Raw genomic sequence first — 72089 nt, 5'->3', positions numbered from 1 at the left:
CCTCTCTATCCATCATCCCCACACAAAACCCCCTTAACCAGCAAACACATCCACCTCTATCACCCCTGAAACACAGCCATCACCATCATCATCATTGTTGCAGTAACTTGCGAAATAGCAAGTCAAACTTTTTTTTTTTTTTACATAAACAGGGTGGTTAACAATGGATTATTTTGCAGGTCAGTACAATCATCACGATCAATTACACTCAATCCTCTTCATTTCCACTAAATCACGTGGCCTCCATCATCCTCATCACACCCAAACCTACTACCTTCACTAACATTCAGTCATATCCACTATCTCCAATACACAGTCTTCTGCACCACCTACATATCACATTACCCACTGCACTCAGAAACACCACCAACACACACAAACTTCTCCACCACCTCCATCACATACAACCTTTTCCCCCATCAGAAAATCCCATTATTCCACACACACACACACACACACACACACACACACACACACACACAAAACCCCTCCACCACCACCATTTCCATTACATACAACTCTTTCACATACAACCCTTTCTATAGTACAGTACATACAAACCTCTCCACCTCCACTATTCCACATCTCTATCTCTCTCTGTCCCAACACCTCCCCACACTGTCCTCTCCACTACACAGTCCCCCTTGCCACACATATGTCTCATAATCCCTCCATCAATAACCCACTCCACATCCACTCAGACATTCTCCATCAACACCTTTTCTCCCAAAATCCCTCTCCACCACAACCAATTATTCCATCGCATGACCTGTTAAATTTCCATCACTTCCACCTACACATAACTAATACTGTTTGTACACTTAATCAAACATCCTCCACCACTTTTACTAAAACCAACCTACCACAAAACTCCTACATCAACCCCACCTAAACACAACCATTTCACCTCCACTCAACCACACACCCATCTCCACAACCACAACCCTACACAACCCTATCAAACAAAATGCCATGCTGCCCAAATCACTTAAAACTACTTATTCATTTCCATCCACACAACCACAATTCCTCATCCACTCAGTCACCACCACCCAAAACAACTCCACCTACCATAACACTCTGCCATCCCAACCACTCAAGACCTCTCCTATATCTCATGTCCACGCACAACCACTTCTCCACTTGCACTTGAACATAATCCTCCACCACTATCGCCATTATCTCAACCAAATTCTACCCTTTTCTGCCCCTCATCACCCACATAATCCTTCCTCATCATCACTAATATACAAATCTTCTCCAATTCACTTTCGCCACCACTATCACCATCTCCATTAAGCCCATCCCCTTTTCATCTCTGCCACTCAAAATAATCCTTCCGCTTTTCCACCATCAACCTTCCCCTATCTCCAACTCAACTCACACATCTTCCATCATCAATACCACCATCTCCACCAAACCTCATCTCCTTACTGCTAAAACCATTAAAAAAATCATTCCTCTTCATCATCAATATACAATATTTCCATCTCCCTTCAACCCATGCATCCTCTACCATCACCACCACCTCCCCAAGCAGAATGCAAAGTGGATGGCATGAGATACGAGGATGGAGCAAGAGTGGACGGGGCAGAAAAGAATGGATGTGAGACCTGCTTCTGTCTGCGTGGCAAAATCTCATGCACCAACCACACCTGTGACACACCTCCTGACACTGAGGGCTGCACACCTGTCATGCGAGAGGGTAGCTGCTGTCCAGTCAGCTATGTATGTGGTGAGTGGTGGATGGTTCAATGGAGATGGAGGGAATATTTCAGGTATACTCTTGGGATGATACTGACTGATTGCAGCACTGTTAGTTTTAACTAATGTCATAAAAGAATGCCCTCATTTACTGGCACCATTATAACCAGGCAGCTCTGTTATCCTATCCAGTTATACAAATACCTCTCATCTCCCACCCTATCCTGTCAAAGATGATGGGCTGCAGAAGGCAGCTCTAGTCAGCAGTCCACCAGTTTCATGTCTATATGAGCCTGGAGCAACAGCAAAATGTCTTGATGAGCCTGGGGCCACATCATCAACATCAATAACAACTATAACTGTACTCTGTAAGATGGTGAAAAATAATGTAAAGTGTGAATTTTCATTGCATTGCTATTTCCCATACTGAAACTTTTATTATTACTTTACCATATGTACATGAAAAAAATATAGTACTTAAACAAAGAACATCATGGTCTTGTTACCATTCCCCTCTTTAGTACTGCTTACTGTCACCCCCTGGAAGAAATCAATTTCTACCACGTGAATTCAGCCTTCAGTCAGAAACATCAACAAGATAACCTGCATTCCAACTTTCCAGTTGTTAAACATAGCAAGCATTAAGGTAATAGTCTTAAATGTACTGACATTTCACTCTTTCTTTGCAGATGGCAAGAGTTTCTCAGGTGACCTGGATAGCAATGTAAGTATACTCATGAGTGAAATATTTTTGTAGAAACAGGCAAACATAATGGTATATATTTCACAGAATAACCCAGCATAACCTATAATCAATAAATATGACAAAATACCATAATCATCATCAGCAGCAGCATCTTAATTGCATTTCTCAGTACTACAGATGGAATGGACAGGATCTACAAACAGAAAAGGGATAGCAAAATGACAAGAGAAATTATTGTCACAGTAAAATGAAAAGTATCATCAATAGGCAACAGCACTACATACAGTAGCAAATCTAATAGTGGTGGGTGGTGGCACATGACTGGGGAAATATGCTACATGAAGATGGGCTTTATGGGTTAATCAATGAGCTCGTGATCAAGGATGTCACTCAGAAATTGAATGGGGGATGCAACAAACACATGGAGTTGGTGAAGAGGAAAGGGACAAGATGGGCTTGGATGGAGGAGGATCAGGGCAAGAGTACATTACGTGAATACAGTGCAAGTGTTGTATGTTGGGCAGTGTTTCGTTTTTTTCGTTTTCGTTTTTAAAGGCTCCAACATGCTTGCATGTGTCGGCCTTGGTCACCTAATGGCGGCTCTCCATGCTGCACGATCCATTGCAGCCTCCCTGTTCAGTCCCTTAACCCTAAGGTCACACTTAATGACCTCGTCCCATGTCTTTCTCGGTCTACCCCTCATAACCCCACCCCCAATATTAACACTTCTCACCTTCCTCACCCAACTATCATCCCCCATCCTCTCCACATGTCCAAACCACCTCAATCTACCTCTCCTCATCACAACACCAATACACTCCAGTCCCATCCTACCTCTCAACTCTTCCATTGTAAACCCAGCCCCTCCAGGCCTTGGACGCAGGGACGCACTGCACATCCACCTAATCATTGTCATGTCTGTACGTCTGAGCCGGCGAATGTCTTCCTCCTTCACTGCCCAGGTCTCACTGCCATACAGCATTACACTCCTAACACACGCTGCATACAAAGACCCCTTAGCACGTAGGAGAGCCCCCTCAATGTCAGGAGAGGCAAGAGCTCCCTGAACTTCTTCCAACCACTTCTCACCCTAGCCACAGAGCTAGCTCCAGCCCCACCTCCAGCACACAACATGTCTCCTAAATAACAAAACTCTTCTACACACTCAAGAGATTCACCAGCAAGTTCAATTCTTTCACGTCTGACGATCTCCACCTGCTCACCCCGGCACGCCGTACACATAAAATCAGCATTATCTCGCAGTCTACCTCTGATACCACTACATCTCTTATGCACCCATTCATCACACACACCGCACAAGATGGAATTACTTCCCACGCCCTTGTGGCAAACTGCACATGGCCACTCTCCCTCGTCTTTGACAGTACCGCCACCAACCCTAGATATCATCACTTTTGTTTTATCTGCATTTACCCTTAAACCCTTTTGCCCCATACCATCTCTCCACTTCCTAAACCTTTCCTCCGCCTCCCTTTCACTCTCTGCAATCAACACCAAATCATCAGCATACAACAACTCCCACGGGAGTCCGTTTCTAAAGTCACGTGAAAGGGCTTCAAGTACCATGATAAACAACATGGGACTCAAGACTGACCCCTGATGCACACCAACATTCACGGAAAACTCATCACTCAAATCTCCATTCACTCTCACCTGGGTGTGAGCACCCACATACATGGCCATAACCACCCTAACCAGCCACTCCTCCAAGCCAAGCTTTCTCATTGCCCACTTCACCACCTCTCTAGGGACTCTGTCAAAGGCCTTTTCCAAATCAACAAAAACAAAATAAAGATCCCTTCTCCTACCAATATATTTTTCCTGAAGCTGTCGAACAATGAATATGGCATCAGTGGTCCCCCTACCTGGCATAAACCCAAACTGCATCTCATCAATATTCACTCTTTCTCTAATCATACCTTCTAAAACTCTCTCCATTACCTTCATTATCTGATCTAAAAGCTTTATACCTCTATAATTCCCTCTTTCCAGGGCATCACCCTTCCCTTTATACACATTTACAATTACACTCTTCAGCCAATCATCTGGGACAACACACTCATAAATAATCCTATTTATCAGGTCAGTGACTAAACTCACCCCTATATCGCCTGAGGCCTTCAACATTTCGGCAGTCAACCCAGACGCACCTGCTGCCTTCCCCACCCTCATCCTGCCTATTGCCTCACTCACAGTAGCAGTATCAATCAAAGGCCAAGGGCCAGACACTGGATCTGCTGGCTCCAAACCTTCCCTGTCCCAGTCAAACTCCTCATTCAACAACCGGTTATAATGCTCTCTCCATGCATCTTTAATATCCTCACTGTTCACCACCACCCTTCCTTCATCATTCTTCACACACTGCTCACCTATGATATCCCGATTATCCCTCTTCACCTGACCTGCCACCCTAAATATATTTTTCCTTTCCCCATGATTTAGGTGGTAAAAGGGATAAAGTCACAGTCTCATCAAAGAAATTTCATGTTGACAGCAGGAAATGAGAGAGGTAGGAAGGACACACTTGGATGTCTGTGGGAAGATGCGGGAAAGACAGGAGTTGTCATCACATACAGTCAGCGAAGATATACATTATGAGCTGAACAGTAAGGGCATGGTAATTGTTCAGATGAAGTTTCCACCTACAAAGAACTAGGACAATAAAAAACAACAGAAAGTAAGCACACTCCACAATCAATTACTAATGACTGGTGACACACACACACACACACACACACACACACACAAATCTCACACAGTATACAAAAGCAACATAACAAAGACCTATAGGTATCTCTGCTTGTTCATGAAGTTATCCAGAATTTTTCATTTTGTGGGATATTTACCAATTAAACAATTCCTAAAATAAATCCTGAATCATAATACCATACGCCTTTATGGAAGATAGTGAACTACAAAATCATGGAAGCATACCTGTACTGTGAAATGATATCTGATCTTTACAAGTCAGAGTATCATAATGATGGAATCAACCATGTAATGAAAGTTCTGGGATAATTTGCCTTAACTGCCTTAAAGCAGCCCCATGTCATCAGGACCCGCATCATAAAGGTATTACCAGGTAGTCTAACAACAAAATAGACATCACTGTACAGAAACCATTACCCAGCACAGGTACCTATAAATACTACTCTCAAGACCATATACTGTACTTACCTTGGATGTGGTTCTTTTTGAGAAACAAAAGGAGTGTTAATATTTCACCATCGAGCCATACAAACTTCACTGATACCTCCTACGTCTGCTAGTATCACTGCCACCCTACAGGAGAAAAGGAAATTAGGTGACAATGAAATACCACCATCATCATCATCAACATCATAAACTTTAATCTTTTATTTGTTCACTTCACCTCATACTTTTAACAAAATCTTGCAAAATATGGCTTCAGCACAGCTGAGACATAGTCACATACATGAACACTAAAGATTGCATAAATACGGTCAACTAACTTAAAATGCACTCTCCCATAACGCTGATCACCTACAATATGCAAGCACTTGGTCATGTTCTAAAAGTTACCACAACACAGTTATATCCATAACATGGGAGGAAGGCCCAAACATAGCCAAATAAGGCATTATCTGTCGCTGCACAGACATATCTGTCAAAGCAAAGATCTCATGACTGCTCTGAGACTCACTGATGTGGGATGATGGCATGGTGTGGGTGATGATGTGGGATAATGGTGTGGATGATACTGTAGGGTGATGGTGTGGGGTGACTGGGATGGGTGATGGTGTTGAGTGTGAGTGACTGGGTTGGGTGGTGGTGTTATGTGAGAGTGTGAATGACTGGGTTGGGTGATGGTGTTAAGTGATTGTGTGGGGTGATTTTCTTGGTAATGGTGTGGCCTGGATAATGTTGTGGTCTACCTCCATACTTCCGGTTACTTATAGTTTACAAGTGTTTGGTACATTTACAGCCAGTCTGGGGTGGTTAAGGATAGCTTGGGGGTCATTAGGGATGACTCTGGGGTGGGTGTCGACATAAGTCATTCTATATTTTTGTATTTCCTATAATGTGAATTTCCATTAACAGTGTTCCTAATATCAACTGATTAGCCACATTATAAGCAAGCTGACTGCGTATATATTACACTCATGAAGAAACAGAGAACAGTAATGTGCTTTATAAATGCAAGTTTTTGGTACTAATAATTTAAGTACAGTGGGGCACCAATTTTCGTGCCTAATTGGGTTCAAAAATAATGCGCGAGTAGAATTAGCAAAAGTTGGGGCATTGTCTGTATGGCAAAAAGGCTAATTGGTTCCCGGTTATCCTAAAGTAACATCAGATTTTCATTTTCACTTGCAATACAGTACATCAAATCACTATTGTACATTGCATTGTGAGATAAAAACAATAAAAACTGTACAGTACACATTATATGAGGAGAAACATACCACAGAGACCAGGTTGAGGTGTTTAATTTCACTATTATACTGCCGTTTCTTCACTCCAACACGATACTCTCTTTTAGCCTTGGCCTTTCCTCCCGACTTTGAATGTCCCGGCCACTTTTTATCACCACCACTGCCTCCCGGCCCTCCCCCCACACCACCAGGCTCTCCCCCCACACCACCAGGCCCTTTCCCCACACTACCAGGTATAGTAGAGGCCACTGAACTGTGAGAATCCAACACAATGGACCTAGCACGCTCGTACACAATGGCGGGAATGGGTGGACAGAGTGTTGACATGACGTCATTCAAGATGGCGGTGGGTTGCGGGCGGGCGGTGCAGGAAATTCAAAGTTCAAAATATTGTCCCAAACCCAAAATTTGTGTGCGAAAATCGATTTTTTTCAAGCGAAAGTGGAAGTTAGGGAATATTTGGTGCATGCCGCGAAAGTGGATTCCGCGAATCCTGCTGTAGCGAAAGTTGGTGCACTACTGTACGCTAATCACTGTACGGTCACAAATAATCATCTTATCTAACCCTTTATCACTGGGAGAAGTATAATATCACATCACTGCACATCAGTGTCAAGTGGGAGGACTAAGTGGGATAAATCATTCACAAAGTGTAGCTGGCACATGACAGCTGATAAACGAGGCAGAACAATGTGGTGCTTGTGCACATTGCATCATTTGATAAGTCTCTCACAAATTAAACTCCCACTACAAGCTTACTGTAATTAGCAAGTACTCTGGCATATTAATTATGCACACACATGAACAGCAGTGATTATGAAACACATGTGATGATATCCCTTTCAGGTCTATATCAGTCTGTAGAGTTTGGTATCACAGTGGAAAGTACATGCACTTCAATCTGGCCAACTTGTGCTATTCAATGGCACTGGTTCCATTTACAGTGCAGTACAGTATTGTACATTTTCATAACCATATTCTTACTGTCTTTGTGAGCACTGCCTAATGTACCTGAACTTTTTTTTCTTCATTATGCTACAGTATGTCCTTAGTTATGGGAGACAAAGAATAATACCCATTCAATCCTTGCAATTAATACATGAGGCAATGTCACAGGAACATGAAAATCCCACAGCTCACAACTTGTACTGCAAATCACCTCATACCTATTATTCTGCAAGTGGTGGAGACAACTGTACCTATGTACAGTATAGGGCTTCATTTCTCTTCTGATTCATGTTCTCTAAGATATCAAATAACCTTTCTATGCTCTCACTCAATATGATCATCTGAAATTAGGATGAGAACAAAAATTATGCTCCACTGATTTAGAATAGCCTACTATGAATTAATATATCTGTATGGTACTCTTCCATTATACTACCAACCTGACCTCTGTTTACTATATTTCAAGCGGCAACCACGGGAGAGAGATTTTGGTGATGCCTCTCCAACCAATGCTGACTATGATGAGGTAAGAATGGCATCAACAACAACACAGTTACATCTTTTCTGTGAAATTTACTCAAATAATGCAACCATATGCAAGTAGCAAGATTCAGAATAATACTGTTAGCAAATCCCTCAAAACTTCTACAAAGTCATGATTACAATCTCAAAAGCATCCTTTAGAAGACAGCTATATACTGCACTACATATAAAAAAGTACTCCTTCAATATATTTTCGGTATGAACATTACAAATACTATCATGCAAGTTTGGGGTTAATATACTGTACTAAGGATATTAAAAAGTTGTTACTTATTATCCTGGTCAATCTTAGCTTTTTAATACTAACTTACAGCATTCAAAATATTAATATCAGTAAGCTACTACTAAACCCGTACAAGCAGATTCAGTATCATTTGCTGCTGCACAGCTGACTTCTAGTGTGTCCCAACATGGAGTGGAAGCAGACACGTACTATGCAACAGTCACCGAGGACACCCTTGCAGAGGACACCACTGAAGGAAGCGCACAGGGAGAAGAGTCAGACCTTGGGACCACCCCATCAACAATGAAACCACCACCACCACTACGACCAATGTCCCGTCCATCACTTGCTGAGATTGCCAGACGTCGTCAGGAATCCCGGTTCAGTTCCCGCCGAAACAATAATCCAATCAGAATTCGGCAGCCACCCAGACTTCAACCCAGAATTCAGCCCACAACAGAGGTTCTCAGCCTAAGTGAACGCCTGAAAAAACGCAACAAGTACATCAGAACTACACCACAGGCCTTCTCCACCACACTGTCACTAGATGCATCGCAGTTGCCACCAACCTCTGCTACACGGGTTCCTGAAGACAGACCTAGTACTACCACAAGAAAGCCTACTGTAACAGAAAATTACAGATACTCAGCTACCCAAAACAACCGGATAACACCTGTCACATCTACGACCAATGGTTATGATCGATTCACAACCACTCCAACCACAAAATCAGATGAAACAACACCCACCACATCTACGACCAATCGCTATGATCGATTCACAGCCATTCCAACCACAAAGAAGCCCCGCACAACCACAAAATCAGATGAAACAACGACCCACGAGGAACCTACAACCAGGAAGCAACCAAAGCCCAATGCATTCCGATGGTCAAAATTCCGCTACCGCACCACCACAGACACAACAACCTCTCGGCCTCCCTTCACAACACAAGCCTCTTTGCACCACACAACTTCCACCTCATCATCTGCAGAAGGGGCCTTTACAACAATCGGGCCACAGGAGGGCTCACGGCACGAGGTAGATGCCTGAAAGGAGCAACTATGCCTCTTTGCTTAATATCCTGAACCTTTAGTTGCAATGAGTTTTCTTTTTTATTCTTGCTACTCTCAGATGCTTTTATTTAACTTAGGAAAGACCCCTCACATTGGATGGGTTAGTGAAGGCTTTCTCTAACTCTTGAAGTTTGAAGAATCTGTCCTAATCTTAATAATATTGTCTGGAGATGGCAAGAATAAATACAAAAATGCATCACTGAACTAAAGAGGTTAACTCTTTCTTGCAAGCCAGGATACTCCACTGGTGGCATGTGTTCTTGAAGTTAACGTTGGTGACAAAGTGATACATCTGCTCTTGTTGCTGACACTGCATGATTGGTGGCTACATGGCTAACTCAAAGCAGACAGTTAAGCAGGCTATAGCATGAATATGAAACCTGATATCAATATGAATTTGTGACAGGATACAGACAGCACGAAGAGGAACAGGGCTCGTTTGGGATTTTATATACACATGTATGAAATGAAGCTTCATTACACCCACCAGCAACTAAATGCTTACAACAGACAAGACAGTGGTCTGACAGCTGTGATGTCATCTCTCTCCTACTCTACAGACTTGCTGACCAATGAATGACCAGTGTTAAACTGGACTGACAGGAAGACTACAACAGAAATCAGTGATGAAATTGAATAACATAAGCCTACTGTGCAACAATAATTTGAGTTCCTTCAGGTTTCTGTTCAATGAGAATGATGTATTATTAACGTACTACATTAATACAATTCCTGAACTGTTCTATATATACGGTAGTAGAAGAATATGGATGATTCTGACTTTAAAAATAATACTGGCATAATGTAAATCCAAAATGTTCAATAACTTTAGATCAAGCTATAGATTAAAATTTCTCTGCTTCATTTAACTTCTGGCTACAGACGTGTGTTGACACTCCGCTATTTATATGACTTCCATACTGTGATGCCTGGTATACAACAGGAACCATAACAACTTGTTAAAGACAAGACTCAGAGACAGGAAGAACACAAAATACACAATAAACCTCTTCCCTTCCCAGTCTCCTTCCCAGTTCCAATCTTTCCTCCACTCTTCCTTTCCAAGTTTACCAAAATCAGATACCATTATCAATGCCATACAGGTTTCCTAATCTTTTACTTTACACTTGATCATTTGCAAGCATTTTTAACTAAACTTACCATCACAGTTGCATGATTATTAACATACACTTCAAACTTCAGTGATGAGTGACTGCAGAACTGATATAACTGAATAGCTGAATTGTACACCCATTCCATTGCAATGACATTTTAAATTCCACCTTCCCCTACTCCATGAATTCCTTCTTACTCCTTGATTCTCATACAACCTATATATGGCAGTACGATACTGTACTGTACCAGTGTTGTACTACTAGTTGTATAATGTACACAACTAAGCAACCATGAAAGATAGATAATGAAAGACTGCTGTTCTACAGTAAAGCCCCACTATATAAGACTAACTGAGTGAACATCCAAATTGACTAAGAGCAAAATGTGATATATGTGGACTTTCAATGTGCCAGAATTTTTCTACACAAGGTTTATAGTGGTATTCTATCAGCCTCATGGAGTGACATAGGATTGAATGGTGGTGGTGGATGTGGACAGTAAGCATACCAATACAATCAAGAAGGCAATACTAAAGTATACAATAAAGAGAAATACCAATATAAGAATGAAGCTTAACAAACTTAAACACAAAAAGCAGTACAGCTGTGCACTGATTACAGTAAATGCTTTCAGTTACATCCAACTAATGGCCATATTCTTCAAACTTCCATCAGAAAAGGAAAGGCATATCCCCAACTTTTGACATACAGTACATTCACGTACACATAACATTTGCAGCTTTCACCGCTCTGCATCTTACAACACAGATATAATCCTCCGTGATAATGACAGGTCTGACATATTCTATCTTCAACATAGGCTTCAGAAATTGTCACAGGTAACTGGGGACTTTCCACACCCTCTGCTGTAGATGTCTTAAGCATTCGTCTATAAATCTGATGAAAGAAAACACACTCCAGTAAGTTTAGGGTGTCTGATAAAACAAAACCTTTGTTACAGATGAGTCCACTTGAGTGAGGTTTTACTATACATATCCTAATACTTGCTGAAATCTATTCACTTATGTGCTAACAATGCATGCTGTGCTTTTTTTCACATGATATTAGATGCAGATTCTACACCCATAGCTCAGTAAGTCATGAAATTCACCTAATCAGAATTAAAAAAACAGTATAGTATGACTGGTACAGAAATCTTACAACACAATTATGCACAAACAATGAATACAGTACAGAATTTGATATTTTTTCCCAATTGAAAAAATATTCAGTCGTCATACATCTGCCACATTATTTTACTTCTGCCTAAACTTAAATCTAAATTAACTGCTCAATGGCATAGGTAAATATGGTGCTACCTCTAATCACAATATTATACTAGTGCAATTAATAATATCTGAGTACTGTCAGGGCCCAGAAGAAAGGGGTGTTAAACTTTGCTGAGCTGCAGACCTCATACGAGGCACAATGAAGGTCTGCACAGGCCAAGCTGCAAACCTCATATGAGATACAATTTACACTGGTTATGAAACAGTGACTCAGTGGAGGTAACAACATTACACAGAATCAGTCAAGCAGGGGTTAATGAAACCATAACAACAGGGCCCAGGCTAAGGAAGGGTCTCGACAGCATGCCGGGAGCTTCCTATTAAACTGTAAACTTATGTCAGTGTTGTATGATCTGACCTTATATTTCTGACCATCTATTAAGAAGTACAGAACAGGAACAGATTACAATATATCAATGAACTCACATTTTTTGTGTGTGTACATATGCGTGTGTGTGTGGCTGGGGGGGAAGGGGGAGCTGCCTGTACAGATAAAGGGTCATCAGCCCATAACATTCCTGATTATCAAGACCCCAAGGTGACTCTTCTGGGCCCTGAATACTGGTACATATGATACATCAACCTGATACCTCTAAATCTAGCAGAAAATTCATTTTACACAAACCAATGACCTAACGAATATTTTACAGATGTATTAATCATGAATGAATGCAAATTTAACACACAATACATTTAAAGCAAAGAATATAACAAGCAAAATTAGTCAGTATTGCATATTATTTTGATGAGAATTTAGAGCACAGAAAACTGTTATAGCTGTAAAATTCTACACTGGAATGCTATTAAACAGAGGACGCACAGCTGCAGACATAAATACAGATTTACTTTGCTACAATAAACAGTCACACAGTGAGCAGAAACTTTTAAAAGACTGTGATACCATCTTTAGAACTCAACAAACTTTTCTTGGAACATTATCTAAGAGCTTCATAATTGTTCTGCAAAAATGTGGGGTCATATTATTGTTCATAACTGTACTTAATGATAGAGTGAAGTTTACTAATTCTCTCACATGATCTGCAGGTGAGAGGTGTTGGCCGAGTGGGAGAGGCAGTCCTTGTCAAGGATGGAAGTCGGCTGACCCCATTCATGCCCCACCATACCCATACCACCCCAGCATGGCAGAAACCAGTCGAAGTGGGTACAGGTGTCAATGTCAAAGGAAACTTGGATGATGCCACTGCTTTTGGTCCTATCCTTATATTTGACAACAGGGTGAGAACAGACCGTCAGCAAAAGACTAAGAATATTACTGAACTTATCACCGATGCTGAGGATGATCAAACAACACTAATTACAGAATCACCCAATGAGGAAACAACTGCTTTGCCTGAAGGTGTGGCTGCTGAAAGTGATGCATCAGACTCTGTACCAGTGCCAAGCACAGACCCTCATGAGTCTGACAAAGTAGAAGAGGAGGAGCTCACCACAATGTTATCACCTTTTGAACCTCGTGAGACAACTGTCAAGCCAGAACCCATCTCCTCTAAGACAACAGAGTCAACAGCCACTGCTCCTCCAAAGGTACTAAGATTTACTCCAGCACCCAAAGAGCCAGTGGATATTGAATACCTGGACTTGGACACTAGCATACCAACCTATGATATCACTGTGGGCTCCTCTGTTTTGACCACAAGCAATGTTCACCACAGTCCTGTTGGAGTAGGTCAAGTTATTCCTGTGAAACTTGAGCCTGGGGACCTCATGCCTCACTCTAGTACACCTTCAAACTCAACACCTGAAACACCAGAACCTATAGATGCTGATTATGTGGATGACAGTATTGCAGATGAGGGCGAGGATCAAATCACATCTGAGACTGAGACAGTGACACAAACAACTCCGGAACTGGTAGTCACACCAGACACAGAAGGCACACAGAATCCAGCATACAAGGAGGTGGAAGGTGAAGAGAATCTGAAGATGGAGCATAAGGGAGCAGATGATGGGGAAATTCTGGAAGCAGAACATAAAACACCAGAGATTGAAACTGTTCCTGAAGCTCCCCGTCCATCCATTCTGGGAGCCTTATTCAACATTCTCACTCAAACAGAACGATCAAGACCTGAAACAACAGAAACTTCCAGGCCCAGACCTGAACGACCAAGACCTGATCGTCCTAGACCAGACTGGCCTAGACCCAATCGGCCAAGACCAGAACGCCCACGCACACCCAGGCCAAGACCAGATCCCACAAGAACAGACCGTCCTAGGCCTGAAAACCTGCCTCCTCCCCCTCGTCTGCCTTTCAGACCTCGACCAAGACCAAATGGCAGACCAGATTTCATACCTCCAAGGTTCCGATTCACTCCACCTCCACCTCCACCAGAAACATCAACAGACCAAGCAATACCTTCCTTCACTACATCTGAAATACCCATATCGACAACAGAGGCAGGAAGATTTCGCTTCACCCCACCATCAACAGGAGCAGAATTAAGGTTCCGATTTACTCCACCTCCACCACAAACATCTACCGAGGAAGATATCACCACACAATCCTCTCTTCAAACCTCTCCTTCCCCAACAGAGAAACCAGAAGTCCCATCTCCTAATCCAAGGTTACCTCCCAAGTTTGCACCCCCACAGCCAGACACTCCAGCTCCTACACCATTCATTCCCCCATTCCTCCAGCCAAACCCTGAAGATTCCCGACCTGGCTCTCCTAATACCCCGCCCCTGCCGATCTTCAATCTGCCTGACCCTATCCACACTCACAAGCCTCGCCCATTTGTTCCACCTGGAGCACGGCCAACCCCCACAGGACAGAGTCCTCCAAGTTCCAACCAAAGACTACCCTCACAGCCAGTAATGGAGAGTGGATTCCAGGGCATGCGCAAGAAGGAAGAGGGAATAACACCCAAGATTGACTTATCAGAGGACTACTCATATGATACTGATGAAAAACCTACACTGCCACCATCACTTCCAAACCTCAAGTAAGATGACAGTCATCAGTGTATAATATCTGAAAGACAGAAGGCTGAAATTATCATATTAGTCTTACAAGAAGTTTAGACATATGAAGAAGGCAATACCTGTACTATTTATCTATCCCTAATTTGCCAAAGGGAATTAAACCATTATTGCAGTTGCTCTGTTTTAGTAGTACATTACGATAACTTATGACCATTTGGTTTTTTACCAGCTCTCATCCACTTTACAAACTTGTTGCAACATATGGTGCAAATCACTGGAAATTTCACTGAAATTGCAACAGATAAAACACAAAGTACAATAGCACTGAATAATTATTTACATCATACAATATTAATACTTTACCGTATATCCTCAGTTATCTCAATACCAAACTTACAAGGCCATTAACAGAATAATGTTGTTGTTATTAACTAAGGCTCAACTGGAAGTAAATACAGTCTTGTACTGACACAAATAATAAATACTTACGGGAAATCAATTCTACCACTGACCATTTTTTCCTCTAAAGAGGTCACAAGCATAAATCAGACTTGGTTTAAAAATTTCTATCCTAAAGAAAGAACCAGCAAGTCCATGAAGTCTGATTAATCTTTAATATTTTGTTAAAATCAGGAGATATTGGGGGTTTTCATGCAAGCTGATACATTTTAAGTACAATATCTCCCCATTAAATGAATGGTCAACATTTTCTTAATTCTCAGACAACTGGAGATCACTTGAAGGTAGACTATAGCTTCCTTCATTTTTAGCATCATCTTGCAGTGAAAAAATACAAGGAATCAAACTAAACTACAGTTCATAACAGTGCAATCACAAAGCAAATGTACTCTCAAACAGCAGACGATCATAGCGCGGTACTCATATGCCATATTTCTTATGAGATCACATCATATTTCAGAAGTGTTTATCAAAGCTTCACACTCACAGACCAAAAATCTAGCTGAATCTTGTGCCCAAAATTCAAACCTAATATTGTATATCTTTTATATTAACAGAATCATCCCCTTCGTGGCAGCTGACGCTCTCACTGGTTCTGACTTGCCGTTTGGTGGGGAAGATCCACGTTCCTCTACCCAACCCCCGCTCCTCCCTGTCCTCATACCAGTTGATGGTTTGTGTCTCTTCCTTCCAGTTCCATCCTTTCTAATAAAGGAGCAATGTTTCTATTTCTACAAGGCCCTCAACACTTTCTCTGTTTCTTGCTTCTAGGTTATCTCACTGTCCATTTCAGTGTCTTCTCTTCCAACCATTTAAACTTCCAGCAAAACCTACCTTTAATTTCTTTATTCTCTATTCTTAATGCTGTATTACTAGCAATTTTCCATTATCTTAAAAATGAATAAATCTTGCTGCTTAACTACTGTGTACAACTCATTTCATTTTACTAGTGTGTCTTCTACATAACTTGTTAGCATGCACTTATAAAAGAAAGCCAAAACTTCAACTACTCTACGGTCAATTAAGTCCTGGCAGTGTGCTGAAAAAATTCTATTTTAAGTGAGTCACCTTTAAGTAACAGATGTGCTTCCAGCTCAAAACACCCATACCTGTACTTTACATCATGATAACTGGAAAAAAATAGCAACTTTAAGAAACAGTGTGTGTTAATTGACTGGCAACTTCGTAATGAATCAGCTATAAATAAGGAGTACCCATACTTGCCTACCACCAATGCCTGAGTATCATGTGTGCAAAAAATAATTCTTGAGTAAAGAGCAAAGTACATTTTATAAATTAAATTCACTGATCCACAACAGTTTTTATATACACAATAATATTTATAAACAAAAATCTTCTTTCTTTAATGGAATTATTCAGAGTACTGTATATTATAGTACTCTATAGCAAATCTGTATTCAAATACTGTCCAAACACAGAACTTGGATGCACTACTTAAGGCACCTAGAGAGACAAGGCTGTACGCCACTGCAGCCAAATTCAAGCTAAGGCCACCACATTGTTCCCACAACATTCCTTGTTTTGGAGAAGTGACAGGGTTCCAGAATACAGCCAGCAATATGGATGAAAATATGGCAAAGTAATACTAACTTTTGCCTGTCCGGGTTGAAGGCGTGGTGGGAGCTGCGACATTTTGATGCGCGAGCTTGGCACAGTAGACTAAGGTGAATTTCCTATCAAGTAACTCTTACCTATGGGCTTTATTGATAGGCAGGATACTGAGAGTGAAGATTTACTAATATCGTGGGCTGTGGTAAATTTGGAGACAGGAGCAGGGTTTGGTATACCATTAGAAGTAAGGTCGAAAGTTCTGTCATGTAACCTCCAACTATAGTTCTTATGGACATACACCAATAATGAATCAAGATCTTAGTATTAAACTGGGATACATATACCTGCCTGCCATACTGTGGAGCTGCTCAATCACAAGCTGAGTTGCAAACCGTGTAGGTTGTGAGAGCCAATCGTGAGATGTCATACAGTTTTCTCTCCCTCAGTCTGCCTCTCTCTCTCACCATGAACAATGCATTTATTATTATTATTATTATTATTATTATCTTTATCATTCTTTTTCTGTGCCTGTCCTCCTCTCTTCCTATTTCTCCCATCTTTCCTGTCACTTCTTATTGCTTTTCTTTCCTTAACAGGTGGCTTTACATTGAGTGACAAGCCTAATGGTTTCCTGTAAGCCAAGAAACCATTTACAATGCTGGGTGGTAGCCATATAACCAAACCATACGTGCTCCCTACGTGTCAACAAGTGGGTTGGTGGAGGGTTAGTGCCCCTCCCCGTAAAACAAATAACTCAAAGTCAAATGGCCACCCCTTACGGGATTATGGCGTCTGGCAGTAGATAGTAGATAGATAGATAGATTTTTATTATTATTATTATTATTATAATACAATTATTTCTTTTTTATCTAACTCATTCATTATTAACCTTACCAAGTCACTGTTTTTTATTTACAGAATATACGTACAGTACTACCGTATGTTTTTTATGTTTACAGAATACTGTCTCCTTGGTTACTGCCAAATTTTTTTGGGTTTGTGGGCTTTCCTATACTATTCCTTTGTCTTGAATGCTTCCTTATTATGTTTCTAAACCTATTATCACCATTATTATTTATTCATTGTGCCACTTGTGAAGATATTCATGTTCCTTGGTTTTAAAAACCGTGCTCAAAGTTATTCGACCCTTAAATTGCTAAAATCAAGTCCAAACACTAAAACGTGATAGCTGCTTTGTCTTTAATCAATAGCATGACACTCCATTAAGATCAAACTGAAGTATTTTTAAATTCTATTCCATATTTCTGTGGTTGATAACAGTCAAATAACATTGTATCAGAGGTTCAGTCCAACTGCAGTAGGCGATAATTTGCTTCAACACACAATATCATTATGAATACTCATAGATAGCACAAGTATGAGTCTACTGCAAGGAAGTGCATACATTAAGCTACATCTAAAAAAATATATCAAGACAAGTCTAGCAGTTACAGAAATAGGACAGTTTAAAGGTCGCAAAACTTTGACTGCGTTTTTCTCTTATGTACATTTTCGAAGGATAGCCTGACATATTACTAAGGGCCTCACTTAACAGTGACTTTTATTCACAGATCAAAGAGGAGACACAGCAGATTTAAGACAGCCTGAAGAAACCACTGACTCCCCACCCACCACCCCCACCCCCACATCTCTTCCAACTACACCCCGCCGCACACTGTCTCGCCGCCCACCCATCCTTCCTCCCAGACGTACCCCTGTCCGTCCATCTCCAGATGATTCCACAAGACGTCCATTCCTACCTTTTGGCCGACCTGGAGAGCGTCCTACTCGTCCAACTTTCAAGCCAGAGCCCTCAACCACCACCCCAACTCCTGAAATACCAGACACCAATCTAGAATCTGAAACGGCATTTGTTTTCCATGACCGCCCATCAACTCGCCCATCTTTCATTCCACCTCTCCCAGTTACCCCTAGAATCACACCTAGACCTACAGCTCCACCTAGAGCAACAATTCCATCAAGACCTACACTTCTATCCACACCTCCCCAGCAACCCTCTCACCCTATTCAACCATTCAGACCAAAGCAAACCACCATTCTCCCAGCTCAAACTTCACGGCCAATTGTCTCAAATGATATCTCAAACCTCCTCCTACAAGATGTGTTTGATCTACCTGAAGGTCAGAACTCACCACCAGTTAGGTTCACTACAGGTCATGGAACTCCAAAGCCTATTAAACCTGTGAAAGTGCCTGTTCTTCCCGAGATTCCAGCTGCTGTGAGAGATCAGCTACCTCTGGCTACAGATCCTGTTTTGGCATCAGGTAAACTGCAGTGGTCACCTTTGAAATTCTTTGAGCCAGTGATGAATCAGACAATAAGTAAAATGTAAGAAACTGATCGATAATGTGTGTTTGGATGGAAATGAAAGAAAGGATGCAAGTGACACTGGCACAGTGCATTAGTAACAGGAAATGAGTAGGACATAATGATGTTAACCATTATGATGTTAGGACACTGGTACATAAGCAACAGGAACTGGAGCAAGACATGATGATGTTAACCAGTAGGATGTAAGTTACATTAGTACATACTTAAAGGAACTGGAGCAGGACATGATGATGTTATCCAAAAGTGTACTGGTACTCAGAAAAAAAAATCTTGAAAGACTGATAAACTGATACTAATACAGAAATAAAAGCAGAGAAACTACCGCATTATGAAACGAGACAGTTGAAAAAAAAAAATTATATAAATAACAAGAAGTATGAAATAGGGGGACTGGCAACATTATAGATAAGGTATAAGGGTTTATGGTTGCAGGCAAAGCTTTGCTTTTTATAAGGAAGCAACTGGACTGAATGAGATGTATGGAAACAGGAGATGGAAGGAAACGTACCACACACCATGGTGGAGTGAAGTAGTGAATGATGGAATGTATGCAGAGACAAGTAAATACAGTAAGTACAGTAGATTTGGAATAATTTACCAAGATGAGATCGTGTTTAATGCTGAATGAACAGAGATATGTATTTAGGCAAAAAGAGGCAAGCTAAATATAAACTGATACAGGAGGAGAATACAGTAGGAAGGAAAGCAAAGTATTCGGGAAGATGAAAAATGGCTGAAGAGGGTATGCTTAGACGGTATGTTAGCTTTTATTTATTTATTTATTTATTTATTTTTTTAGGGAACAGTCTTGCAGACATTTGCTTCTGGCCGCTGGTTCCTTGTTCCTTACTTAAAAGAAGCATGAAAAGGGTACTGTATAACTGAGCGAGCTTTAGATGGAAGGAGTTGTGGTAGGCCACGAAGAAAGTGGACAGAAATGGTAAATTAAAATATGAGACTCATCAAGAGGTATGGAAGCTGCTGAGGATAGGGAACGAAGAGGAGATCAAGCTGGCTAGAATTATCAAAGGAGTAGAACATGACAAGGATTTGGTACTCTTTATTGACCTGGTAGCAGACAGACTGACTAATTAATTGGCAATGTGAAATGCATCTATAAAGAAAATTATCAAAAAAATAGGTACAGATGATAATGTCTCCTACGTGGAGTCAGGATATAGGAGGCTTGAATACCATGTGAAAGAGTGTGTGACCCAATTTACAGGACATGGAGTCAATTAGTTTTCCCTGTGTTGTATTTTTCCCTGTCCTTGCTTTCTGGATCCTATCTCACCCCAAGTCAGAAAAAAGAAGTCAAGATGAGAATGATTATGCTGAAGGTAAAAGGCAGAAAGGGCACATACAAGGAGGTATAATAACTACCAAGAACAGAATAATGGTGGTGGAGCATAACCCTGATGAAAAAAACACACACATTCAGCAGGCTACTGCAATTCATAGCCACTCCCATATCACCCTTTTAGAGGTGTAACAGCCCTAAACTAGCCTACCATAGTTTAATACAGTACTTTTATGGTAGACAACCAGCCACTTCTCTTCATGGCACTAAATGATTGGAAAATCTCCAACCACCTCTTGGGGATCAAATCTATGTAGTACTTGACCTTCATTCGAACTGAAGCCCTCTAAGCACTACATCACCAGATGCCATATACAGTTTTTACGTAAGTACATGGTGCTGAAAATTATCAGTATGAGTTGAAGAGTATTTCCTTACTACTTACAGCAGTTCTACAATCTGAGTATGCTTTGTGTTGAATATCATAATATTTTCCATTACTGTAATATGCAGTCAAATAGTTTTGCGCCTAATTGGTACTGCAATTGCAGCGCAAAACTCAAACTCGTGAAACTTTTTATTATACTTTAAATGTAATAAGTGGTAACTGGTTCCGGGGTTAGCCATCTCATTCCCCCTTAGATACCCATTAATGACACAATACCTCTACTATAAATTACACACAGTTAATCAGACATACAAAATATTACTGAACAAAGAACTGACTAGCACTGACACTTAAGCTGAACTACTTGATGGGGCTTGAAGATGAGTTCCAAGGCTGGGAGCAGTGGTTAGTTACCAATTGTCCCCTCACTGCTCCCCGCCATCGCTGTTGAGTCCCCCACACCACCAGTTCCCGATGCTTCAACATCAAAGCCCTCAAAAGCCCTTCCCTGAACCCTCAGGGCTGCAGTCACTCATTATGTAATTGTGAAACACGCTACACAACCCGCGAACTAGAGACTCAAGAAAGATTGTCCTGTGAGTGTGAGATCACAACAACACAAAGTGCTGCGGCAGTGGCTCAAAACAAGTGACTGAGGAGATGCGGGGGCTCGCAAAAATCGTAGAAAAATCACGAGACTTCCAGAAAAAAAACATTACCTTGCCATAACGAAACAAAATTTTGCGAGAGTATATATCACAAAACTAGTAAGGGTACTGTACTTATTCCTTTAAAATAACTGTCATTTTAAAAACTGTATCCATATACAGTACCTAACTCTTAATGGCTGTTTTCCACATAAGCAACTAATACCAGTCTTTCTTTTGGCAGGATTACTGAAGTTGTCTGGCTGCAACATTTATGGGCGTATGTACATAGTGAAGGATCGTATCCCAGAGCTCTCTGGCAAGTGCAAAGAGTGTCGCTGCACTCCAGTTGGTGTCCAGTGCCTTCCCACCTGTTAGCCTGTCATCAGCGATTCCATTTCTCTACCTGAAACCACTGCTCATTATCAGCAGCCACTGCTCACAATCAGCAACTATGGCTCATTGTCAACAACCACTGCTCATCTGCGACACCATGGATCAATAGCAATAATCTTACATGAAGCAACATGTAAAAGACTGACTGGCATTTCTTCTCGCAGAATAAAGTGGCTCTGTGCACAAGAGCAATGCTGGAGCTGACTGGACTGTTCAGAGCTGTGTAGAAATATTTTTGTGGGAAAGGAAAATAGGTTGTTTACAGGAAACTGTGGTGCACCTTTGGGATCCTCTGGTATACTGTACTTTCCAGCATGTAGTGTAGATACAGTATATTAATGAATAATGATAAGTGCCTTACTCTTCCTTTATGAGGTTTCATAATGCAAAGGGTCAATATATGTACAGTGTTTTGTTATTTGTAGGAAACTATTAACTTATTAGAAGTGTATGTAATACTGCAACATACATGTATAAATGAAATTTCTGGCTTTGTAAAATGAAAGAATACATGATGCAAAAACACACTCAATTGAATGAGCAATCATTTTCACTAAAAATATAAGAAAATGTTGAAAAAAATTATCCACTATTGTTCTGTGAACATATGCTCAAAAATACAGTACTATATTCATTTGAAATTTTAGTCTTCAGAAGATGAAACTACAATCACAGGGCATTAGAATTATCACAGTTCTTCAATGAACTGCACTTTGTGAAATTTATTTCAAATACATTCCCATTATTGGCAATGATGTATTTTATTTCATATCAATTGCAAATTAAAGAAGCATTGTCATACAATATACTGAACTGAACAGATATCAACCTTTTTATCCTGTACAATACCAGATTCAGCACTGTACAGATGTATGTGGGTAAGCTATACCTATCATAGTAGTATCTCTCCAAATATATATGAAGCCAGTGAATACAGTACTGTACTGCCCTCAAAATGTACAGTGCAGGAATGCAATGTACCTACTGGATATTTTATACTTTTTTATGAACTACAGTATGTACCATAAGTCTAGTTAATTCACATCTTACCATTACTGTACAGTACATGTAATAAATAACTACTCAAACAAATATAAACTGTTGACTACATGTTATAATATTATTAACATGAAGACCTGAAACTCACGGATGAATAATATTAAATGCATATTCTTTTCCAGATGTTTTATACTAAGTCAAAAGATATTAACCATACTGTACCCCTCTTAGGGAAACATTTTAAATACTGGTATTAATGAAGTGGGATTACACTTGAAAAAATTACCATTATTTAAGCACATGTCTCAGTTACATTACATTATGTGTGACAAAAAAATACAAACAGAAGTGATGAAAAAAAAAAAAAAAAAAAAAAAAAAAAAAACTCTCCCTTCAGTATTACTCTCAGTCTCACAGCATAATGCCTGCACCAGAACTCTTAAAATTAACAGGAACTCTCTAGAATAACGGAGAATTATAATCACATGAATCAGAATCAAATGTTGCAGTCACAGGATTCCTGTCAGAACAGAATGGAAACTCAGTCACAGGATTCCTGTCAGAACAGAATGGAAACTCATTTTCTAAAAATTACAGGTAATACTATGAGCAGGATCTAGAAATTACTGAACACTATCAAGTACACAATGAAGATCAGAAATTATGGTGAGTACTATAGTGATTCTCATATTTTGCAGGGACAGTCAGAGAAGCAGGGATCCAGCTTTATGATGGACAGTCTAGGCTATTTCTTGAATACCGGTATGTCCTTCATCCAACACACTAACTTGTCATATGCTTAATTGTTCTCCTTTGGGGTCTTGGAAAACATTAATTTCTTGCCTTAAATACTATGGTCATACATATTACCAACTCAAGGGCACATTAAACACTGAAAAGCACTTAGTTCTTAATGTGATGTAATTTAGGACTCAATTCCATCTCAGTTTAATCAGTTCTGGATGCAAACTGAAATTTCAGTCCAAGGACTGAACAACCGTAATTTACTGGGATATTAAATTATTCTTACAATGAAAGGAACGGACCATTAGCTGTACTGTACTGTACTTAATAAGAATCATTCATACAATATTTAGTAAAAACTCTTCTGGATGGAAAATTAAATCAGTCTGAATCAAGTGGTTGAAAAGGAGTAATTGACTGACTGGGAGAAGGTATGAAAGACGACGCCAGGGAAAAGGGGACTGACAATGACGTGGGGAAAGAAGGTGCAAGATTATGTAAGTAAGCATGCTTCATCAAGGGAAAACAGGTCTTTGCTGAGTACTGACAGAAATGCCTAGGGGTCCTTTCTCTAGGTCACCATGCTGAGGACCCAGCATCAGACAACAGCACAGTATATGCAGTCTTCCGTGTTAGGTCTTGTGAGTTGCTGCTGCTGCACACAGGGATGACCTTTTTAAGGCTAACTCTGGAAATGTCCCCACTACGTACAGTAGAGTGCCCTTTCTGTCAGAACACTACCTTGTCAAGGCAAAGAAACTTGTGCATTTTAATGAGCTGTGAAGCAGAAATGATCAGATGGAATGGCAGGACTATGGGATCAGACAAAAAAAATACTCCTGATCTATCTATCTATTGCAGATGCCTTAATCGCATAAGGGGTGGCCACAAACAAATCACCTCCATGTCGCCCTGTCCAATGCCATTTCACCACCCTGCTCCCACCTCACACACCCCCCTCTCATATACCTCTCCACTCCATCCCTCCATCTCATCCTTGGCCCCCCCTCCCTCCACCTCACTCACACACTCTCCTTGTCAGTCTCTCACTCTCCATCCTCTCCACACGGCCAAACCACCACAATGTTTTTCTCCTAACACTTCCTATTACATCCACATCCAAAGCACAATGCTCCTTCACTTCCTCATTTGCCAGTCTGTCTCTCCATGTGACTCCACATGCTCCTCTCGAATAACACATTTCCACTGCTCTCACTCTTGACTTCTGTCCCTCCAACAAAGTCCAAGCTTCACTTCCATACTCCTGATACTAACATAATACTAGGTGTGTTCCACGTAAGGGATGAAGCAAAAAAAATACTCCCTTTACCAACAAATGTGAGCCAGTATATGACAGCAACATCTCAACTATCCACAAAACCAGTGATAAGTCCAGTGGCTCCCTAACCCCTGCTTCTTTAGTAACAATGGAATAACTAGCCACAAAAGCAGTGTTTAAATAAGCTGAAAAGCAAAGTGTGAACTGGGTAAAATCAGGCCATCTTTTGGAAACTGAACTTGAAATGTAGTGTCTTGCCTTTGGTTTGCAAAGCAGGCCTAATGTTCTAGGAAAACTGAGGGCTCTTAAAGTAGAATATCAAGTCATAGTGAGGTTAGAAGGCTAAGTGAAACATTCACAGCTGTCTGATGACCACATTACAAAAAAGAAAAGAAAAGAAGAAGAAAGAAAAAGAAGCAACTTATAATGTTTATATTCAACACACAGTGTGCCACCATGGCTCAGTGGGTTAGAGCGCTTCGCTCTGACCGAAGGGTCGGAGGATCGAATCCACCCAAGGGTCATTGGTAGACATCAGGAAGGGCATCCGGTCATAAAATGCTACACGCTCCAGTCCAAAAGTCCTCTACCCAGGGGCAACGCCTTAGCCCTTCGGGGATACCTGGCGTAAAACCAAATTATTTTTTTTATTTATTATTCAACACACAGTGTACCTGAACTGTTCTTCGGAAAAAATGAGACACGTAAATTTAATGATGATACGAAACAATAGAGGATGATGACTATTCCGAAGAAGCAAAGCACACAGACGTAGGTAATAATAATCATAATCATAATAATCATCATCATCATCATTGCCAGACGCCATGTATCCCAGACGGGGTGGCCAATGGCTTAGAGTTAATTGTTTTACAGGGAGGGGCACTAATCCTCCACCAACCCCACTTGACACGTAGGGATGCCAACAGCATCTGGTGTTCCCAGGCGGTCACCCATCCAAGTACTAACCAATAATAATAATGATAATATAATAATAATAATAATAATAATGATAATATAATACTAATAATAATAATAATAATAATAATAATAAAAGTGACTAGAAAGCACTCAAAGATCGCATACCTCCGCCAATGCCATTGCCATTATAATGGATCCGGATCCACATCTGTGGTGATAGCGTCTGGATCCAGATCTGGATCCATCCCAAAATTTAATCAGTTCTTTCTTGGCCCATGGACCACCCTTCCACAAAATATTATTGAAATTTATTGACAACTTCTGGAGATATTGCACGGGATACTCCTCAATTTAAGTACTTCTTTCTTGGCCCAAGGACCACCCTTCCACAAAATTTAATTGAAATTCATGGAGAACTTCTGGAGGTATCGTCTGGACAAACAAAGAGACAGACAGACAAACATAGGTGAATACATAACCTCTTCCAACTTAGCTGGCAGTGGTAATAATAATGACAATAGCTAATAATAATAATGGAGAGAGTTCTAGAAGGTATGACTGGAGAAAGAGTGAATACTGATATGATACACAGTTTGGGTTTATGCCTGGCACAGAGACCACTGATGCCATATTCATTGTTTGACAGCTTCAGGAAAAATATATAGGAAGGAAAAGGGAACTGTACTTTGTTTTTGTTCATCTGGAGAAGGCCTTTGACAGAGTCCCTAGAGAGGTGGTAAAGTGGGCAATGAGAAAGCTTGGGATCAAGGAGTGGCTGGTTAGGGTGGTTATGGCCATGTATGTGGGTTCTTGCACCCAGGTAAGGATGAATGGAGATCTGAGTGATGAGTTTTCCATGAATGTTGGTGTGCATCACTGAGTCCCTTGTTGTTTATCATGGTACTTGAAGCCCTCTCACATGACTTCAGAAACGGACTCCCGTAGAAGATGTTGTATGCTGATGATTTGGTGCTGATTGCAGAGAATGAAAGGGAGGCGGGGGAAAGATTTAGGAAGTACAGAGATGGTCTGGGGCACAAGGGCATTAGAGTAAATGCAGATAAAACAAAAGTGATGGTATCTAGGGCTGGTGGCAGTAATGTCAAAGAAGAGGGAGAGTAGCCATGTGCAATTTGCCACAAAGGCATGGGAAGTAATTCCATCTTGTGCAGTGTTTGTGATAAGCGGATGTATAAATAATATAGTGCTATTAGAGGCAGACTGCGAGATAATGCTGATTCCCCATGTGCATTATGTCAGGAAGAACATATATAGATTGTCATATGTGAAAGGACTGAACTTGCTGGTGAGTCTCTTGTGTGTGTTGGAAGAGTTTTGTTATTTGGGAGAAGTGGTTTGTGCTGGAGATAGCTCTGTGGCTTGAGTGAGGAGCAGTAGGATGAAGTTCGGGGAGCTGTTGCCTCTCCTGACACTGGGAGGGCTCTCTATCCGTACTAGCATGTATTAAGAATGTAGGCCTAATGCTGTATGGTAGTGAGTGCAGAAAAGGATGAGGTATTCGCAGACTCAAATGTACAGAAATGACAATGAGTAGGTGGATGTGCAGTGTATCCCTAGTCCCTGGATGTGACGCCTGGGGGAACTAGGTTTACGATGAAGAGTTGAGAGATAGGATGGGACTGGAGCGTAATGGTGTTGTGATAAGGCAGGGTAGATTGAGATGGTCTGGGCATGTGGAGAGGATGGGGGATGATAGCTGGGTGCAGAAAGTAAGATGGGTTAACGTTAGGGGTGGGGTTGTGAGAGGTAGACTGAAAAAGACCTGTGACAAGGTCACTGAGTGAAACTTTTGGGATACGAGATTACTTTGGGAAGATGACGGAGATCGAGCAGAGAGGCCTTTAGGTGACCAAGGCCATTGCATGTATGCATGTTGAAGCTTTCAAAAACAAAATGAAACAAAACAAACATAAGAGGTTCCATTATTGTACTTCATACCGCATGTAGCCATTTATCTTAGACTTTACAGAATATGAATCATTTCAAACTACTCACCAAATGCTATTTTGCTGACCTGATTAATTATGTATGACAATGTTTCAGTTATTCCAAATTTCCTACTGGAATCGTCAACCATTATGACAGGAAGCAATGTTTGGAATCAAGTTTCACCATGGAAACTAGCCTACAAGAGGGGTGCATGCAACCCTATTATGTACTACTGATAGGAACCTACTGGTGGTTATGTACTATTGATGGCAACATACTGGTGGTTTGCGCGAGAGTGACCACAGCCTAGGATATCATTTTTCCGTGATAAATAAAACCAAGTGGTTTTAATTTATCGCCCTGTCAAACACTGAATCGTAGGCGTTTTTTTGGCTTTGTCCATTTAACGAAAGTATAGGAAACTCAATTCACCTACCTAAATATGCTGTCACTTTATCACATCCCTCTCTGTGTGGTCCAGTCACTGGCTACACGTGACACGTCGTTTTATGATATAATTGATATTTAACAATTAAAGGGCAGCAGACCTTTAAATCGTCGCCTCACGGTGCAACGGATTCCCGAATCGGCAGTCATTTACTGAATCGGGACTTTTAATTGGGAAACAATTTTCATCAACATATAGGTTCATACACACCTAATTATGTGAAATCCGGCCACAAAATGGTTTAATTTAACCATTAATTTAAAAAGAAAAAGATTGTGCGAAAACGTGCTAAAGTTAGCGAATGTGTTACGCCTTCAGACAGCCAACTCTCCTTCACAGACTCCTATTTTGCATTAATATTGATTTAAAAGTCAAATAAATGCATTGACAGGCATATTTTAACTTATTTACCGATATTTTGGTAACTGTCCGTACTTATTTTAAGTTTTAGTCCCCCAAAACCACGGACGACCCTCGGACCCCGGCACCGCAGCACCCTGCAGCCCGTGCTGCAGCTCCAGTTCGAGTGTCCCACTCCTAGGAAAAGCAACCACTGCTGTACCTGTGCACAGCCAGTCAACAGTACTTCATGCTGAATCCTCGGCCAGTCAGCCTGCACACGACAATCCCAGCCAGCATGACACCAGTGTACGGGATGTCATTAGGGATATCCACTCGGCAGCACAGGACCTAACCCGGCGACTCCAGCAGCGAGTGGAACAGCGTCTGCAGCAACAGGACTACCTTGTGAAGTTTAACATGGAAAGCGCGGATTCTGCTGCTGCGTGCGACGCGATAAGGTTTCTTCTCCTTTAGGTTATGGCAGCGGAAAGCGGAGAGGACCCTGCGAGTGGACAACCGTACGCAGGGGAAGTTCGTGCAAGGGGAAAACCAGGGCAACTGCCGGTGTCCAAGTTGAAAAGCTTGTTTAGGGGTAGCCAGTTAACGATCGCAGTAGGAGTATCAGAGAAGGTGAGACACTAAGGACACTAAGACTTAGGTGGGACAACTTAGGGCGGGGTTGAAGGGGTTAGTGCAGGGTGGGGCAAGGGGTTGAACGAGGGGGTGAGGTAGTCACTTGAGACAAAAGTTCACCTCATCATTGCCAGAGTTTATCCCACACACCAAGAAATGGCCTAATGGTCGCATTACGGCTCTAAACACAACCCAAAAACACATCCCGCAAAGCTTCAAAATTTTTAATTGAAAAATAAATACGGATAATTACCGAAATATCGATAAATAAGTTTATATATGCCCGTCAAGACGTTTATTTCCATTTTAAATCAATATTTCTGCAAGTCGAGGCGAGCTGGCAATCTCCGCTAACATTAGCACGTTTTCTCTCTGAATCCTTTTTTAATTTAATAAACATGTAATTTTTTTACCTTTGTTCAGATAATTATGAACCTATATGGTGATAAAAATTATAAGATTTTCCAATCAAAAGAGCCGATTCGGAATGAAAATCGTCACATGGCACTGTTTACATGTACCTTCCACAGGTACCTTCCCGCTTTCTGTCATTCATTTTCTATGGACTTTCAACCAGAGACTTTTTAAAACCTATGCAATTTACATTCCGGTTAAAAAAAAATTATGAAAGGGAAGCAATAGTTCACAGATTATCCTGCACATTCAAATTAGAGGTACTATTATTCTTGTGGGTAAAATATGTCGTTTTGATTACATTTTACCATGACAAATGAGATTTTGTTGCCGAGGTGGAACACTGCCGATAACGAATGTAAACACGTGAACCTATAAACTTACGAAGTTGAGCGTTTGTAGATTTAATACTACAATGGCCGGAGCTCAGAGAAGAAAGCGACGTCATGAGGGTGACACACACCTTAGGAAAAAGTGGAGAACGAAAAGACGAACGAAGGATTTGGATCAGGTATGGTGTAAATGTACAAGATGCTAGGGTCACCTCGGTTGTTCTAAGGATCGAGCCTAGTAGGTAATTGCCTAATCTTCGTTCTTCATGGCTTGTCTATATGAGGAGGAGATGGTATAGGTTAATTTAGGCAGAGTTCATTATCAACCATACCATCTTGAAAAAGAGTAAGTCCACATTACCTAACCCAGCCTAAATTAACATCAAACCTAGCGCTTAATGTAACTCTGAAGACCAGTGTTATTTTGTATAATAATCAAGGGTGCTTATACAAGATGTATCTCTATGGAATAAGCAGTATTACTTCCATTTTTAAGGTAGCACACAATAGAAAGAGAACATATGAATTCCCTCCTAGCATAAGAGAACATATGGACATGTGCTGCAAAGTACAAAGCAAAATAAAACCCATGGAATATCCACACAATTATAACTTTAGAAGTAACCAACGTTACCGATTTTCATTATATTACGTCCCTGAACTATTCTAACCAAGACTTACCTTTTAAGGCTAGTTTGAGTTGGGGGAACAAATTTTGTAGGGGTAGTCATGTAGTGGCTTAGGTTAGGCTATTGCTCAGTAGCGGATGAATATCACACCATATTGGCTGGTGCAGGCGTGGCACTTGGTCTATGTCAAGCCCTAGGTTAGGTTAGTTTAATGCAGAATAGTGTGTTTTTAATTAATTTTGATCTTGATTTGGGGGGATAAACCCACTTTTGGAAATCTTACTCAGAATTACTAAAGGGAGATTTTCCCCCCAAAATGAAGGTCAAAACTAATTAAAACAGTATTTTGCATTGGAAACCATAAAAATAATAATAAAAGAAAATGTTGGTTACTTCTAAAAATTTACCACACATTACACAAGACCAAGTAAAACAGTGCATACAAAAGCCAAAAAACAGAAAAGCCCCAGGACCAGATAAAAAGAAGCCTGAACTCTACAAAGTCCTGATAAAAAGTGAGCAATGTACAGAAAGTCTTACAAACTGCTTTGAGCACATTATAAATGGTGGAACAGAAGTTAGGGAATAGGTATAGTCAAATACAAAACTGATAGAGAAAACAACTAAACCTACATCAAAGCAACTCAGACCAATAGCGCTGACCAATATTTCATACAAAATACCAGTATGTATGTCACTGATAGGAAAATTTGTGGATAGCCATATCACCATGAATAACGAGGCTAAAGAAACACAAGCAGGATTCACAAAAGGAGCTAGAATAGAAGTCAACTTATTAACCTTACAATATTTTACAGAGGATAGCTACCAGAAAGGAAAACCTTTTATAATAATATCCATTGATTACTCAAAAGAGAGAAAATAGTACAGGCAATAATGTGATACAAGGTACACCCAAAGATAATAGATACCATAGTTAACATATATAAAGAAGACAAAACAAAAATAAAAGTAGGTGACTCTGAAATAGAAATGGACATAACGATTGGGATTAGACAAGGCTGCACAGGCTCGACAATATTATTCAAATTAATAACCAACCTGATAACAGAAAAATTGGAAGGACAAAATATTGGATTCATCAATGAGAAACTGAAAATAGGAGTATTATTCTTTGCTGCTGATGGACTCCTACTGGCACACTCGATAGAAGATGCAAAAGACAGCCTAAAAACAGTAACAGAAATTAGTCAAGAATGTGGTCTAAACATAAATAGAACAAAAATTAATATCATCCATAATATGAAAAACCAGCCAGATGAAACAGAAGGGATAATAGTAACTGACAATATAAAATACCTTGGGTTACAAATAGACAACAAAAGAAACTACTTCAAAACACAGAAAGAAATGATGGCACAGAAAGCACAAAAGATGGCAAATATTACACACTCAGTAATAGCAAGGAGCTGTAATAAAGTCATGATAGGTAAAACCTACTGGAAAAACGTAGCTGCACCTACAATACTTCATGGGTCAAACATCATAAATTATACGGAAACAAATTGAAAAGCTACAAAGGATAGAGAACGGAGTATACAGACAAATATTAGGAGCATGCAAGTATGCAGCAAATTGCACACTAAGAGGAGAGATAGCAGCATCATTAGTTACACGAAGAATAATCACAGGTAGATTAGAGTACACCAGGGGTATTCTTCAAGGCAAAAATGAATTATTAAAAACTATACTAGAAATGATGAATATACAAACTATGAACTGGATGAAGGAAACAAATAAGTACAAGGAATTAATAGGAATAGCTGACTGAGAATTAATGATTATGACAAAAAGCAGACTAAAAGAAAAGACAATTAATTGGGACACACAGAAATGGAAGGAGGAAGTATCTCGGAAAACAAGCCTGAAGATATATAAAGAATGGAAATAGAATATCAGAGAAGAACAAGTATATGATAACAGACCAGCATCAACAATCCTCTATAGAGCGAGAACAAACTGCCTGCCATTACTCGATAGGAAGAGACATGAAAGTGGAAATACAGAGTGCAGATTATGTGGTGCAGAAAAAGATGATTTGGAACATTTTATGCTCTTATTTCTCTGGGAAATAAGACAAAAGAAAGCAATGGAGCTAAGCACAATGTAGTGAATGCAGGAAAAGGACTAGAGTTAAGGAGGTGCCACTGAAAAGGCATTACCTCTGACAATCATCTGATCTGATCAAAGGATAATTTACAGACCTAAAGCAATGTCAGTGGGTCAGAAATTAACTAATGTTGGTTGTTTCAGTGGTCACTTTTTTTTTGGGGGGGGAGGGGGGAATGTAATAACCGAAATGAAATGTAACAAATTAATCGCTGGTCTGGCTGCAATTCAGTCTTAGGTCCTCGCACGTCAGACACACTCATGTTACTACTGAGCAAAATAGTGAGTCCTTGATATACGAAAGGGATAGGGACCAAAAAAAACTTTCGTAATTCAAAATTTCGTGTATCGGAACGATTTTCCCCACTGAAATACAGTAATCACTCTAATATCCGGACGCCCAATAACCGAACATCCCCACTAACCGAACCTTATCGTCCTGGGATCAAACATTCCCAAAATGGTCCGAAAATCCAAAAAAATTGGAAAAAAAACCGATTTTTTGCCGTCCGTAATTTGAACTTGCCGCGCGCGCCGCGTGAGAGCATTGTTTTGGTTCGTCATTCCTCCGACGTCCGATAGAGCGCCGCTGCATCATCCCCACTTCCCGCCTGTCTCTCACCGCGACTGGACCTGCGCTGTTCGTCATGGCTGCCCACGTGCTCGCTTTTGTGGTGGTGCCGTACTTGCTGCAAGGCCTCCTGCTGCTCTCTGCCCTACTCTTAGTGTGTGTGATGATGGCCCCGCCTCCTGAGAAAAGGAAGAGAGTGGTGTTGACTCTGGAGAAAGCGGGAGATATTGGAGAAGGTTGATGCGGGTTGGTCTTCCTCTCGCATTCTCCGCGAGTTCAACCTGGCCCGGTCGACTTTGTTTGATATCAAGCGTTCCCGAGACAAGCTCATGCAGTACACGGCTGACTTCTCGTCGAGAAGCAAACGCAACGTGGAGAGGAAGGTTATGTTTACTCCCAAGTATGCAGAGATCGACCGCTCCACGTTGATTTGGTATCGACAGCAACGTGCAGCTGGTGTGATGGTCAGTGTAACGGAGCTGAAGGCTGCTGCTGAGAAGTTTGCAAGGCTTCACGACGCCCTAGACTTCAAGGCATCCGAGGGTTGGCTCTTCGCGTTCAAGTTGCGACATGGCCTTACTAACCGTAAAGCACATGGCGAAGCATTGGACGCTAACGAGGATGGAGTGGACGAGTTTCGGCACAAGGTGAAAGGCTTGATCGACAGGGAGGGCCTCACTCTCGGTCAAGTCTATAACGCTGACGAAACTGGCCTATTCTATCGCTCGGTGCCAACGAACACTCTCGCCGATGAGACGGAGAAGCGTGTACCTGGCCGCAAGCTTTCTAAGGAACGGATATCTGCTTTGTGTTGTGCCAATGCTAACGGCATGCACCGGCTTAAGCCCGTTATTGTTGGCCGTGCAAAGCAGCCTCGGTGCCTTCGTGGGGTGATGGATGTCCTTCCTGTCGTATGGTACCATTCTTTGAAAGCATGGTTCACAGCTGTGATTTTCAAAGACTGGTTTCACCATCACTTCGTCAAGGAGGTCATACATTACCAGACGAAGACACTGGGAATTCCTCGCGACCAGGTAAAGGCTCTCCTTCTCCTCGACAATGCACCTGCCCACCCCGTGCGACAAGGACTTGGTTGCTGAGAATGGCCGTATTGGGTGCATGTTTCTGCCACCTAATACGACTGCTCTCATTCAACCAATGGACCAAGGAGTGATCGTGGCAACAAAGCGCCTGTACCGTCGGAAGTTCCTGGACGAGGTGATGGTGGTTCTCGAGGACGAGACGAGCGCAGGGAAGGACGTGACACTCGAGGCAAGCGGACTTTGGAAAACCTTCGCCGCTACAACATCAAGTCTGCGCTGTACAACTGGGCTAGTGCATGGAAGGAAGTCCCTGTGAAAACTCTTGAAAATGGGTGGTCTCGTCTGCTTCTCGGAACAGCTGTGGAGTAGGATTTCCTCGGGTTTGACGGGGAGGACTTCCATGCACGGCTACGTGCGCACGGCGGCGATGTTGATGTGGACGATGTTCGTGAGTGGTTGGACGACGACGAGGCGATCCTGGGTATCAGACGTTGTCTGATATCGAGATCGCGTCTTCGGTTGCTGGTGTCAGTCCCGAACTTGAAGATTCCGAGGACGAAGGCGATGATGATGCAGACTCCGCCCAGCAGGACACTACACCAGCCATCCCCAAGCTGAGCGCACTCCGGAACATCTAGAGTTCGTCCTAGACTACCTGGAACACCCGGACTGCGACAGGGAGATGGGGCCCTTGGGACTCGTGGAGGAAGTGCGTGCTTTCCGGCAGCGCATCATCAATCGCCAGAATCGTCGGTCCTTGCGTCAGTCAACGATTGACAGTTTTCAGGCCCGTGACCCCGCTGTGCCAAGCCCTGGTTCCACTCCGTTGCCTCCCCAAGACAGGCCCTCATGCTCCGAGCCACAGCCCAGCACATCAGCTACAGTGGAGTCACCGCTCGACGTGAGTTTGCGGCTGTCTTCAGAGTCTTCTGTAGTCGGTACGCCATCACCACTACCCACCGATGCACCCCTTGGACGCCTGCCAGTGATACTCTCGGGCTCTGACAGTGAATAAACAGCAAGAACTTCTCCACTAGACCACACGGGAATTTTGAGTGTTGTGCAGTGAAAAAAACGGTGTGTTGTGTTAAGGTTTTCAAGTTGGGAGAAAAGACTAAGTAGAAAAGAAATTTAACGTAACTAACCTTCTTTGTTTTGGCTTTGGAAACTTAAAAAAACTTGGGAAAAGTTAATGTGCAACACTTAAATTTAATGGAACATTATTTGGACTAAAGTGAACACTGTGAAAAGAACGGACTTCTGTGTGTTAGTGACTAAGTTCAGTGCAAGACTTCAGGAAGAGTGTAGTGCAAGTGCTTCAGGAAATCGTTCTTACTGTCAGAGTCCGAGAGGAGGCGGTTATTCATCGAGGTGGCCAGGGACTTGCTGTAAGTAGCCAAAATGTTTCATGTTGTACTATTTTCCATACTATATTTACCAGAATGTTTCATATTGTATTTTTCCCATACTATACTTACCAGAAAGTGTCATACTGTACTTCTTTCCATACTAAACTTACCTCATGCATGTGCAGTAGGAATGGGTTTTTCAGAGTTCGGTTAGGTTCGGTTAGGTTAGGTTCGGTTAGAGTCCATAAGTACCAGAATGTTTATTAATGTATGAACATACTTCTAAACCCACATTTTATGTGTCTATTGCATTTATTTCAGTCATTTATGTGCCTTATTGGTGTGATTTGGGTGTTAAATAGGTGCTATGCATGTCCGGAGGGAGTTGTATAGGTGTTTCTCTGTGTTAGGGTCCGTAAGTACAAGTCCATAAGCTGGGGCCCAATATCCGGACAAAACCAATATCCGAACCTACCGATGGCTCTATTGATCCGGATATTGGAGTGATTACTGTACACATATAAATGGGGGGATGCATCCCAGGACCCCTTCGGACCCCCATCTAAACTTCACCCCCCCCCCCATTAAGAAGTAAGCAATACCTGTATACAACTGTAGAGAAGGTGGCCATATTCTTGTACATCTCCTTTTACTTCGTCACAGTTCCAATGGTGGAAACAGCAAGGCCTAAAGCATGCCCAATTTCCAAGACTCCCTGCCCCTCCTCATGGGGTCTTATAATTTCCAGTTTCCTTTTCAGAATTAGAGTACGGTGCTGCTGCTGCTTTGCAGCGGGCTCCCCCAATGCTGGAGATGATGCAGGGCGCTTGGGAAGCATGGCAAAACAATACGAAAAGGTGAAGGCCTGCGAAAATATCCTCACGTACAGCAGGGCTGTGAGGAGAGGAGGGACGTGGACTCAACTGAGAAGCGTGCGAAAATTTGTTTACCAGAGAGGGGTTTGTTTGTTTTCTCTCGGCAGGCAAGTGAGGCGCTATGCACCGTGCCCATTTTGAATTTTTCATACAGTATTCCATTAATCCCTTCGTAGTTGCTGGCCTTGAACAACACTTCACTGTTTCGGTGTGAATGACGTTGAATTAGGGCATTATAAAAAACTGCGAACAATTACGGGAAGGGAATGAAGGTCACTGGTGTGTATACTTGACCCTACCCTACCATCTCATCAGTCAGGCGTTCTCTTCACTCCACGCCTATGTTTAAATGCTTATGTTACATGCGTCCTAATTTTGAGTAAGTTTCTTTCAGCAAGAGAACATAATTTACCATCCTCAAAATAGTCAGAAAAATACAGAAGACAAACTAGAGGAATATAAAATGAATTGGCATGGTCTTTAGGCTGTATGCTGACACGAAAGATTATGGATTTTACAATTTTAAGAGATGATATGGAACAAAAGTATTTGCTAATCAGAAAAAAAATTACTCTTTCGTCCCACATATTCTCATGGCTTAGCATTCATTTCTACATTCTTCATTCGGTATCACTCTTCTCAATATATTTCAGACCGACTGATCACAGTTATTTCTGCTCCTTAGAGTTAAGTGTACATTTACTGCTCATTCTTTTGTTTGTTCTTATGTGTATGAGTGAAAGAGAGAGGACTGATACAAACATTAATATATTCCATTATCGCTTTCATAACTGCTGGCCCTGAACAGCGCCTTACTGTACTGGTGTCAGTGGCATTGAGTTAGGGTGAGCTAAAAAAAAAACTGCGAGCAATTATGGGAGGGGAATGAGGGTCACTGGTGTGTTTACACGACCCTACTCTACCACCTCAAGCAGTCTGGCTTTCACAGTTCACTTCGTCCCAGATGTTTTCGGCCGATGTATACATGCTGATGTAACACTCATCCTAATTTTATTAATTCTTACACGAATCATAGCAAATCACAGGATGGGTTTAGGGGAAAAAAATAATTTAAAAAAAAAAAAAAAGCCAGGTGTGCCAGATGAGTCTTTTCACATATGTAAGAAAAAGAAATTGATTTTAGAACTTTGAAAAAATGGTCCCAAGGCCGATCACGGGTGCACGCAAATATCTGAACCCACAGCCAGTGAAGGGGCTAGACATACGTTTTACTTTAATCAGTAAAAGCATCTTACCAAATCAGTTCTTCCTGATAGTCTGTTATATTTTTCAGATTATTTCTGGTTTGGTAAATACAGTAAACGTTTCTTATTAAATCTGTTTCCCCATCATTTTTAGCTGTTCTGGTGTGACAACTCTTGTTTATTTCGTTCACATAATGGCGGAAAGGACTGTTCTTCCCTAAGTGTTTAACTAAACCTGGCCTAACCGAGCTTATCTGTACCTAATAATTTTAACCTAACCTAACCTCCAGTTGGGAAATTGGGAAACGATATCCACCTTTGAGCACGTTGAGTTTCTTCCACTGCGCTGGAAACGATCGTAGGGGAAAGTGATGATAATAACGGGGAGGAAATTTTTCAGCAAGAAAAAGTAATTTGCCAAACTGAAAGTTGTCATCCCTACGTGTCAAGTGGGGTTGGTGGAGGATTAGTGCCCCTCCCTGTAAAACAATTAACTCTAAGCCCTTGGCCACCCCATTTGGGATACATGGCATCTGGCAATGAATGAATGAATGAAATGAAAGTTGTCAGAAAATTACAGAAACAAGCTGGAGGATTATGCATTGAATTGATAAGGTCTTTCTGCTGCTTCAAGTGTACCAGGAAAGACACAGGTATCTTCCCAAAGTTTGACAAATATAGCGGTGAAAAATCGAACCATTTGAAACATGCACTAGTAGAAATAGGATTTTCATTGTATTTCGCCTGGTGTAAATTTTATTCAGACTGAACTGGGAAGATGGTTGCTTCTTTCATTGTACATTTACCGGTAAATAAATCAATCTAACTACTGTATTTCCAATTTCCTCTCGAGAGTGACAGTATGATGCTGTTTCTTCTTTGCACCTGGTTCCCGGGATGCTGGAGATGATGCAGGGCGCTCAGGAGGCATGGTGAAAATACAAAAAGGTGAAGAACAGCGAAAAACAACGTAACTTGCAGCGAAGCTGAGAGGAGAGGATGGACGTGACTCGACTGGGAAGCGCGCGAAAATGTATTTACCAGAGAGGGGTTAGTTCGTTTTCTCGCCTCAAGCAAGCGCAGCGCTGTGCAGCGAGCCCATTTTGAATTTTTCGTGTTTCCTCTCGTATCATTTTTCGTACCATCAAGACAGATACTTTCGTACTGTGGAATTTGTCCTACATTTATCGCTTTCGTACCATCGGAAATTCGTACTTCAAGTTTTCGTATTTCAAGGACTCACTGTAGATGATCCCCACTTTGCCTCTGGACAATGCAGACTTTTATAGACCCCGTTACACCACTCATTTCTCCCCTTGGTGATTAATTTGGTGAGTTTCGAAAACACGGTAACGTAGCATCAGAGACCATCATTGAGAACACTGTGGACCACACTGAACAGCTCATCACCAGGATGTAAAGACTCGGCTGCTGTCAGCTAAACAACAACATCATTGCCCTCCATGCCTTGCCTCACATTCCACACCGCTGCCCACCAATGTAACAACTCAAATGAAGCTCAACAAATTAATAACTGGTCTGGCCTAAATTCGAACTCAGGTCCTCGTGCTTCAAACGCGCACACGTTACCATTGAGCCAAAGAAGGGATCCCCTCTTTGCCTCCAGGCAACACGGGCTTTTATGGACCCCCATTACAGGAAAGGAATTTAAAACTCATTACCAGATACTGAGAATTTTTAGACAAAGATTTAGTTTCATGTTACTCACTTATGACACCCTAATTTTACAGAAATACAGTTATGAATACTGGTATGATACCATAGGTAGAACCAATAGATAATACCTTCATGACTAGGTTAGGTCCCATTTGGCTTGGGTTACATGTAAAGTTTATGGTTTTATAATTTCAAAATTATACAGCTCCTTGACTTTAAATATAATACTTTGATATTCACTTTATATTTTCTCAAGGGAAAAATATATATATTCATTAAAAGAATGTGAGCTTTCTTTGATTTTCAGGTAAACATCCACTTTACTTTATGCAACATTAGCACCTTACCAGATCAGTTCTTCCTGATAGTCATTCATAATTTTCTTGTTATTTTTTGGGTGGTAATTGAACGTTTCATGTTAAATTTCTTTCCTTATTGTCCTTAGCAATGTTCCTTCCATTGTATCAACTGTTTCTTGAGTGTAATGGTGGACACATCCAATATACGTCCCGGTCACCTTTTAGTACAAGTACCTCTTCGTAACGTAACGTTACATTTTTACCTAACTTAACCAAGATTCAAATAAGTTTTAGCAAGACCTTTATTACAAAAGTCATTGAGGCATAAGGAATATGTTGATAACAATAAGGGGAAAACCGCTAGTAGAAAACAATTGTTTATCACCTTGAAAAAAAAAAAAAGTGTCAGAAAAATGCAGAAAATAAACAGCAGTTGAAATGGTTATGTCCTTCTGCTGCCTGAAATAAAGCATACATTTACTTATTTTCATTTTACCTTCTCTTGACTGTTTTTTTAAGAGTATTTTACTGGTTACAGATTGATGAGGATCTAAAAGAGGAAAATGCTGCCAAGCTCTTACACCAAGAAGTAGATGATGACAAGCCAGGAGGGGGGCAGCACTACTGTCTTCACTGCGCGTTAGTATAAAGTACCTTGCTGCAGAGAAAGCTACCCATGCTTTCGTTATGTAGTATCCAGATGTAATTTTTACTAATAATTTTCAATTATTTTTATTTTTAATTGTGTAGTTACGCTGTTATACTCAAGGTGGGAGATACTGTACGGTACTGTCAAAGAAATTAGTGTCATTCCAAAGTTGAGCAAATATTGTACATGGCAAAAAAAAAGTCAAACCATATTAGACAAGAATTAGTTAATGTAAGATTTTTTTTTTTTTTTTTCATGATTTAATACTCATTGAACAAAGCTAGGGAGATACTAAATTTGCTGACTGTACAGTACTGTCTTTAATAATCATACAGTATTGTAGTAAGTACTGTTGTCCAGTGCTTTTGGTGCACTGTATGTAATATACAAGCAGAAAACTGTTTGTATGCTCATGTAAAAATAAAATGCCCATGATATTAGGGAGACGTGGAAGGTGTGTGTAAGATATTTACAAAAGAAATATGTGCAGCATGTGATGTGGTGTGTGGAAGGAAGAGAAGACGGAGGGGGGTGCAAGGAACAGCGTGGTGGACTGAAGAGGTGAAACAGGCTGTGGCACAGAAGAAGAAAGCATACAATGAATGGATGAGAAATAGGGGCGTGGAAGAAGTTGAGAGGCGGAAGAGAGAGTTATATGTGGAAAGAAAGAGAGAGGTGAAAAGATTAGTAAGAGAGAGTAAGAAGAGAGTGGATGAGGAATTTGGAAGGAATTTGAGTGTAAAGTGGAGGGACTGTAAGAAAATGTTCTGGAGAGAAGTGAAAAGAGTAAGACAGGGTGGAAGTGAAGTTAGCAGGGGAGTGAAAGATAAAAATGGTAGATTAGTAGTGGAGAAGGGAGAAAAAGTGAGCAGATGGAGAGAACACTTTAAGGAATTGTTGAACGTAGAGGATGGAAGTAATGCGAGTATAAGTGGCTGGGGAATGGCTGGGAGAAGGAGGGAGTTGAGAAGACAGGAAGAAATCAGTAGGATGGAAGTTGTGGAAACAATGAAGAAAGTTAAACCGGAGAAAGCCCCAGGAATTGATGGAGTGTGTGGTGAAATGCTGAAGCATGGGGGAGAGATAGTAGTAGAATGGATGTGGAAGATGTGCAGATTGGCCTGGGAGGAAGGTAGAGTCCCGGAGGATTGGAAGTCAGGTATAATTATTCCCTTGTACAAAGGAAAAGGGGAAAAAGAAGTGTGTGGCAATCATAGGGGCATTTGTCTTCTTAGTATAATAGGAAAAGTGTATGGTAGGATACTTAGAGACAGAGTTAGAGAAAGAACAGAGAAATTAGTTGGAGAAGAACAGGGAGGCTTTAGGAAGGGAAGAGGTTGTGTAGATCAGATATTCATTCTTAGATCTTTAGTGGAAAAGTTTCTAGAGAAGGGAAAGAAGTTGTATGCGGCTTTCATGGATTTGGAGAAAGCATATGACAGGGTGGATAGACAAGGATTGTGGAAAGTGCTAAGAATATATGGAGTAGATGGGAAGTTGTTGAATGCTGTGAAGAGTATGTATGATGGTGCGAAGGCTGCAGTGCGTGTGGATGGTAAACTAAGTGAATTTTTCTCTTTGAAAGTTGGTTTGAAACAGGGATGTGTCATGTCTCCATGGTTGTTCAATCTGTACATGGATGGGGTAATAAAAGAGCTACAAGGTAGGGTAGTGGATGTTGGAGTGGCCTTGGTGAGAGAGGATAGTGTTTGGAAACTCCCTGTACTGTTGTTTGCAGATGATACTGTGTTGTTGAGTGAAGACGAAGGGGAGCTGCAAGGCTTGGTGGATGAGTTTGAGAGAGTGTGTAAGAAACGGAATCTAAAGGTGAATGTAGGGAAGAGTAAAGTGATGGTCTTTGAGAGAGGTGAAGTTAGTGAATGTACAGCGAGGTTGGATGGTGAGGAATTGGAAAATGTGAGTACGTTTAAGTACTTGGGTAGTGTGATGAGTAAGGATGGAGGTTTGGAGGGTGAAGTGCTTGAAAGGGTACAGCAGGGAAGAAAGGTTGCTGGTTCTTTGAAAGCAGTGATAAGAAACAGGGAAGTGAGCATGGAAGTGAAAAAGTTACTACATGGCAGTATTGTGATACCAACTCTAACGTACGGAAGTGAAGCTTGGACATTGTTGGAAGGACACAAGTCAAGAGTGAGAGCAGTGGAAATGAGTTATTTAAGAGGAGCCTGTGGAGTCACGTGGAGAGACAGGCTGACGAATGAGGATATAAAGTAGCGTTGTGGTGTGGATGTGGATGTGATAGGAAGCGTTATGAGGAACACACTGAGGTGGTTTGGCCATGTGGAGAGGATGGAGGGTGAAAGACTGACAAAGAGAGTGTATGTGAGTGAGGTGGAGGGGGGAAGAGGGAGGGGGAGGCCGAGGATGAGATGGAGGGATGGGGTGGAGAGGTATATGAGAGAGAGGGGGTGTGAGTTGGGAGCAGGGCAGTGAAATGGCGGGGGACAGGGCGACTTGGAGGCGATTTGTTTGTGGCCACCCCAAACGGGATTGAGGCGTCTGGCAACAGATAGATAGATAGACCTACATTGAGAGAAAATGCCATATTGGTAAAATAGGCAAAATGTCATCAGTTGAGGATAGTGTACGACCATTTTTTTGGTTCATTGTTAGGATATTTTGTGTATTGCAGTGCACGATACAGAATTTTTACAATTGTACTTAGTACCTTAGTATCACGGTAGGTTCAAGTACTGTATAACCAGCTGACCATGTATTTCAACTAAAACTTTACACAGTAGTAGATCTATATATCTATAGCCTGATGCCTCAACCCTGTAAGGGATGGTCACAACAAATTGCCTCCATGTCACCCTGTCCTCCATTTTTATGCTTTCCCCCTAGCTCACCCCCCCCCCTCTCATATACCTCTCCACTCCCTCCCTCCCTCAATCTCATCATCAGACTCCCCTCCCTCTCCCCCCTTCTACCTCACTCACATACACTCTTCTCAGTAGTTTCTCACTCTTCATCCTCTGTACATGGTCAGACCACCTCAGTGAATTTCTCCTAACACTTTCCATCATTAACACATCACACTGCTCCTTCACATCCCCAGTCAGTCAGTCTCTTCATGTAATTCCACATACTTCTCAGATAACTCATTTTCACTGCTCTCACTCTTGACTTGTATCCTTCCAACAAGGTTCAAACTTTAGTTCTATACTTTAGAGATGGTATCACAATACTGTACTATTGTGCAGCAACTTTTTTACTTCCATGCTCAGTAATATATTTCTTATCATGACTTCAAAGAACCAGGAACCTTTCTTCCATGTTGTACCCTTTAAAGCACATCATCCTCTAAACTTCCATCCTTACTCATCACACTACCCAAGTACTTAAATGCAATCACATTTTCCATTTCCTCATTATCCAGTCTCACAGTGCATTGTGACTTCATCTTTCTGAAACGGGATTGAGGCGTCTGGCAATAGATAGATAGATAGATAGAAATGGTCATACCCCTTTAGGCAAGTTCTTTGTCTCTTTATCACATCTTTTATTGATTGTGCTTCCTCTGGTGCCTTCCTACAGTCGTTACTTCATCAGCCAAGAGGCACTCAAAGGCCACTTTCGTACCAAGGTCCACAAGCGGCGCCTTAAGGCACTGGAAATGGAACCCTATACGATAGAAGAGGCAGAACGAGCAGGAGGACTTGGCAGTTATATCCCTCCCAAGAAACGGAAGATGGTAACCCAGCCGACGGATGATGGAACCTTCAACCCGGAGCTTGAGGATACAGATATGAAGTAATTTTTAGATGCTGAAGACTGAATTTGTTTATGAATATACAGTAATCCCTCTAATATCCGAACGCCCAATATCCGAACATCCCCACTAACCGGACATAATCCTCCTGGGATCCAATATTCCCAAAATGGGCCAAAAACTGCAAAAAATTCGAAAAAAATCTGACTTTTTTTCCCTCCCATAATTTGAAATTCCCGCCTGGCGCCAAACAGCTGTTACACCATGGTCCCTTCACCCCTTCCTTCCATCCCCCTCCCCCCTCCCCTGTCAGGTTGCCATTTGGTATTTTTCATTACCAAGTGTGGGCCAATTTGGTAATGAAAAATTCGTTTGGTAATGCATTAGAATAATGCATTACCAAATGGATTTTTCACATGTATGAGGATACACAGGATGGAGATGGTGGATTGTTTGCTCTCTCTGATTAATCTGCTACCCTACATAGTGTGAAAATAATCAACATGGTGTTAGTTATAAGGAGAGTGATTACATGTATTTCCACTTGTATATATAATTAGTGAAGAATATATGCTAGCTTTACGAATTTGGTAATGAAAAGTTATATTTGACAATGAAAGTTGAGGAGATTGGTAATGTGGCTGTTGCGATCTGGCAACTCTGTTACCCCACCAACATCAACAGTCACAGCTTAACTCCGATGGAGAGCAGATACTCATAACAGTGCAAGCCACAGGTGCTTGTTTTTTGTGAATAAACAGTGAATAAACTGCAATACCTTGCCACTAGAACACACAGGAATTTACAGTGTTGTGTAGTGTTAAGAAATTAGAATTTAGAGTGCGGAGGATTAACTGTGGACTGCAAACTGGCGGTTCAAACCAGTGCAAGACCAAGGGACTTGTAAGTACCCAGAATGTTTAATATTGTATAAACTCACCTCTAAAACCTCATTTTATGGTTCTTTTGCATTTATTTCAGTCTTTTATGTCCCTTATTGGTGTGATTTGGGTCTTAAAATAGGTGCTATGCATGTCCAGAGGGAGATGTATAGGTGTTTTTCAGAGTTAGGGTCCGTAAGTACTAGTCCATAAGCTGGGGCCCAATATCCGGACAGGACCACTATCCGGACCTGCCTATGGCTCTATTGATCCGGATATTGGAGGGGTTACTGTAATACATTTGAGAGATGTTAAAGTTTATTATTCCACCCAAAGTAGGCATGTTTACAGTACAACTTGTAGACTAATAATTGAACTGTTTTTGATGCAAGAGTGACAATTGTAATGGGAACACAGTACTACACATTAGTACGAAGCCCCAGGCTCCTACGCTTCTCATGGGGCAACACAGAATTTGATGATGATGATGATGATGTTGATGATGACGATTAATGACAACTGTAGAACAAAAATATATATATAAAATGAGAATACCACAGCTTTGGCTTGTGATGGTTCATTCTTGAGAACTAGGGATCATTGACTTACTGTCCTGTATAATGGTGCTGAGTGATAAAACAGAACTGCATACCTTAGAGTGAGGTGAAAGTGAGCATTAACTCTCATCATTATTAAAATTCTCCCATTAGATGGATATCATGATCTGACAGGAGGAAAAACAAAATGGAACTTAACATCACACTGCAAAGGTTAAAAAAGACTCTTTGTTACCCCTTCATTATAAGGAAGACTTAATCTTCATGAATTTGTTTGGTGGTAGCAACAACAAGATATTCCATAAAAACCATGGTTTCTTATACTCGTACACAGGCCACAGAAAAAGTAAATATAGCATGATATGTGCAGAACACATTAGCAGTAGTAACTGTAGCCCCAGGTTCTTCTAAAGAGAGCCCAGTGGACTCCAGGGAGCAGTTGCCCTCTTCCTGCAGTCAACCATCCTCCTTTTCTAGTGAGGATACGGAAGGAGTTGAGGGACATTTGTATCATCAGTCTGCTCCACCTCTTGATTAGATCAGTAGCACCTTATGAAGGTTTCCCAATATGGCATGAGAAAGCATGGAAAACAGTTTAACAATCCCTACAAAAGTACATTAGTGTTGCTATGTGACTGGGTAGATGGTGTTACTATGCCTGTGATATAAGTTCATGAACTTCACTGTGATTCTGATTAATGCATAGCACCATCAAATACTGCGTATACAGTACTGTCCTCACTAACTCATTTCCTCGACACTGATAAATCATCATTTTGCACTGATGTGATTTTCCTTTTTCAGTTATTCATTCATCATCTTATCCAGTGTTGCCCCATGAGCAGTGTGAGAGCCCGGGACTAGGCAAGTTGGTCCTGACATTTAAGATAAGAATGACAAGCCTCACTCATCTGTGAGTGGCATTAAGATAGCAGTAAAACCGAACCACTCCTTGGATATAAACTTGCACTGGCTCAGTCCGATTGCAGCGCCTTAATTACTCAACCACCAGGTGCCATAATATGGTTATATGGTTACTACCCAGCACAGTAAATGATTTCCTGGTGTACAAAGAAACCATTTGCCTTGTCACTCAGTGTAGAGTTGCCCATAGACACAGGGAAGAGGAATGAAAGGCAGAGGAGGAAGGAAGGAAGAGAGGAAAGGTCAGGCACCCAAGAGAAGCTTTTTCATACATTGCTTAATAACTTGACAGCTATATTACTCTCTCTGGTGTCATCAGTTTTTCTCCATTTTCTTCCCCAGTTAACTACTACTGATTTTCAAAATTCATTCTGAGCATTTGTCTTTTTGAATATATTTTCCCTTTTACTGAACTAGCATGTGGTCTTTTATTTCTCTTCTTGCACTTTGTTTTAAAATATTGTCATACACTGACTTGTAAATGAGAGATGATAGTTTTAAGTTTTACACGACAGTTATTTAGATGTAACTGATTGTTAGTTTCTGTATATCTTCATTTTCTATTGTGTGTGCTCAGCAGATTCTCCTTCCTTTGCTGGGAATGATGAGTTATGGTGATTTATCAGAGTTTCACCTGCATTCCTCCCATAGCATCTGTCCATTACTGCTAAAACTGGCTGTTCTTTGACATGACACCAGGTATGACTTCCCTTCAGAAGGAAGCCTACAGTCTTGGGTGCATGAAAAGAGTCCAAATTAGATGAATGCTGAGCATGCAAGCTTTCAGTGGTATCCTGTTCCTTCATTCCACTTGCTCTAATTCCCTCTTCATCTATGCTTAGAAAGTTAGCTTCAGATTCAGTTTTCTTAAAGGCACTGGATGAAATCATTGCTTGAGATTATTTGAAGATGAATATAGAATACATGTATTTGCTTACCCCTTCAGTACAGTGATGCTGCCTTTATTTTATCCCAGCTCATGTCAGATGATTTTTATTTGGCAAAGGGTTAATGGGATTGTGTCTAATCCCATCACTGCTGGATACAGTATCTCTCTTCATCACAGTTAGGGGGTTAAGTATTTTCAAATCATGTATACACTATCATATCACTGATGTGACTGCACCTAATGGGTAAATTGGTCATCCGTCCTTTAATTATCTGAACCATGGCAGCCAAGCCTTGGACCCCTACATTTATGATATGGAACTGGCTCTTATAGTCTTACTGCTGAACCTTCACTTGTAAAGACTGAAAGAGGATGTGAAATCTTATGATCCTGCAAATGTGCCTTTCATCCTTATATCAGCCATGTACTGTGCTTAAGGTGCAGGGGTACGGGGAAGAGAGAGGGGCAGAAAATGGAGGAGAAGGGAGCAGGTGAGAGGGACAGTGAAGAAGTGGGGAAATAGGAGAGGGAAGAAAGATGTGGGAAGGGGAGAGGAAAATGGAGGACGAGGAGGGAGGGAGCTGGAGGAAGGGGAGAGGTCTTAAGAGAGGAAGGGGGGAAGGGGAGGGGGAAGAAGAAGATGGAGGAGGAGGATGACGAAGGTGGAGCAGAAGGAGGGGTAGGGGGAGAAAGTGGAGGAAGAAAGTATGGGGGAAACTGAGAAAGTGGGGAAGGGAAAGAGGGAAGTGGAGGAAGATGGGGAGGAAAAAGAAGGAGGAGAGGGAGAGGATTAAGAAGGGATAGGTGAAAGGTGAAAGAGATATGAGGAGGGGGGCATGATTGGATGGAGATGGAAGGGATGGAGGAAGGGGAGGAGTAGAAGAGAGATGGTGGGGGAAATGGAAGGAAAGGAGGCGAGAGATTGACACAGAGACAAACAGAAAGACAGACAGAGAGAATTGTGGAGAGGAAGAGGAGGTAGAAGAGAGAGCGATGGGGAGAGGGAGAGAGATGGAGATGGGGGGGATGGAAGAATGGGAGAAGAAGAGGGAGAGGGAGATAACTGGGGAAGACGAGGGAGATGGAAGGGAAGGAGACGAGAGAGAGAGAGGTGGGGAGAGAGAAAGGGAGTAGAGGGGAGAGGGAAGGGGAAGCAGGTATGGTAGGTCTCCACGTCTCCCTCGCTGACACTTACACCAAAAGCTACTCCAGCTAAATTTAAATATGCAGACGTCTGTCATGGCGCAGTAAAATGTAACAAAGTCTTATTTGCCTTGTTCTCATTTTTCATTGCGTTGTTTTATCCACGTTTCATTCCATTCTGCCTTTTAGCTGAGTTTTTTTTTTTTTTTTTTTATTATTTTTTTTTTTTAGGGAGACAATCACTACTGAAGACTGTCTTTTCCATAATTTTCTGCATACGATATTAACCCGAGTGTCACAGCATCCAGCGTGGCATGGTCTTGGCTTTATTGTTCCGTCTCTCTTGCCGCAGTGTCTCGTTCCGCACAACTTTGCCGGTAATGAGGATTTACACCTGCACCTGGGTAGGTGTTCCAGACGTGACCTGAGCTGCGAGGTGCCTGCCCATCTCTCAGAAGTTGCTCTCACAACACACACACACACACACACACACACACACACACACATTCTCTCTCTCTCTCTCTCTCTCTCTCTCTCTCTCTCCCACGTATTATTGCCGGTGTGAGTTGGGTGTGCCACAGAACACAACATCGGCGTTTTCTAACTTGTCTCACTTCTTTCTTGTACCTTCCCCAACTCTACCAGGAATGATTTCGGTTTTCCTACTGTCTTTCAAAGTGTGTTGTAGAGTAACGTTAATGATCCTGTAGGTGGGTAAAAATAGAACACGCAGCATGGATATTTCTCACTTCTGTCTTATTTCAAGCTCATTTCTTTCCTAATTCTGCCCTGGACCTTGGCATGCCATCCTTGAAAATGTTACGAAAATCGGTGTATAACTGCATGTAAGTGGGTGGATCTCTCTCTCTCTCTCTCTCTCTCTCTCTCTCTCTCTCTCTCTCTCTCTCTCTCTCATTGCTTAAATCCTCCCTATTCTACTTCTTTCTCACTTCTTCCTTGTTTCGTTTATATTTCTGCATGAAGCAGATAATACTGCTTTGCCTGCTATTTTTGAAAAAAGCCTTGTAAAGTTTCTGATGCGGTTGGGGTACGACTGGGAGGTGTTTACGTGTAATGACAAAATTAATATTCTTAGCTTCAATCGACATCCAGGGCCCTTATTCTCGTCGGATGAGGAAACTCCGTAACAACTTTTGGTAAGCGATTTATCTGGTTATTACACTACTGTTCTACTTGTGTTACATAAATCCTTCCCTATCGCCATACTCAGCATAAATAACGGAAAAACGGATATTAACGAGCCATATCCAAAAAAACATCATTAAGGAAGTGGTGTTTGGGAGCTTCCATAACCGACGTCAATACGAACCCAGGTATTCGATCGAACTGCGTGACGACTCGCGTCTCCCTGCAAATTAAGTCCCGTATTCTGGGCGGCTTCGTAGCACCTCTCCCTTAGCGATTAATTTTCTACATTGCATTTTCCATTCTTGTGTGCAATTTCTTTAATTTTAGTAACCGCATACACTGCATTACCTAACAGAGTACAAGATGATACAACTGTGTAATGCTGAGAATAAATCACTAAGGAAAATGTGTTGCTAAATCTTCAAGGCCACTGAGACCCGTATTCTCGTCGGTTTTAAAAGGTCTCTAACACTTCTTCCCAAGCGACTTGCTTATTATTCCTTACTATCCCCCTCTATACCATTTAAATAATTTCAGTACCACCATTTCCAGCATGTATAGGAAACTGATTTTAACCAGCCGCATACAAAAATAAACTGCTATGGAAGAGATGCTACGGAGCTTCTTTAACCGACGACTTGAGAATCGACCCCAAGAGCGGTATCCTAAGAGGCTTTGAAACCTGTAACACATTTCCCTTTAGAGATTCATTCTGCTCACTACACCTCATTATCCTCCTCCGTGTTGTTAATGCAGGCTGTACAGACAATGAAACTAAACACATAAGTGAATGCTGGGGTGTAACGTGTAGAATTAATCGCTAGAGAAGAGGTCACACCAGCTTATCCTAAGTCCCGTTCCTCCCGCGTAACCAAGCCCCGAATTCTCGTCGGGCAAGGAGGCTCCCACTGACACCTCTTCCTTAACGATTTATTTTCAAACTAGCCATTAACAACCTCTTTATTGTTTCTTACATTTTTTTTTTAATGTCGATACAGAATGCACGAATAGCACAAAAGAATACAGTAATGAAACAGAAACAGTAAGGATGTTTGGCTACCTAACCGCAGAATACTTCCCAACCGCAGAGGAATACCGTCCCAGGCCACAGTCGAAAGCATGGAACAAATGGAACTACGATTAATCGTACGTTCGGTTTACACTGCCGCCAAGAGAGCACGCCACTGGGGAGAAAAATAAATGGGTGGCTGCGTTTCCTCACGGTCGATGCACACCCGCACACCGCATGCACGGAAAGCGACTACCGAGGAGGCTAGGTTGCTTCTCCCTTAGTTGTGATTTATAAACGGGAATGGGTCTTAAATGGTGAGGGAAGAAGCGAATAGGATTTCTTTCTCCTCTACTTCATGCCCATTATCTTTTTCCTCTACTTCATGTTCTTTTTCTTTCTCCTCTACTTCGTGCCTTCTTCTCTCTATTCTTTACTGCATGTCTTTAAGATATCGCTACTATGCTGCTCAATATTGGAAGGAGCTATAGTAGAGAAAGGAGTTAATGAAAGTCCTATCTAGCGCCTTCAGATCGAAAACTCTCTCCTAGGGTGAATAGCTTCGTCTTGAGATTAAAATAAAATAAAAAATACAAAAAGAATGTCGATTGTTTTGAAGGGGTTAAAAGATCAGCCAGCTTGGTGACAGATCTCATCCAGTGCTAAAACGGGAACACGACCAGGATGATGACTGTGGCTAGAAATATACACCAATTAATAAGAATAAAGGAAAAAAGAAAGAAAGGAAAAGAAGTGCCATTATAGCAATTGAACACGTGGACGAAAAACTGATATACATGGGCCACTCTTTGATGTCAGAACAGGCTTTATTCTTGGTACTTCACAGTGCTCTAATAAAATACATAAAACGGCACGACACAGGATGTTATATGATGTGAGGTCTCGACGTAATACTGTAGATCCATCTTTGTCAACTGGAATCTGCTCAATCCCACAACCACTGAACCACATTTTTTTTTTTTTTAACTACGCGACACACGACTAAGTAGTTGTAGGTAAAGTAGGTGCGAAGGAAAACACGGGACAGCTCAAGTTCTCTGTTTCTCTAAAGTTAGGATTACACGGAGCCCAACTTGAGAGAGACATTAGTTATACACAAACGTAAGATGAATAATGAATTTGACTCCTTCACCATGATTACACCATTTTTTTTTATTTGGTATCCCCAGACTACTACTACTACTACTACTACTACTACTACTACTACTTCTTCTTTTACACTTTAAGCGGGACTTCTCATCGTGGAAATAATATCATTTAGCCACTTCACTGCGACAAAACATTTCCGTTTAGTTTTTCACCCATGCCACACTCTTCTTTTAAACATAACCAAGGACTCATCGAGGTTAAAAGAAACAAGCTCCTTCCTGTGCCTTCCCTTCTATCCATTTTATCCAATGTTGCGCTCAGTCATATTGTTTAATTTTTTATGACAAGCATCGAGAATGAGGAGAGCTGGGGGGCGGTGTTCTCGTGCTGTTAGAAAGTTTATTAACATCTCTTCCTTAGCGATTTACTCGTATTTTTGTTTCTCCTCCACTACTTTATTCTTGTTTGTTGTTCATGCTATCTATGTCCACAGTAAAAAGATACAAGAAGTATATTAATGGGTGGCCTGGAAATTAAATTGCTAAAGAAGAGGTGTTAGGGAGCTTCCATAACCGCGAATATACAAGCCATGGTGCCCTAAGTATCTGAGGGAGGGTGCTGTGTCGTGAAATGACGAGTCGTTACTGAGTAGGGACAGAACGCCTGAAGGTCCTTTTGTCTCGCCCACCCGTCATAGCATCAGGCAATAGACAAAATGACAGGCAAAGTAGATAGATACACAGATAAACAGACAGATAAGTAGATACGGATATTGACAGACATACAAATATAGATACAGATAAAAAATAAGTCGACAATCGATAGACAGACAGACAGACGGACAGACAAATATAGACAGACAGACAGACAGATAAATATAGATAGACAGACAGATAGATTATGGATTGATACAGACAGACTGATAGCCAGATAGATACAAAAAATTAACCCTAGCCGTGTCCCCTTTGTTACGTTGGGTAGGGGAGTTCCGGAACAAAGCTCTCTCTGATCTCTTCAGGAACATCAATCAAAGGAGAAAAAAAAAAAAAGTCCAAATTCCATCTACCCTCTCCTGTGTCGTAAGGTCTTGCAGGTAGCCATATAAAAAAATGAAATCCAGCATCCTCCTATTAATTAACCTGGACTCGGATACGTGAGAAAATTTACGAACAGTTCTCCGTCGTACTAATTGTGATACGTCTCGCAGGAAGAACAAAGAGAGTGCAGAGTCTTCCTTTGTCTTCTTGTCTTCCTCTATAAAACGATCTTAGCAACGAGAGGAAATATTTTCATGCTAATTTTTGGTCTGCATGAAGGACGCTGAAAGGAAAGGGCTGATGTTCCCCGTGTCCTCCAAAAACCAAGCCTGAGTTACGACAGGGTTTTGATGGTAAGTTCCCTTGTCTATCTCAGCCCTGACTCCATGACATATTTTTTTTTTTTTTTTTTTTTTTTTTTTACATATTCTGTTAGTGCTTAACCAATACAGCAAGGGAACGTCTTTCCCGACGATTTTATTCAGCTCAGGAGAGATGTTTCTAAATGGGGATGCTTACTGCCTGTGACCTCCAGTCTTTTAAACGGGATGTGTCCAGGCATCTCGAAATGAAAAGATTCTCTCTCTCTCTCTCTCTCTCTCTCTCTCTCTCTCTCTCTCTCTGGAACAATCTTGCGTACTTATCTCTCTCTCTTGGGAACAATCCTGCTTGCTTATTTCTCTTTCTCGGGAACAATCTTGCGTTCTTCTAGCCTTTTGTTCCTTCTTCCCATTAAAGAAAAAAGGCAGCTTAATAAATCTCTTAGAACACGAGAGAAATTATCTAAGTTAAATAAAGTAGTCCATTAGCAATACGAATAAATGCAAAGAACGTCATACGAAGTCTAGGGGTTAATGGTATAAAATTCTAGCTGTCCAAGATTTAATGGATTTTTTTTTTTTCCTTTGTTACTCCAATTTCCCTTCTGAACCGACGCCAGAAAATTTTTACAGCGCCGCGGGAAGCTCGTGCACCTAAATCAGAAAACTGACTACATTTTCTGTCACAGGTGGCGCAAAAATCTTCCAGCCTTCATGCATGGGAGGGCAGACGATAAGAAGCGGAGAAAAATGAGGAGGGAGGAAGAGAGGAAGAAGACAGGGTGAAAACTGGGACATTTTTCCCTTTTATATTAGCGAGAGGCAGGATTGAGATGATGATGATGATGATGATGATGATGATGACGATGATGATGATGATGATGATCATGATCATGATGATCATGATGATGATCATGATGATGATCATGATTATGATGATTACGATAGGAAAGGGAGAAAATGTGGAGGGAGAGAGACGGGGAGAAGACAGGAGGAAGTGGGCATTTTTCTCTTCGTTTATTAGTGGCAGGTAGGGTTGGGATGGAGATGATAATGATGATGATGATGATTAAAAAGGGAGGGAAAAAGAAGACAGGAAGAAGGGCGAGGCAAATACTCAAGGACACAAAAGAAAAATACTAGGGTGAGCGTCGACAGCCTCTCTTATACGTAATCGGGAAATAAGGATAGGATGCTAATATTAGATGATGAGGAGAGAAAAATATGAGAGTGAGGAAGGGGAAGCAGGCAGGAGGTAAATTAGTCCTGGCGCAGGCAGGATTTTTTCTCCCTGTCCCATTCATTCAGATCGAAAAGTAGGAACATATTACAAGCGGCGAGATGAAGTGTGAAAAAACCACAAGACGATTTGGAAAGGGACTGATGTGGATACTATTTCTTTAAAAGGTGGCATATTCCCGATTCGTTCTATTTATGTATGTATATATGAATGTATGTATGTAACTCTGACATTAAGTAACTGGCTGTCGTCACCAGGCAGTACACGTAAGAAAAGAACTATTCGATATGGCCTAAATCAGCATAATGTGCAAGTTCACGTACGACTAAACTACATGATTTATCGCTTTGGTTCCACACTCTTACGTCATCCTCAGATAACGTCCAACAGCAACCATCATTAGAAATTTATAAAAATGTAAGAGTTATAGTCATATAAAAATGCTCTGGAGTAATCTCTGGCAAAAAAAGTTTAAAATGAAGGCAGGTCGGGCTCAATCTTTTCCCCAAATTTCTTGAAGGTGTGGAGCGAGGAGCGGCCGTAGCGACATCCTTACTTCAGTTAAATATCCATTACCAATAACGATAGGCTTTTTCCTCGGTATGACTACTTCAAGTACGAATGATTGACAGTAGTGAAGGGAAGAGGAACAGAAATAGGAGGAAGGAGATAGAAAGAGACTTGGGAAGAAAGTATTGGGGAAAGAAGGACGAGTGATAACTGCATTATCCTCTCCCCCAATATTATGATTTTCTTTTTCTACTATATGTCCACTCGAGCTAAGAAAACTTTACTAGTAACGAAAAGGAGATTAATCGAAGTAGGAGGAAGGAGAAAGAAGGAAATGGGAGAGGCTGACACGAAGAATTTGCCAGGGAAACTGAGACGTGCTGCAATTGCATTTCCTTCCCTATATTACAAACCCCTGGCGTCAACTTGTGGGTCGTGGATCACAGGGCGTGAGATGGACGCTGGGAGATCATGATGTCTCACTCTTCGCTCTGATAATCAAAGTACAAAAAGCTCTGCTTGTAATGCAGAAAAAAATCGAAAAAAAAAAAAAAGATGGAGAAGGATACAAAGAGGGCGGAAAGCGAAAGAGTGGGTGCAGGAGAAAAGGAAGGGAGGAAAAGGGAAAGAGACTAAGAGGGGGGAAGGCAGAAGAAAGGGAGACAAGGAAGACAGAGAGGAGGAGAAAAAAGAAAGAGACGGAGAGGAAGGACAGTAGTAAAAAGGGGAGAGAAACGAAGGGAGAGGAAAGGGGAGAAGACGACAAGGAAGGATGATGCTGAAAGTGGAGAGGCGAAAAAGGTGACGTGGAAAAGGGGCCGAAGGAGACGAGGAGGGAGAAAAAATAAAGGGAAATGAGAAATAGGTATGAAGACAGACGAAAACCATATAATTTACATCCTTTACAACCTCCATATAAACCAGGAAAGCCTAGTTGTGGGCTCATATATCAAAGGGCATCAGGAAGGGAGGGAGGGAGCGAGGTGATGGCAGGTGCTTGACAACACAGCGAGAATGGTGACTGTGACTGTCGCGTGCATCTCAGCGTGTGGGTAGGTGGAGCTTGCAGTTAAGTAGGGTGTGTGTGTGTGTGTGTGTGTGTGTGTGTAATTCACCGGGTCGGTCAGGATCACTTGATGGTCGTGATCGTCAGCATTTTACCCTCCCGGAAGGGAGCTGAGAGCTCATATAGTCCGATCTAAGGGCAAGGCTGTGACCTTCACACACCCGCACACCCGTCCCCTTGCTCAAGGGGGACAGTAACCACCCACTTCGTCAGTAAAACTTTTCGCAACCTGAGCGAGGCGCGAACTCCCGTCTACCAGATGGCAAGCGAGAACGTTACCACTGCACCAGCGAGTGTGTGTGTGTGTGTGTGTGTGTGTGTGTGTGTGTGTGTGTGTGTGTGTGTGTGTGTGTGTGTGTGTGTGTGTGTGTGTGTGTGTGTGTGTGTGTGTGTGTGTGTGTGTGTGTGTGTGTGTGTGTGTGTGTGTGTGTGTGTGTGTGTGTGTTTCCTCTCTCTCTCTCTCTCGTTTCCCCCCACAAATATCCCGCATCTCACCACGCGGATTACGCCCAAATAAACACACATCATTGCAGCGGTCGTCCCTTAGCAGATGGCATGCAACCCGCCTGTCGCCCCCAACACATAAATCACATGTTTGGACTGCCTGGATTTTCAGCGCATGAAGGGAATTGGGGTTAATTTAAAGGCGGGCGGGTGTTTGTGCGGTTCACGGGGAGCTGTGTTGTCAAGCGAGTCTTTTTTCATTTTTCTTTCCATTTTTTTTATGCAGTTCAGTATGATGGCTTTTTCCCCTTAGCGTCCAACATTTTTTTATGGAGTTCAGTACGATGACTCTCTCTCTCTCTCTCTCTCTCTCTCTCTCTCTCTTTCTCTCTCTCTTTCTCTCGCTTTCTCTCTCTCTCGCTCTCATTCTTACTGCCCAACATGTTTTTTTATTTTTTTTTTTATTTGGGTGAGACCTTCCTTGCTGAAATTAGTATCAGTTTTCATCTGCCCAATCAGTACACTAACGTCTATAGTCTTGCTACCATAAGACGATTTTATTCAGATCAAGAGAGAACCCTTGTTGGAAGTATTGAAGAAAAGAAAAAATGCTTTTAGTATGAGGACGTTTTATACTCTATTCTGTCTACTATCAGACCATTTTATTCAGCTTAGGAGAGACCCATCATACCGGAGTGCTTACGTATAAGGGAGAGGTGAGGTTTGATGTCAAGTTGGTATACTCCTTTCACTTTAACTTGACCTAACATTGAAGTTTATCCATCTTGAATGCTGAACTGTAACGAGAAATTAACACAAAAGAACACAGCGCTAGCCACGAAGGGATGCTATGGAAACGGTGTGGAGTCGTTCTGTGTTATTCCACCGTCATCAATCTACGAACAGTTATCTCCAAAAGGACGAAAATCTCCGCCAAGTTGAGGTAAAAAGCAGTATAGTTTGTTTACATCCTTATATACAGTAGGGGAAAATCGGATACCTTCTGCAACTGTTGTTGGTGCTTCTGTCATCCCAGGCAGCAACGTATATCGCTGTTTTTTTTTTTTTTTTTTGGGGAGGGAGGGGGTAGGGATGGACAGTCCCATGCATTCCAAGGGCAACCACGCCACTTAACCCAGCGATACGGCACACAAGAGTTATAAAAGTGTTTACAGCTGTTGGTCGGGTAACACACACCAAAGAGGCAGAAATTTACACTGTTTATATAACCAGGCCTCCATTTCCTTACATTATTTCTATGGGCTGTGGCCTCAAGGTATTTCTGTTCCTGCACCGTAACGACCACCATCCCTCATCCAACCTCGTACCTCTGCGAAATAAAGACTTCTTTTGCCTTAAAACTCCTGTATCCTCTTTCGATATTTCACTTTCCCTCATGCAGTCTCATTATTATTTGGAAAGTAACATCTCACGATACTTCACTATGTCTCATGCACTTTATCTGCGCAATAACAACATTCCCACTCTCGAGACTTCATCACCTCTCAGGCACTCAGTATTTCCATAGTAACGACATCCCTTTCTCGATATTCCTCTGTTACTCAGCACTGTTTTTAATCTCTTTTTTTTTTTTTTTTATGCAAGGAAAAAGGAATCAAAGGCCAGGAGCCCGCAAGATTCTTCCCCCCACGATAAAACAAGAACAAGATAGGAGACAGCCAAAGTCAAGATTTGTTAATCTGTACAGTAACCTCCTTTTCATGACACACCACCATCTGCCATGCATTCCCTCACCCTGCTTCTCCACCCTGTTCTCCGTCTACCCTTCGTTTGATCCCCTTAAATTATTCGCTCTCATAGTCAGTCTCTCGTGGTTAATTCCTTTTCCGCCAGTCGCAATTAATTACTGCAACGATTTACATGTGACAACTTTTTGGTATTAAATGAATTTCTGTTGCATTCATGCTTAGTTAAACATGGAGAGAAAAGTTATATTTAATTTGAAATTCCTATAATCTCCTGCTAATGTTTCCCCATCTGCGACACTCTCTATATTTGCCTTTGATGCCAGCAGAGCGATTATCCTCTCTGTCCACGAACCAACATATTTTTTTTTATTACTCTTTGGCCGCAAATAACCTGCTTTATATTTTACCTTGGCAAACTTCAGACGATTTTACTACGCTCCGAGAAATCCTAAGGAGTTAAAAACCGCCATGATTAACGTGTGGGGCAAGAATTTCGAACTCTGCTTTTCAGCCTAGCTTATGACGGACGATTTAACTAGGCTCATGGAAACTCAAAACACCACATCTGACAGTGAAAAACACATACGGTATCAATTTTACAGTCAGTGTTCAAGTTCTCCGTATTAAAAAAAAAACACACACACAGGAGTGGAAAATGAAAAAAGAAAAAACTATTGTAGGATGACTTTTTCCAGGTTTATTGTTTTTCTTTCACACGGTTTCGTCCTACCTTGAAATGCCTGTGAGTCTCATCTTTCCCTCTATTTGCCTAACACTTCTTCCTCCATATGTGACCCCTTTACACAAACTAAAGCTGGTCCTGTCGATACACAATTTTTATGCTCCTTATGACTCAGCTGGAAGAACTGTATCAAGAAAACTGATATTGTGTTTATTCGTTCATGAAGAAGGTGCAAGTCGGGCCAAAACTGTTGTATTCTCACAGTAAGCACTATTTCATCATAAAGGGTATAATCCTTCCACTTTTTATGCACAGAATTCAGGGTACAGTGAAACAGTACATATAATTCAGTATGTCAGGAATAATTATAACTGCGTATGTGCTTCCCTTATCACGCTCGAAATAGTTCTTTAAAAACATTGATCATACTGATTTTACATGACAGAGATTATACGTATGACTGGGTTAATCCCTGCCAGCAAACTCTGTGATCTGCATATGGACGGAAAAGTTAGTGTTTTTTGTTTTATAATTTAGTTGGTAGGGTTCAGCTAGCTAGTAATCATCATCATCATCATCATCATCATCATCATCACTGTCGTCTTCATCACCATCAACATCATTATCACCTCCTGCGTGGTCACTGCAGGACAAATGTGTCTCACTTTTCTCCACACTGATATATCGGTTGTTAGCTTTTCCATCTCAGCTTGTTATTTTTACTCATTTCATCTCAGCCTATTTTTTATTGCGTCCCTGGATACGGCATTCTGTTACTCTAGTTGTCTATTATCTAGCCAGCGAAAACTATAACCTATCCTTACCCATGTATGCTTTTACGAGTGACCTTATTTTCTACTCTCGCCTGTTCACCCTATCCAGAAACTCTTTTCCTATCCCTACCTGTACACTCTGCAGGTAAACGTGGAACTGTGGTTGGTAAAGGTGGAGCGGTGGTTGGTAAAGGTGGAACTGTGGTTGGTAAAGGTGAAGCAGTGACTGGTAAAGGTGTAGCAGTGGTTAGCAAAGGAGGTGAGGTGGTTGGTAACGGTGGAGCATTGGCTAGTAACGGAGGTGAGCTGGTTGGTAATGGTGGAACAGTGGTTGGTAAAAATGTAGAACTGGTTAGTAAATGTGGAGCAGTCGTTGGCAAAGTGTAGCAGTGGTTGGTAAAGGCTGGAGGGAGAATTTATTACAGGTGCAGTAAGCAGGCTGCAGTAGGGACGTGAGACTACAGTAGACGCTGATACGTGTACAGTCCTTCCAGCAGTATCCTGTACGGGGTGATCGATCGTTATGTACAGTGAATATTATTAGTCTGCATTTCTTCCCCTTTGGTAAATAATCCGCAACAGACTGTGTGTTTCATATTTTAGACCACAAACATTTCCTTTTATGCTGAACTGTACAGAAACTGTGTGCTTCATATTTTAGGCCATACGCATTTTTTTCTCTTTTATTCTGTAATGACCAGTATATTAGGCATGATCACACATGAGAAATTTTAACCATTATCCAACCCTTTCTTGCCCCTGAAATTAGGAACGTAGGGCCCCAAGGCTAAGCTATCTATGCTAAGTAGGATATTTCAGGCAAGGGTGTTCACATACGGTATCTCCCCTCCTCTCTCTGTCAGTCTCTCAATTGCTCACTTTCCTCCTCCAGTCTCCCCATCACTCTCCTTCCTCCCTCAATCTCTCCATCACTTCTTTCTCCCTCCTGTCTCTCCATCTCCCTTCCCTCCATCAATTTTCATCATTCTTTTCCCTCTTCCACTTTCTCCATCACTCTCTCTCCCCCGGCTATCCTCTCCATCATGTACTTTTACCTCTCCCTCAGTTCGCCTTCCAATCTCTCGACCATTTTTTTCTTCTTCAATATCTCCATCACTCTCTGCTCCAAACATCCTCTCCATCAATTCGTTTTACTTTCACAACCCTCGCCTCACAGCCTCCCTCATCTCCTTCAGCAAACTCAGCAGGGTATCTGACTTTTGCCGTGCTTCAGATCAGAGTGTTGAATTTCCAAGGCTGAATATCAAGTTCCCGTAAAAAGGAGGAATCGAACAGTTTACCTTCTCTTGGGAGCGCTGTTTCGTGGGGCAATCCTTTTGGTTGTGTGTGTGTGTGTGTGTGTGTGTGTGTGTGTGTGTGTGTGTGTGTGTGTGTGTATTTTATTTATATATTCATTTCCGGGGATTAGCATTCATTTCTCAAACTTGATGAACAGCTTCGTGCCGTACGGAATAACCGGGTCACGGCTAAAATTTTACTGAGTCTGTGTGATAAATTCTGCGTTATTTCTTAAGTAAAAAAAATTTTTGCTTGCGATTTTGTTAGTGACGATCTTTCCATCTGCAACCAAGATAAAAAATTTTTGTGCAACACCGAACAGCAGGTTCCTACCTAAAAATCGCTGAATCTGCCGAGTTAACTCTGCACTATTTCGTGGACGGAAGAATTTGGTTACTTTTCTGGGGGGAGGTGAAGGTGGGGAGGATGGGGTGGGGGTGGGATAGAGCGGGACAGGGTGAGGTGGGATGGGCGGGCAAACTTTAATTTTTCAAGTCACATGAAGAGTTTCGTGCAATAACGAAAAGCAAAATCATATGTGCAGTGGCATGTGGAGGTGTGTGGTACGTAGGAGGACTGCTGGGCCTCAGGGGACGCACTGTGAATCCTATGCCCAGAGTCGGAAACATTAAAAAAAAAAAAAAAGTTAAAAGCAACAGCTTGAGAATGACTTTTTGGAAGCTACCGGTATTTTTGTTACCTCCTGATGATACAATACATTTTAGCGGTGACATCTTTTAAGTGACAGGGTGAGTGAAGACTATACCAACCCTTCCAGTTCGGAAAATATGTCATTGTGTTGAAAGGGTTGATTAGTAGAGTTCGTGTCCTTAACTCGCGTGTTTTCGTGAGGGATCTATATGGTAATAAGTGAGTATTTTAGGTGGATCGTTCGAGTTCATGCCTGACAAACAGTTTGGCGCTATAATGAACAACGGGATTAGTGACTGACTAGAGCGTGAAATCCCTCCTAATGAGTCCAATCCCTGCAATTAAAACGGCATTACCGTTATCCTCATATAATTAATTGATATCCCAGCTTTTTATTTCTTTTTACATTTTTTTTAAGAAGGGACGGAGTACGGAGAGACTGAAAGCCGTATTATACTGTATGTGCACTGGAGGTTTCGTAGCATCTCTTCCTGACCGACTTATTTTGTGATATTTTAACAGTATCTATCACAGTATCTTAACAGTATCTTCTACGCCGCAAATATCGATTTAATATCGACAGTGATTGGCTTCAGTGACGAACAGGATACAGATGTGCAACGTACAGAGAAAAACTGGTAAAGATGAGGTGTTACAAAATGTCCACAGCCATTTAGAATGTGACTAGGATACGGAGATTATTCGTAGCTGTTTTGTTAAGTGCCAGTGAGCCAAGTAAGGACTCGTATTCTAGGGGGTTAGCGATTTATTTTCGGATACGGCTGGCTAATATATTACGATAAAAGTATTAAAAACAACAGTCCAATACAGAAGACAGTTTACGGCTACTAGCTCAAGAAAGCAGTGTCTGTGCGACTGCAAATGAGCTAAGGAGAGTAGTGTTTGTGATCCCGGAGAAACGGAAGATGTATGAGTTAGAATAAAAGCATAAGCAGAAGGTCCTATACACAAGTTAAACTTTAAAAATCTCAAAAATATCTGACCAGGAAAAGCGGTGTTTGAGCAAGTGCGACTGATGTAGGGAAAGTACTGTATGCGATCCCTATAATAACGGAAGCACCACCACCACCGTCATTACGACTGCAGCGCTTGCCATCTCGACCCTCACCCACCCAACTCTCTCCCACAATTTCGCACCCATTTCTAACTCTAGTTCCCAATACACTATGCACAATCGTTAAACAGAAAGATTATCTAGTATTCTGGTAGGTTAGTTTCACCGGAAGAGCCAAATTATCCGGGAAATCTTAAAAATCCTAAGAGGCAACTGTGGCACCGCCCTCTGAGAAGTAAGGGCGCCAGGTGGGTCCCAGTCACTCGTCTCACGTTCTGCAGTCGACGTTGGCGGTACTGGAGATAACTCTGCCCGCCTGTGTGCATGTGCGGCTTGTAGGGACGCTCGGCTTGGCTTGGAGTGTTTGGAGGAGCCTTTTTAATATACATTTCTCTTTTCATTTTCGTGCGGAGAGCTTGTGGGGAAATGTGAGAGAGGAATGTGTCAGAAGAGTTTGTAAATGTCATCTCTTCGCGGATCTGCCATGAGGTGAGTCTTTACCCCCTCCAGAAAAATGCTACGTGATCTTGCTTTATTCTTGGTACCTACATACGATTTCTTTTCTCTATGTTTTTTCCAGTTTAGGGTGGATGTATGGCAGTGAAAGGATTATCGAAGGCTATTTAATATCTCTACATTTAGAAGCGTATCTCATGAAGAGGTTAAAAAGAGTCTGTGTGTGTGTGTGTGTGTGTGTGTGTGTGTGTGTGTGTGTGTGTGTGTGTGTGTGTGTGTGTGTGTGTGTGTGTGTGTGTGTGTGTGTGTGTGTGTGTGTGTGTGTGTGTGTGTGTATGGGTGCTGTGTTGTTAATTTCATTCGTGTGTGATGGTGTGAGTTCGTCCGTGTATTGTGATGTAACAGCAGAGAGTTATGAGGACAAATATGGTGAGTGAGTGTGATGCGCTGAATTGTGAGTGGTTTGGAGGTGTGTGTGTGTGTGTGTGTGTGTGTGTGTGTTTATTCGTTTGTTTTCTTATTTATGGCTGTGTTATTTGTGTCATGCGTGTGTGTGTTTGTATGTTGCGTCTGTGCGATACATGTGCGTCGGGTGTGTGTGTGTGTGTGTGTGTGTGTGTGTGTGTGTGTGTGTGTGTGTGTGTGTGTGTGTGTGTGTGTGTGTGTGTGTGTGTGTGTGTGTGTGTGTGTGTGTGTGTGTGTGTGTGTGTGTGTGTGTGTGTGTGTGTGTGTGTGTGTGTGTGTGTGTGTGTGTGTTTGTTTCCTTCTCTGCATCACTCTCCACATCATCATCATCATCATCATTATCATCATCATTATCCTGAACTTACTTCCCACTAACACATGGGGTAATTCGGATTAAAAGAAAAAGCAAGACAACCAACAAGAGAGCAACCAGAAAATACACCCAAACCTCCACCCACTCAGTTCTAAACCTTCCAAATTCTCTGTTCCCGACTGTACAGCACTAATGAAGATAATGGCAGGCGTATAGGTCTGTATGATGGGTTGGGATACAATGGGTGAATGTAACAGGGGAGGGAGATCCAGGCAGAGTCACGCCAATTTACGATGTGACCCAAATTCGTTCATAGTTTGAGATTCGTTTCCAAGGCAACTAACTCAACGATCTAGAATGAGTCAGAAGTTCAGTAAGTGTGTCAGTCATATTATTTTTCAGCCAGATCAAAGAGACTAAGGTATTTACTGAATATGCCGAAATTCCACTACAACTTGAGAGAACAAGCACTGTCTTTTGAAATGTCTAAGGCCTGGATTCTCGCAAAGTAAGGAAGTTGCCTTACACCTCTTCTTAAGCGATTTATTTTGCTTTTTACACCTTGCCCTCCATAATTATGTCAATTAAATTATTCTAATATCACCATGCTCTGCATAAACAACGTACAAACGATATTAGCCAGCCGTATCCGAAAATCAATGGGTAAGGAAGCGGTGTTTGGGAGCTTACTTAACCAACGAGAATACCAGTTTAAGCCTGCCCAAAGCCCTGCTAAAGTTACCCATCTCATAAATCATTAAAGTGGCTTAACCCATTCAGTCTGATTACGGTATTCATGTCTTATTCCGGCTAATTCCAGGTACCGAGAGACACACAAGTATCTTACCAAAATATGACGAATACATAGCGGAAAGATCGAACTACCTGAAACACTCGCTAGTAGAGACGGGGTTTCATTGTTTATACTTCGTCAGTTGTAAATTTGCTTCAGACGGAACTAGGATGATGGTCGTTTCTCTAACTGTGTGCTTCCATTAAGGAGAGACCCGTGGGAAAGGAGGGAACAGCAGCATCGGCAGGAAGTCATCAGTGAGAGTATTGCGGTCACGGATGTTTGTCTTTACCCCATTCATCTCGACAGTGCAGTGTACCCAAACCTACTCAAACTTCCTCCTATCCGCTCGGTTCTGGGAGACTATTCATAAAGGATCTTAATCGTTTTTTTCCTTAATATTTTTTTTTAATAAACAGGTTCTATTACAGTTCATTATTGTAAGAAAAAAACGTATTTTTTCACTTAGTTACTCTTTATAGTTTAGCTATGAAATGTGTGACTGTTGTTTGAATGAAGATAAAAGCAAAAACGAGCAATCTTATACAAAGCTTAAGTTCAAGAAAGTTTGTAAATATCAACCGTGGCTCCGTGCTCTTGGAATCAGCCACCTCAGAGCACAGCACATCACAGAACAGCACAATACAGCACAGCAAAGCAACGAGATAAAGGAGTTAATCTCTTGACAAAATTTACGTCCAGTTCCTTTTAATCAGGCCACCACTGCTCGATTTTTATCCGAGGAATTTATGCAACCCTAGCAGTGAAGGGATTAACTGGGACTACATCGAATACCTCCAACTCGAAAAATTTCACTTGAACTTAATGAAATCGTGTAGAGAAAACTACAATAATGATAATAATAATAATAATAATAATAGTAATAACAGTAGTAATAATAACAATAATAAAACAGGTGTCATGGCTGTGCATGGATCAGAGTCCGTTTAGCAAATGCACTTCCAGCATCCGATATTAATGAGTTCGTGCCTCAATTATCACCCGACGGCTCATCAGTCACGTCCATCTGCTTAGAAAGGAGTATGTACCTTTTTTTATGTGTCTGTATCTGGGTAAAGGCTAGGCAGTCCGTTCCCTGAGGTCCAGCAATCCTCCCTGGTACTAACAAAACAAGTCTTAAAGATTCTCAATGGATCTAGCAGGACTCTCAGTGGCTGGGGTATAACTATAGACTACTTCCTCCCATAATGCGATTTTTGGTCCTTCAGTAACTATGGACACCCCTTACATCAAACCCTGGAAGTTATTATAGATACGACCTTCCCCCCTCTATTTCAAACCCCGATAATACTTATAGATACGACCACCCCTCTATTTCAAACCCCGGAAATAACTATAGATACGACTCCCCTCTATTTCAAACCCCAGAAGCAATAGATACGCCCCCCCCCCTCTATTTCAAACCCCAGAAGCAATAGATACGCCCGCACCCCCGCTCTATTTCAAACCCCAGACCCCCATCTCTCTATTTCAAACCCTGGTCCACCGCAAAATTATAGATCTCCATCCCTCTTATTTCGATTGCTTACCCTGGCGAGGCGAGGTTGTAGGCAAACTCCCCTCCCTGAACACATCATTTATTTCAACTCCAAAACTAAGCAGCTAAAGATCCATACCCGCTTATTTTCTCCTTTACACCCCTAATTTCAAGACTCATAACTAAGTACCTATGGACACGCCCTCCTCTTTTTCGAACCCTACTCCACCATCCCATCCACCGCCACCGCCACCAGAATCCCCATAGATCACGCGAAACAACCGCAGTGGGTGGAGTTGCTGTCATTATGAAGGAAGGACGGCAGGGTGAATGGCAGCTAATTACGGTGAGGGGTCGCAGGTACTGTATGATTCACCTGGATGCACCCTAAATACCCCTCTCTCCCTACATTCTCCCCATCTCTCTCCTCTATTCCCTCCTCTCTCCCCCGAAGTCCGTTTTTCTCTCGTACATGCCTACCGCATTTTTTTTTTTTCCCGCACCCTCTCACCTACTCTTCTCCCTTCCTTTCCCACTCACCCACCTACCTGTTTTCTTCTCCCTTCCATCCTCCCCCTACTTTTTTTTTTTTTTTTTGTCATCGACTCCCTCATTTCCTCTCCCTCATTCCTTCTCCCTTTCCCTCTCTCCCTTCTCTACTTTCTTTCCATCCCCAGCCCATTTTTTACCCCCGCACCCATGTCTCTCCTTACCTCCTTTCCCTCTTCCACATCCCATTTCCTCGACCCACCACCCTCGTCCTACTCTCCACTCCCTATCTCTTCCCTTCCCTCTCTCCTCATCCCTTTCCCTCTCCCCCCCTACCTTCTCTCCCCATCTCTTGCCCACACCCACTCACCCGTCTTGTCCTCCCTGCCCTCACCATAACTCCTAGCTCTTCCTTATTGGGTTATGTAGGGTCAGTCAGGTAAACACGCGAGAACGATAAAGCGGGTCATGAAAAAAAGAAAGAAAACAAAATGTGTCTTGGAGAAATAGCATGGAGATGAGAAGTGACAGAATTGAATATTTTTTACAGACGAAATTAGGGATCAATGTTGTGACAAAACAAGTACATAAATAAACAGCAAAATAAACAGACGGATGATTAACACACAGCAGGTACTACAATCTCAACTTGACTCTAAATTTAGGACAAGGGTAGGGCTGGATGGAGATGGAGATTTTTGGGGCGTAAACTGTGGGAATAGGACTGTGACTGAATGTATGCGGAGTGGCGGAATAAACAGACGAATAATGAATACACAATTGGTATAGTAATCCCAAGCCGACTAACAAAATGATATGCCGAAATGAGAAGCTTCCCTGGTAATTTCACGAGAGAGAGTTGGGAGACAAAGAAGAAGCTAATGAGTGAAAGAAACATGAACGTGAGACATTCATACGAAACAGGTAATAGATGAGACGTTAATAGATGAGATGTTATATTATAGTCACATGCCGAGATACTGTAATTAGAGGCACAAACCCTGAGAAAATTGATGTATTTACTGAAAGACAAAGTGAAAGACAGAACGCACAGGCAACGTACATTAATTCCTTCAGTGATAACGTTTTTTTCTTTTTAATTTTAATCTTCCAAATAACAGACGTTTTTACTAATCGTAGGGAGGACCTCTGATCCGTGAATTAACAAAGGAGGTAGGATGGTGACAGAGAGGCAAAGGGGCACACATAAACAGAAAAAGAAATGACAGACAAGTAATAAACAACAGGAAATAACACAAAGACAGCAAGCAGAGAGAGAACATATAAACGGCCTTTGCTAAACCCATCGCTAAACAGACAGAAAGTAAGTAAGTAACGAGAAAGAGAGAAAGCAAATATGAAGAAGCCAAAACCAAATATACCGTAACTTTAAGCCCACAAGAGATCAAACGCAAGGGCAAACTTTCTTAGAGGGAAAGCGGTGTCCTGAATATTCCTTTTCCCACGTTATCTATGTACAAATGAATAAAGGGTGTGGCCGTCTTTAAAAAGAACGATGTATGTAAAGCTGAGTGTCTTACTGCATGCATGTGTTGTAGCCGCCGTGTGTGTGTGTGTGTGTGTGTGTGTGTGTGTGTGTGTGTGTGTGTGTGTGTGTGTGTGTGTGTGTGTGTGTGTGTGTGTGTGTGTGTGTGTGTGTGTGTGTGTGTGTGTGTGTGTGTGTGTGTGTGTGTGTGTGTGTGTGTGTGTGTGTGTGTGTGTGTGTGTGTGTGTGTGTGTGTGTGTGTGTGTGTGTGTGTGTGTGTGTGTGTGTGTGTGTGTGTGTGTGTGTCAGAGCCTGTGTATGCCACCGAATTTGAATGCCTATGGGAGGATAATATTACCAGCACCCACTTTAATTACTCGCCACAGTTTGCTCTCGCACAACAGACTTAGGGGACCCTTAGATCGAGAAACAAACACGCTACTACCACGTCTCCTTGGTGACTCCGTGGTAATTCTGATTAAATATACATCATGCTTCATGTTGTGTTTTTTATATCAGTCAATGAAATAAAAAAGAAATAGTATATGCTTTATGGAATGGGACTTTTTAAAATGTTCCAAAATTCTTCAAAGGTAAATAAGGCACTGTCATAGGAATCATATTTTTTCTCGGTTTACTGTACCACTGGCGTTAGCTCTGCATCCATCACGTCAACTCAACATTCCTCACGTCAACTCAGTATCCCTCGCGTCAGTTCTGCATCCCTCGCGTCAACTCAGTATCCCTCACGTCAACTCTGCATCCCTCACGCAACCCAGCATCCCTCATGTTAACCCAGCATCCCTCACGTCAACCTAGCATCCCTCACATCAACTCAGCACCCTCTCACGTCAATTCGGCATCCCTCACATCAATTCAGCATTCCTCAGCTCAACTCAGCATCCCGAACATTCACTCACGCATACATGCCTTTACGAGATTTCCTATTGAAGTACCATTTGTCTCATCCAAATTCAGACACAGTGACAGAGTTTCCCCTGCTCCGGCTGTGTTGTTACAGCTCAAGTCAGCAGCTTACCGAGCTTAATACGTCAAGAATGTGAGATGTGGAGCGGAAGCAGTCCGAATCAGCGGAAAACGGACAAAATGGCCAAATTACCCCACAGTTTAGGATACTCGGGTGATAATTCGTGGAGATGACAGGAAGGATATAAAAGAAGACAAGTAAGAAGCGAGAAGGTGATAATTCGTGGAGGTGACAAAGAAGATATAAAAAAGGATAAATAAGAAGACAGCAACATCTCGAGGGGATTCTGACCGTGCAACACAAAGAACCTCTGAACATGAAAATGGCTACCTAAGGAACTGTGAATAAATGTAGTGAATTGACGGCAAAATGTTGGAATGAGAGACAAAAACAGCTTTCTAATACCAAATTTTGACATCGCTAGGTATTTACTCAAACTAACACAATACCATTTTATTCCGCTATGAAAAATGCTAATAGATGAAAAGTCCTGAACAATTTCGATTAACACTTTAGCAGCTATGAACGCACCCACTGATTCTGCTCAAAACAGACTATTTTGTTCAGCTGAGAAATTCCAACTGTAAAAAGATTAAAACTTGACTCCTCAGTACCCTGCTACATATACCTGAATTTCTTGGTTTAATAGCGTCTTTTTTCAACTATATTATTGTTTGTTTATCCATGTTATCGTTGGTCCTTATCTCTCCTCTCTCCGATCCATTCTAAAGAAATGTATCTCTCAGTTTCCACAGCTTCCCCTCTCTCTCTCTCTCTCTCTAATTGTCAGCAGGATCAAAAATAAGGCAAATTAAGATATTAGAGGTCTTTCACTCTCTCTCTCTCTCTCTCTCTCTCTCTCACCCCTGCAATCATACCTTATCTACGTTGTCACACCCCACTTTTATCGTCTAATAAAAAGCTCTTCACGTTCCGGCCAGGCAAAAATCCTGCATCACTTTTATCTCGCATGTATGTTACCTAAAGGACGACCATGTTTGAGCTGGGAACTATACTCCTTTTATTCTAACCTGGCCTAAAATGTCAGCTCTCCATCCTGAGTGCTGTGCTATAACATTAGATTAACAATGAAATATGGTGCTAGTCACAAAGAAGTGCTATGGAAAGATTGCAGGGTCGCAGTGAAATAAGCTGCACAAGGACAACAATCTGGGCCATGTCAAGATGAAAAGAGTACAGCAACGTGTGCGTAATATTCGTACTGAGAAATTTCGAGTTATATTTTCCATCTAATCTCCTCACGTTCACGGTTAGGCAAACATCCGCCGTTACGTCAATTTCGAATGCATGTGTGAATAGAAGAACGATGATATTTGAGCGTAAAACCAACAGAGTGCATGTTATTTCTTGTACTGAAAAATTCTGTGCTTTGTTACCCTACCATAATTCTTCACACTACGGTTCGGTGTAAATTACTTGTTACGTCAATTTCACGTGCATTTCTTTCTCTCTTTCTTTCTTTCTTTCTTTTTTAATGAAAGATGGTGATACTTGAGGTTAAACTATCAGAGTGCGTCAGCCTTTTGTCCTGTGATATTTTGAGTTAATTTTCCTCTACAAAAGCTCTTTATGTCACGGTTCACTGAAGTCCGTCACTTTATTAGTTTAGCGTGCATTGTTTCAAGTAGGCTAATATTTTTGGATGACATGACGTTTGACGGCGGAACCAGTTGAATCTATGTAATATCATTTTTATGGATGATGATGAGATTATTATGAGGTCCCACCAAAGCTCCTAACATCACGGTTGGGTAAAAATCAACCAGTATCTCAGGTGCGCATGCATTTCTTAAGTAATATATAAGGCGTGATATTTGAGGGCTATAGCATCTGAGCATATGTATTATTTGTTTCATGGATGCTGATGAGAATATTATGAGTTCTCTTGTTCGGCCGAAATTCTTCACGTTAAGGTTGGGTAAAAAATCCGTCATTACTTCAATCTAGCATGAATTTCCTAAACATAGGACTACGGCACAGTATTTGATAGCAAAACTGTCTGACTCAATGCTCATATTTTTTTCTTACTGCTGCTGATGACAATAATGTAAATAATACTGCCACATCAATCTTGTTTGTGTCACGGTTGAGTAAAATATTTCCTTACTTTCCCCACGCCTTTCGTAAAAGTAATACCCGACGAAGGCATGACATTTGAGCTCGGAACTGGCTGACTTTGTGCAATATTTGTTTCATGGGTGTTGTTGAGAAAAAGCGAGGCATACTTCCAGCCTCCCTGAGTATGATCACGCCTTATATATTTTATTTAGGCTGCCCCATGAAGGATGTTGCCATCCTCATGAAGAATTTTTCCATCTTAGGAAGGATCTTTTGGAGAGAGAGAGAGAGAGAGAGAGAGAGAGAGAGAGAGAGAGAGAGAGCAATGATTCCTTATTAATGTTAATCTTGCCACCACCAAACAATCTTACTGAACGTTCCATCTAGGCTGAACAAAATCGTCTGGCAGTAACATGGACGATCCCCTTCACTCCGATTACGTGATCCACATTTCATTCCTGCTACTTTCAGAGGCTTTTATGCAGCTAGGGAGATATTTAGGAGTTAAATATAGCCTGTACTACCACTTACAGTACAAGAGAGGTGCCGGAGAGGGACGCCTACACAAGGTGCCATCGATATGGCTGGGAGGCTCACCTGTCTGGTTGTACAAACGTCACACAGCTCCCTCCCCGTCCCACAAAAGGAAGATGGTGTCGGAGGAGGGTAACTTCAACCTTCAGTCTACTGAGTTCACGTTTCATACGAGATTTGGGCAACTGCTGCTGCTGCTACTACTACTATTTCTACTACCACAAC

At 41.6% G+C, this 72089-nt stretch overlaps 2 protein-coding genes across 3 annotated transcripts in view; both read left to right on the top strand.

Annotated features, from left to right (window-relative positions):
- Positions 1 to 23027, top strand: part of LOC145412081 (uncharacterized) — a 156192-nt gene extending 133165 nt beyond the window's left edge. Inside the window, exons 7-15 of the mRNA XM_080281999.1 lie at positions 1538 to 1735; positions 2394 to 2428; positions 8243 to 8302; positions 8708 to 9583; positions 13067 to 14340; positions 14485 to 14982; positions 15979 to 16094; positions 18565 to 19278; positions 21925 to 23027. Of these exons, the coding sequence (XP_080138125.1) occupies positions 1538 to 1735; positions 2394 to 2428; positions 8243 to 8302; positions 8708 to 9583; positions 13067 to 14340; positions 14485 to 14982; positions 15979 to 16094; positions 18565 to 19278; positions 21925 to 22058 (3905 nt within the window). The 3' untranslated portion in view covers positions 22059 to 23027. The remainder of the gene's footprint in view (positions 1 to 1537; positions 1736 to 2393; positions 2429 to 8242; positions 8303 to 8707; positions 9584 to 13066; positions 14341 to 14484; positions 14983 to 15978; positions 16095 to 18564; positions 19279 to 21924) is intronic.
- A 7143-nt stretch (positions 23028 to 30170) lies between these two features.
- Positions 30171 to 46611, top strand: LOC145412118 (zinc finger protein 593 homolog). 2 transcript variants are annotated; one of them, XM_080282041.1, is made up of 4 exons: positions 30171 to 30317; positions 40455 to 40555; positions 44121 to 44336; positions 46538 to 46611. In XM_080282041.1, the coding sequence occupies exons 1-4, from the start codon at positions 30222 to 30224 to the stop codon at positions 46572 to 46574; spliced, it is 450 nt and encodes a 149-aa protein (XP_080138167.1). In that variant the 5' UTR covers positions 30171 to 30221; the 3' UTR covers positions 46575 to 46611. The 2 variants fall into 2 exon arrangements, with proteins under 2 accessions (XP_080138167.1, XP_080138168.1); XM_080282042.1 differs by lacking the exon at positions 46538 to 46611 and having other exon boundaries at positions 44121 to 44372.
- Positions 46612 to 72089: the final 25478 nt, after the last annotated feature.

Source organism: Coenobita brevimanus, chromosome 92, assembly GCF_032717465.1.
Source record: "Coenobita brevimanus isolate Jiangsu-jjx chromosome 92, ASM3271746v2, whole genome shotgun sequence".
NCBI lineage: Eukaryota > Metazoa > Arthropoda > Malacostraca > Decapoda > Coenobitidae > Coenobita > Coenobita brevimanus.
The sequence above is the reverse complement of the archived record's forward strand: the minus strand, read 5'-3'. Positions and strand labels throughout refer to the sequence as shown.

Excerpts from the sequence above, each read along its gene's own strand:
- LOC145412118 (XM_080282041.1), top strand. The coding sequence starts at position 30,222 with ATGGCCGGAGCTCAGAGAAGAAAGCGACGTCATGAGGGTGACACACAC. Across the intron at positions 30,318-40,454 it reads GAACGAAGGATTTGGATCAG|ATTGATGAGGATCTAAAAGA; the intron begins GTATGGTGTAAA and ends TACTGGTTACAG. Across the intron at positions 44,337-46,537 it reads CTTGAGGATACAGATATGAA|TTATTCATTCATCATCTTAT; the intron begins GTAATTTTTAGA and ends TTCCTTTTTCAG.